At 40.7% G+C, this 72,089-nt stretch overlaps 2 protein-coding genes and 1 long non-coding RNA gene across 14 annotated transcripts in view; 1 reads left to right on the top strand and 2 right to left on the bottom strand.

Annotated features, from left to right (window-relative positions):
• Positions 1-10,661, top strand: part of LOC128844150 (uncharacterized) — a 25,198-nt gene extending 14,537 nt beyond the window's left edge. The window contains exons 1-3 of one of the 2 annotated variants that reach the window (XR_008446442.1): positions 4,906-4,919; positions 7,992-8,094; positions 8,545-10,661. This is a non-coding gene — a long non-coding RNA (uncharacterized LOC128844150). Of the gene's footprint in view, positions 1-4,905; positions 4,920-7,991; positions 8,095-8,544 lie in introns of those variants that run through there. The other variant, XR_008446441.1, reaches the window with a different exon arrangement.
• Positions 1-32,576, bottom strand: part of VPS35L (VPS35 endosomal protein sorting factor like) — a 116,325-nt gene extending 83,749 nt beyond the window's left edge. The window contains exons 1-9 of the mRNA XM_054041591.1: positions 32,510-32,576; positions 25,276-25,375; positions 24,178-24,345; positions 23,760-23,882; positions 23,102-23,126; positions 22,010-22,086; positions 14,286-14,414; positions 7,420-7,504; positions 2,774-2,833 (exon numbers count right to left, since the gene is read on the bottom strand). Of these exons, the coding sequence (XP_053897566.1) occupies positions 2,774-2,833; positions 7,420-7,504; positions 14,286-14,414; positions 22,010-22,086; positions 23,102-23,126; positions 23,760-23,882; positions 24,178-24,345; positions 25,276-25,375; positions 32,510-32,526 (784 nt within the window). The 5' untranslated portion in view covers positions 32,527-32,576. The remainder of the gene's footprint in view (positions 1-2,773; positions 2,834-7,419; positions 7,505-14,285; positions 14,415-22,009; positions 22,087-23,101; positions 23,127-23,759; positions 23,883-24,177; positions 24,346-25,275; positions 25,376-32,509) is intronic.
• Positions 32,577-43,799: 11,223 nt separating this feature from the next.
• Positions 43,800-70,438, bottom strand: CCP110 (centriolar coiled-coil protein 110). 11 transcript variants are annotated; one of them, XM_054042343.1, is made up of 15 exons: positions 70,424-70,438; positions 68,251-68,400; positions 66,488-66,616; positions 62,966-64,589; positions 61,449-61,576; positions 59,563-59,767; positions 58,724-58,860; positions 58,142-58,258; positions 56,631-56,732; positions 56,308-56,424; positions 55,652-55,731; positions 54,525-54,587; positions 52,882-52,941; positions 52,203-52,285; positions 43,800-46,376 (listed from the first exon to the last, which is right to left on the bottom strand). In XM_054042343.1, the coding sequence occupies exons 2-15, from the start codon at positions 68,386-68,388 to the stop codon at positions 46,324-46,326; spliced, it is 3,036 nt and encodes a 1,011-aa protein (XP_053898318.1). In that variant the 5' UTR covers positions 68,389-68,400; positions 70,424-70,438; the 3' UTR covers positions 43,800-46,323. The 11 variants fall into 11 exon arrangements, 10 of the variants coding, with proteins under 10 accessions (XP_053898318.1, XP_053898317.1, XP_053898316.1 ...); XM_054042342.1 differs by lacking the exon at positions 70,424-70,438 and adding an exon at positions 70,173-70,353; XM_054042341.1 differs by lacking the exon at positions 70,424-70,438 and adding an exon at positions 70,229-70,353.
• Positions 70,439-72,089: the final 1,651 nt, after the last annotated feature.

Genomic DNA, 72,089 nt, shown 5'->3' with positions numbered 1-72,089 from the left:
ACAGTGATCAATTGTTTTCTGTATGCACTAAGGGGAGGACAAGAAGTAATCTGCTTAATTTGCAGCAAAGGATATTTAGGTTAGATATTAAGAAAAATCTTTCTAACTTTAAGGATAGTTAAGCACTGGAACAGGTTAAGTGTGGAGGTTGTGGAATCTCTGTCACTGGAGATTATTAAGAAAAAGTTAGACAAACTTCTGTCAGGAATGGGATAGGCATACTTAATCCTGCCTCAACATGTGGGGGGGGGGGGGGAGATGGACTAGACATCTCTTGTGGTCCCTTCCAGCCCTACATCTCTATAATTTCTATGTTGCAGTATTATCCAGCCTCTCTCTCTGGCCTTCCTATCTCCTCCTAGAATCATCCTGCTTAAAAAGTGGGGCAAGGAGGAGCAAGGAGAATCTTTGGCACTGAGCTGGGACTTTACCAGGTAAAGGGCCACAAACCCAGAAGTCCTCAGGGCAGATCTTCTACTGGGTCCCAAGATATTTGCAAGATTGTGACCACCCTTGAAGACTATGACTCTGTCCCTGCTACCATTAGTTCAAAGCAATCTTAACAGTAATTTGCAGTAAGACTGGAACCTTTATTTGCACAACCACCCTATTTGGAGTTTGCTGTCTGTTTAATTTGCACCCTGATGTTTCACAGTAAACCATTAAAAAAGTGGCATCTTCACCAACCTAGTAATCTTAAAAAGCACAGGCACTGTCCTCTCAGGGGAGAAGACTTCATTTCTCTGTTCTGTGTCTGTTTATATTTCAATCTTTGTAACTTACACCTTTTGATGAATCAGCTTTTTGCAGTATATGCAAAGTATTTCAAAGAGCTCTTCTCTATCTACACAGCTTTAGACAGATATTTCTCACTCCAAGGTATGTATTAATTAATATTAAGCAAGCAGTGGTTGACCTTTGCTTTTTCTTCCCCCAATTTTGTCCACTGGACTTACAATTTTAGAAACAACGGTGAAGGAACAAAGTTCTATCCATAATCTGCATGCCTTTCTGTCAGGAACCAGGAAATATACGTACAAGCAAAAGCATTTTAATGAAATTGACTGGAAGCAGAATTTTCTTTTCCATTTCTACTTATTATTCTGCTGCTGTGCTTGTTGTTGTTCCTCAGAACACTAAGCCTGTGTCGAAATTTTAGAGAAACAGTGCAATTCCCCACCCCCCACAGCTAGAGGCCTTTTACATAACACAGCACTATGGGAATATGACGTCTTTATTTCAAGTGTGCTGTAACTGCCAAGTCAGTTAAGAACAGTGCTAACCCGAACATAGTTGATATTAACACAACCCTCAAAATGCTAATCCCTCGAACTATAGCAAAAAGTCATCACAGAATTAGTGATCCTGAACATACTGGAAATACACTTTGATCATCTGCTTAAAGTAAAGGTAATGATTACCATTTAAAGGAAAATCAGCTTTGTTGAAAGGTTCTTTTCTATAATATATTGGTTTCATTAGCAAATGCTGAACAAATTAAATTCATTGCACAAATGCATTGCAATTGTGCCCTCACAGATAAACATAACTCAGGTATCCTTCAATGAGCAAGAGCTACACTGTAGTTTGGTTTCCTGGAGGCAGAGAACTCTGGTGCTAAATCAGAAGTTCTAACCTTATTGGAACAGAAAGAATGAGTACAAATACCAATGACTTTGTTCTCATTTCATACAGCTGCTCAAGGCAGGGTTCTGCATAAGAAATTGTGAGTGTGTGTGTATGTTACCGGAAAATTTCATTCCTGATATCATTGCTGGTAGAGATTTCTTTCCAAGATATTTTGACTCTTGCTTCACCCAGAGAGAGCTGTCCTTAGGGGGTGGAGTGTTAAATAGCAATGACAAAAAAGAAAGCTCACCAAAGAAAATATTATTACTGACTTGTTTCTCACGATGCTACTGGTTTAGTATTGAAAACTGTTTGTGATGAAATCAAAAGGTAAATACTTTTATTTTATACCGAAACTTGCGGGGGGCGGGGGAGGCTCATCTACAACATGAAAATAACCATATTTAAACATGGTTGTGGCCAAACAGTGTGGTAATATGGTTTATTTTGTAGCTGTGCAGACAGATAAAACCATGTTATAAGCATGGTGAAAAACTGTAGGAAGCAGCTCAGCATACGAGAGTATGAGGAGGGAAGAGGACACAGGTTTTTTTCCTTGTTTTAGAATTGGAGTGAGTGGGAATAGTAGTCCCACCCTAGCTGTCTCCCAACTGTTGTCTTCCACTTCCTCCTGCCCTAGAAGTTACGCACCCTCCCCTACCCCACAAACAGACCCTGCTAATATTCAGAACCATTAAAACTGGAAACGTCACAGTAAAATGTACTCAAGTTTTATGTTGGGTTATCTATAGTTAGTAAGTAAACTTATGTAAAGTTATGGGAGTGATTAAAGTAACCTGTTATGGACATTTTCTCTTGTTTAAAAACTAGGAACAGCAACTAAATCCAAACTCAGCAAACACAAGCAGACTAATTTCTTTTCAGAGGACATTAACCAGGTCATATTTTTCTACTCTACCATTGGCTTGGCCCCATTTAAAAACTCTAGTTTTCCCCCATAGGAATCGAGGTATGCACTAAAGTCTTCCCATGTGTTTTTCTTTTATAAAGCTTGGAAGCAAAACTGAATTTGTTTCAGGATACGTATTGTTGAAATTCCTCACAATCCCAAACCTAGCTTGGTAAACATGGTAAATTTACACATTTCTACAAGAATAGCAGCACAAGGCAGGCACAAAGTTACCTGGTAAAGAGCCACGATTATCCAGACACATGGATAAAATTCTTTCATATACTAGTTTTCCTGCCAAGAAAATAAGAAGTTAATCTTTAGCAAATTGCAAAATGCAAATTGTGAAATAATGATGGTTTTCTACAGGGCCCAGGAATCTCATCTGCAAAGACTTCCTTGAACTCCATTATATTATGCTGCCATCTAGTGAATCTAAGAGATTTGAAGGTCTGCACTGAGGATTTTGCATGCTGTAATTTTTCTGGCTTAGTTCCACTAAGAGCAGAGGCAGTGGATAGGTCAGATTACTCCAACCATCTCCTGTTGACCAGGAAATAACTTTTGGCGACCCCCTCTTCACTGAGCAGGGATCCTGTATTATTGTTAGCAACTGTCAATAAGTAGAAAAGGACACAAAGGGGAAATAAAACCTGGAAAAACAACTGCATCTGTGTCACAGCACATCCTGTTAAACACCAACAATACGTTTCAAGTTTAAAGGCTGAAATAAATCAGTTCCACACTATTAAAGAAATCCAAGATTATTTTTATTAATAATTTTTAATCAATTAGATTAAATAATTCAGCAAAAACATTTTGATCATTTCATAATCTATATCCAATTAAAGAAAGCTTTTATAGTTCAACTCTTCCACATACAGGAAGAGATGGAATGAAATACTGTTAAGGTTTAGGAAGCCGTTAGGTGATGGAGTGATAATTTCCTGAAACATTATGTAACACTATTTTAACCTAAGATATAGTTTTAGATTTCAAAGTTTAGAGATCCTGACCTTTCCCATACTTTTGTTTTAGCCTCTCATTGTTAAACACACAAAGAAAGAAAGTGCACCTTTTTCCTTTTGGAGATTTAAAGAAATGTGTTTAGATTTTTTTTTTAAATAAAACACTTCCATTGCAGCATTGTTTGAAGAATGATGTACCTAATCTAATCTGTCTGTATTATTGTTTGCCTAAATGTTTTAACTTGCCTACTTTTGGAGTCCTACATACTAATTATGGAGTGGATAAACAGAGCACCTAATTTAATTAATGAGAATCTCCTTCTTGACCTCAGGAGTCAGGTTTCTTCGTGAATTAAAAAAATATGAAAATATAGTACAGGAAAATTAAGAGCTTCCCATCTGTCCTGTGTCAAAGGCGGCTCCCCCATCTACAATGGAGCTATGAACTGTGTTTGAACTTTGTCCCAGCTAAGCCAGTTTCACATAGTTTAGCCAGTCAGTGAGCTGATGGAGTCAAATCATGTTCAAACTTAGAAATGCCCATCCATACCGCATTAGAAGCTGGCTTAACTGGAACTGTGTTTAAATACTGAGCCCTAATTCGGTTTCCTGCCAACTAAGAACAGGGTCAAATGAGATGGCTCCAGAAGGGAGACGGGCATAAGCCACTGACAAGAGCAATATGCTGCTATTATCTGCAAATCCAAGCACTGGATCTGACTGGGAATATAACAATTTAAAGTTAGTGAAATTACAACTTTACATTTTCCAACTCATCCTAAATTTGCTTACTGTTATGGTCATTAAGCAAACCACCTCCACCTCCCTCCAAGAGCTTTAAGTGAGGGTTATTATTTATACCTCAATAGAGAATAAGGAAGTTTTAAGCATAAAACATTTATATTATCAAATAAGGATTTAAAAAGCAACTGTGTCCAGACAACAATATTTTCCAGTTCTTTTCCTGCTTGCTTAGACTTACATGTCGAGACCAGACTAGTGGCAATCTGTAAGGCATTTCCACAGACTTTAGTGTGGCTGATGAATGTTTCATCATGTTGATAATTCACAAAAACCAAATCTAATATAGCTGCCATATCAATAGATTTACTTGATTTAAAATGCTTTACTGATGGCAAGAGACTACCTAGAGATCTGACCCAGAGAGATGCATCATCTCCAGTTATCCTTGAAATTATATTTCTTTCTTTTGCATTTGTGTGAGCATCTACCTATAAGGCAAAATGAGTATTGAAACTCCACAGAATTAATCTTGTATTTGTTGTGAATGTACTCTCCCTAGGAGAAAAGACAGCCAACTGAGACAATTGTTTATGTAATAATAAAACATAGCCAACTATTTAATCATCTCAATTATTTTCCTCCCTAGAGTCCTTAGTTTTCTACAACTGGTAAGTTATACAGCCATAACAAATGACGTTTATCTCATGACTTTACTTTAGTGGTACTCATTGTATTATGGCATATTGTATGTATTTATGATTATTCATCTTTCAAGGTTATTCTGTGAAACAATATATTATCCTGCAACAGAACTGATTGTTGGCTTTCAGAAGTTACTTTGATTACTAATGACAGGTTTCAGAGTAGAAGCCGTGTTAGTCTGTATCCGCAAAAAGAACAGGAGTACTTGTCTCTAAAGTGCCACAAGTACTCCTGTTCTTTTTGATTACTAATACATTTCTAAAACAAGCCGCAAAGTAATGTACTTACTTATTTTTGTAAGGAATCTAAATTAAACATGTTTATTAGTAATATAGAAACACAAAACAGAAAAATATTCTGAGCCCAAACACAGCATTAAAGGGACAGTCAACTATTTTAGGTTAAATATTTGATATTACTCAAAATTGTTATAAATAAGAGAACCACATGAAAATCTGAAGAATCAGTTAATGAAAATATAAACATCATCAATCAAACGTAGCATATAGTGTTTTGCATACCCTGGCAAAGAGACTTAAGGTACTGCATCAAGCAAACAGTGACACACATAATATGGACAATACAAAGCCAAATACAATAAAAAACAACATGCTATCATTTTGGTTTCAGAACACATTTCAACTTTTTGCATAGGCCTTCCTTCACTAAACAAGGACTAAAGTACAGCACTCTCATGGACAGATGATAAAAATAGATCTAGTAATTTGAATGTTAGCAGATAAATAAAGGGAAGGTGGAGAGTAGAGTATTTTATGGATAGATTTAGTGCGTCCCAATTTTGAGCCAGACACTTAGATGCCATGGTAATGGGCACATTAGGGATGCCTCAAGGGAGTCTTATACAGAGGCACAATGGAATTGAAACAAGACTGTATGGTTATTAGATAACCCAAATTAAGTTTTGAGGCAATTTTCAAAATTAGGTAGGTAGGATAAAAAAAAATAACACTGCCCAGAGAGGAAAGAGATCCACTGGGGATGCTACCATTAAGGTTCAATCACCCACTGACCTAACGATGTCGCCAATCCTAAAGGAGTGGACAGTGTCAGAAAGCAGAAACCCACCAGGACAAGACTAAGGGAGAATCTCTAAAATACTGCCAGTCTCCTCCTCATTAGAAGTTTTAAAACCCAAGAGGACCAGCTTAAAAATGATATCACCAGTTCACCATGCACAGCTGCTCAATCCAGTGACCAGACATGCTGGTACATTCTGTACTATCTGTAAGTGAGGGAGAAGAACTCCTGGAAGCAATTCTAAGAAATTACTTTAGTTGACACAGCCTATGATTACAAAGGCTTATGTTGCTGCTGCAAGATAAAAACAAAAATAAAACTAGAGCTCTTCACCTGGTTCACTACTTTAAAACATGTTCAGTCAGTAAGTAAAGGTATCAAGGAAGGGAACATAACAATTCTTAATACCTAGCAACACTTCTGCCTACCATGAGTTAAGGATGAGAAAGATCTGACATGTCCAGCCAGCAATGTCATCTAAGCATCTCTCCAGACCAGAAGTCAGTAAGGCCCCTGGACAAGATGTGCAGAATATCATTATACTTATGATACTTTGACTTTGCTAAGAAGCTTTGGACATAAGCTAAGGAACTTGCAGATAAGACAAATCCTGCAAGAACTCTGCATTATCCATCACCAGCAATTGACTCCCATAGCTAAGGAACTAATGGAGAGCAATTCCTGACACAAAAGCTATATCCTTCAATTGCCAAAGCAACCATCCACAGTCAATCATATTAAAGGCTGCTGAGAAGACCAGCATCACCAAGATAGCCAACTGATCCCAACAATATCTAGCATGAGTTTATTTGTGCCCCTAATCAATAGGTTTCAAGCCTAGAAGCAGCTGGAATCCAACCTGAAACATATTTAGGAACTCACTAGAGCGGAGGTGCACCTGGAGCTGAAAAAAATGAAAGTCTGAGATGGTCTGAGAGTGAGGGCAATTAGTAAGTGCTCCAGCATCAAAGGATGACTGAGGAGACAGGTAGCCAGCCATCTTCAAAATACGCAAAAATCTAACAGATGATCTGCAAATCCCTCTGAATAGTATCACAACTGCACCGCTATCTTTAAATAGCCAAAATGGACACAGCTAGAGAGAGTGGATCTCAAGGAACCAAAGATACAATAACCTGACCAGAAATCACTTAAAGCCTAGCGAAGGGAGAGAGGACAGTCCAAAGAAACATGTCTATCCATGTCTCTCTCTCTCTCCAGGATGTGTTGGTTTGTACTTAATATCTTTGACTGAGCAGAGAGGGAACACTGTGTAAAACTATCTACATTTTTTGTAAAAGTTAAATCCTTAAAGCAGTTGATGTTAACTCCTTAAAATTCTTTACAGGTTCTATTTCTAGAATATTTTGTAATATTACCAAAAATTAATAAAAATGGATCCATCATAGGTCCATTGTAAGTACTTACCAAATGTATCAAGTATATCTGTAATTAGAACAAATTTACTTGGATAAAACTGGATCACTGTTGTGTCCGAAAGAAGTTTAGAACACTAGAAAAGAAAGAAAAAGGAATAAAAGCTTTACCAGGAGGATACAAAATTGTGTTTACTCAATTTAAAGGTAGTCAGTGATGGAATCAGCAAAGGGAAGTGCCATACAGAAAGCCCTAGAGACTTTGGAATCATTTGACAGAACACTGCATGATGCCTGCTGTGACAGATATTGCAATCACATGCAGCATCTTTGAGGACCACACTGTATTAAGTTTTTGAATGGTTTATGTATCATTGTGGGTCAGTGATTGCATGCAACTCAGCAGGGGTGGGTTACCACAGCTCCTCCGGGAACTAAAAACAGTGGGGCAGAAGGGGTGATTAAGGTGAATCATTCAGGCACACCTGCAGCGGGTACCATCCCCTCGAAAGGTTTGCATATACTGGTTCAGACTGGGTTTTCCAAAGACCAGCTGGTAATGAAAGGGCTTTGGTATAAAAGGAGATGAGTTTGAACTGACACAGGGCCTTCTTTCTGATTCAGCAAATGGACAGGACCTTCCCTCCCAGGGAGACCCCAACCATTGCAGAAGGGTTGGAAAGACTTTGGCCTACTATGACCCTATAAGACTGCTGGGTGACTGCTGGTATGTTTAGTGTGCATTTCAATCTGTTCTGGGGCTTGCTTTTTTAAAAACTGCTTTCTTTATAATGCTTGTACCTTAAGAATAAGTGTGGTTGCTTAAAAAGAGTTGTGTGGTAACTTGTAACTGCTGGCACTACACTGGCCATAGCCCTCAGAGAGAAAGCAAAGCACAACTCTGGCCATTAGGCAGACTGGCCTGCTGGGGATATCATAGTGTCAGACAGTGGCTGTGCAGCCTTTAGCCCCCCATTCAGAAGGGAGAGGGACATTTCAAAAGAAATCTCTCTATTCTCCATGTCACCAAGAGGAGCAGTAGAAAACCCTCCCAGGTCTCTGCAGGATGGCCCTTCCCCTGCAATCAGGAGACAGTCTTCAACTGAATGGAATGAATACAGTTTAAGGGGGGGGTACTGTCTAAAAATACAATTTCTACTCTATTCCCAACATTCAGGAAGTGACCTGCTGAAGCATCACCATACTGGAACAATACACAGAACAAGCGTAAGTGGGATAGTGCTTTCAGCCTCACTGCTTTATTCACCAAGAGAGGATCTAGAGAGTTCACAAGAAAGAAAAGCCAGACCCTTCACTCCTGTGACCCAAGAGAACTATCTCCACTGTTGCCTGTTAAGTATGTACATTGTTCTCCCCTCAGGTAACAGATACATCCAAGCACATTATGGGCATCCAAGCGCATTGTGGGCAGCCACCACACAACACACCTTTGTTCACTTAATCTAAGGATGACAATGTTAAAGCGCTATTCAAATATTTGTGCGTTCTCTCTTCAATTTGTATATTTTAATATATTCATTGTGAGATGGGTTCACCTAATTGATAATGAGAGTACGTCTACATTGCAATAAAAACCTGTGGCACCAAGTCTCAGAGCCCGAGTCAGTTGTCTTGGGTTTGCAGGGCTAAAAATTGCAGCATAGATTTTTGGGCTTGGAATGGAGCTGGGGCTCTGAGAACCCATGAGAGGGGAAGATTTCAGAGCTCAGGCGCCAGCCTGAGCCCAAACATCTACACTGCAATTTTTAGCCCTCCAGCCTGAGCCAGCTTATGCTGGGCCAGCCCCAGCCATGCCACAGGTCTTCTATTGCAGTGTAGACGTACCCAAAGAGAACATTAGTTTCCATATGTTCTGACTTTACACTATCATACCAAGAAAACAAGGTACTAAATATGTTGACACTTCTAGTGGAGAACAGAAAGCTTTAAAGACAGACACACAACTGCCCCCAAGATTTCTAATTCTCACTCAGACCAGCAGAGCAGCATTTGCTCTGAATCTAAAATTATTAGTAGGATGGGGCTGGAATTTTCCACAATAATCATGTGTCTCTAAGCTCTGTCAAGGTCAAACCTGAACGTTTCCTGCAGTCTTTTAAATTTATCATATAGCTCATTTGCCTTATATTCCCAAGAGAGTTTTGTGAACAGTACACAGTTGCTTTCCCAATAATGCTTTGTTATCCCTTCTATATGTACTGAAACAAAAACTATCACACCACACACTCACATGCCCGGCAATGAACCCATGAGCACAGACCTTCTTCCCTTTACTCCTTTTGGGGCACTGTGCACCCCCCAGGGGCACACAGGATAGTCCCTCGAAGCAAGTACACCACCACCCGATATAACGTGACCCAATATAACACAAATTCGGATATAACGCGGTAAAGCAGTGCTCCGGGGTGGGGGGGTGGGGGGAAGGCTGCGCACTCCAGCGATCAAAGCAAGTTCGATATAACACGGTTTCACCTATAACGCGGTAAGATTTTTTGGCTCCCGAGGACAGCGTTATATCGAGGTAGAGGTGTACTGCTACTGTAAAAGCTGTTGCATGGAGGTGTGGAAGGCAAAGTTCTGTCTGTACTTTTCCATTCCCCTAACAAGGTTCTCTCACAATCTGGCCCTAAACCAAGCTATTTCTAGTGTTGTGGTGCAGCTGGGTTTTTGCCCCCTATTGACAAATGTTTAATTCTGGGAATAAAGTATGCTCCCACTCTTTAGTATGCTCAAAATGTTGTACTCTTGTTAGGAAACTGTTTGGGAATAGTAATATGTTTAATAGTATCTCAAATTCAGAGTAATCCAGCAATAGTGAAGCTCCAGTAAAGGTATTCCCTCATTCACACTCTTTTCTAAACACCAATGTATTGCCATTCTGTTTCCTCCATCCCTTACCCCAGGAATTGGTATAATATTTCAGTAACTGAAATACAGATGTAATTAATGCCCAGGCCCAGAATCAGGCAGGGATTTGTCTGCAACAAAATTTTCATGTAGAAGGAGGGTTCCTATGGGTGAGAAGTAGTTATGCTTTTCCTATGACACTACTCAGGGACCACTGAGAGTGTTGTTTTTTGGGGGTAGGAGGGTTAAGTAAATCACAAGATAGAATGATGTTTCCAAGAAACATGGTCTGACAGAACCATGTCTTAGGATCTTCCTTTGACTCAGCAATCCCATAGGTACTACATTTATATTCTGTGTTTTCCTCTCAACAAAGGCATTGTAATATGGTATTGTATTTTCTTGTGATAAAATACTATTAAGTCACCAGGCTTTTCATGGCAATTTGTTTTTTTAATAATATTGCTAATTCCCTGGTGCTACAAAAAGACAATAATCCAAACTCAAAGCTCATTTTCTGAACTCTATTCATTCCTGATTTATGGTTCATTTCCTTTGTAACCTTTACTAGCATTTCCAACTTAAACAGCTTTCCAAAGGGGATCCACTGCTGGAAAAACAATCCTGACTTTATGTAACCTTTCCTGACAACTATTAACATTACATCAGTCTCTCAGTTTCTAAGGTTGCTGCAGCTTCACCGCACTCTGCCTCTGGCCTCATCTAAAGGCCAATTCATACAAGTTTTAACATTCAGTTGTCCTATTGCTTAACACCCATGCCATCTCCCCTCTCCCCTCCCCCCCCCAAAAAAGAGTAATTTACAAATTAATACAGTTGAACACTGTGCATCATCAGTAGAGAACCTCTGAACTGTTTCTGTGGCTAAATCAGATTATTCAATTACTTTACTAAACCAGGATAGGCAGAAAACAGCAGCTTATGCTAGCCATCCTTCCATTATTTTGTTGGGGGGAAAAATCACTGGTCAATAAAAATTTAAAGAAATTGGTTTTACTGACTCTATTGTGCAGTTTAACAGCCTTTATCAGTCTTTCATCTACTTCTCCCACAAGCACCTTTACTTTCTCCCATGTTACCCCTTATACCTAGGAACCCCCTTTTCCTCCCCAATCAAAATCCCTAAAAACACCACCTTATCGTGTGTAAGACTCACTTCCAAGCTGTGATTACTACTACTGATTGTCTTATTGCACATACGAATTGTGCACTCAGCCAGCCTAATCTAAACATGATTGTATTAAGGGCTTCCCTGTCCTCTCTCCATATCCTATTTGTCACATCAGCCTGTTGCATCTTGTCTGCAAGACTGTAAGCTGGGTGAGGCTTAGCCTGTCTCTTGCTACATGTCGGTATCAGGGCCGGCTCCAAGCACCAGCTTCTCAAGCAGGTGCTTGGGGCAGCCGCTCCGGAGAGGGGCAGCAGGTCCAGGTATTCGGCAGCAATTCGGCGGACGGTCCCTCACTCCGCCGGGGAGTGAAGGACCTCCTGCCGAATTGCCGCCACAGATCGCGATCGCGGCTTTTTTTAGATCGCAATCGCAGCTTTTTTTTTTTTTTTTTTTGGCTGCTTGGGGTGGCCCAAACCCTGGGGGCGGCCCAAACCCTGGGGGCGGCCCTGGTCGGTATAGAGCCTAGCACAATGGCAACCAGACCTGGCTAGGGCCTCTAAGTGCTACCCTAGTACAAATAATATTTTAAAACAAAACAATGAAAAAATAAGTCTAGGAGAAGCAATACTATTAATTTATTACATTTTCAGTCCAGGCAAGCAGACGGCAAAATTTAACTGTGACTTGATCCAGTGAAACCTGCTGAAACAAGTTTTCCATCTAAATGTTCATTCATTTTTCCTGACTGTACGGAAGATTTGCAAAGTAAAGGTATTTTTCACTCCTTTGTTGCCTCTGAATTATTAGGTATCCAAACCGAATGGATATCAACTTTAAAGAAAAAAAAAATCTACCTAGAAACTGATGACATGGCCAACAGCAGGCTGTGATTGCCAGAGGTGGACAGTAGTCTACATTTGGCATCATTGAGCACTCAGCATGGCAACTTTCTACTCCACTTCACTCCAAGAGGCCCATCTCCTGCGAAAAGACCACCTTTGGGAAGATGAGCAGTTATGCAGCACTACCCACTGTGACTTCATTAAAGAGCAACATAAACTGCAGAGATTCTCCCATTCACTCTTGCAAGGTCCTTGCAGTGAAACAATACTTATGGTCAGTGGTGACAAGAAATGCTGAAGGATCTAATGTAATCAGCATGGGCACCATACATTATAAGGAGATCAGCTACTAACAATATTAGTAGTCTCAGGTCCGTACCCAGAAATGAATCAAGATGGGCAAGGATAAAAGAAACCTGGTAATCAATAGTCCCTTCAGTTGTGATGTTAGCTTCAGGCAATATGCACAATCTCAGGAACTATTTTTATTCTAGGGTAAAGTTTCCTAGCTACTGCCCTCCAAGCCATTTATTATTTGTAGATGATAGTACATAATGTGTGTAGAATATATCCAATACGATACTACAATGATGAGGCCCTAGATAGAGGTTTTACTTCAACTGTTTTTTGACTAATAGGAGGTCCTACAGGCTTTATTTTATTTGAAGATAGATGAATCAAAAACAAAACAAAACAAAAAAAGTTAAAACTTTCATTGCATCAGAACAGTGTTAATAAATTAATCTAAGTAGAATTACTGCCAAGACAAATATTTAGATGAAAACACTTGCTGTTCCAAATATTTTCCACATATGATCTACACTGCAAGCAGCTCACAACACATGTTTTTGGAATATGATATCAACTTCTTTGAACAATGTTTACATTGTAAGCCAATAAACAGTCCTCGAAAGGAAGCTAGCAGCAGTTTGCCATCTCATATGAAAAAAAAAATTTACACTGGGACTCTACTTGATGCATCTCCAAATATCTGGTGCAATGAATTGCAGGCTCCCTTTGCAGCTACTTTCGGATGAACAGAGTGGGAAATAAGCATGTTCACTTCCACTAAATGAGCTTACAGCTTGTACTTTTTTGCCAGAGCAGTGAAACAATCATAAATGTGTATTTTTTGTAAATATTTAACGTGATAAGCATCTTAAAGATACCGAGCTATTGTTTCTAAATTATTAACACCAAGCATGTGTATCAAAGAGAATATCTTAAGCATTCTTAGATCATCTAAGTATTTTGATTTCCTCAAGGAGCCTCATTTTATTATCCAGTATTTCAAACCAACTGGACAATTTTTCATCTCTTTAATACTTGAACAACTTCAAAGAGATTATCAGTTCATAGTAAAACAAAACAAAAACAATAATGGTGAGAAACTAAACTCTTAGTAATATCTTAGTCACAAAACATCAGCTTTTACAAAAGAGCTAAGTGAGTTTCAGTGGAGACCAGTGAACTATGTATTTCCTTTACAAAAACTAATTAAAAAAACAAAACAAAACGATAGAATGTCTAGAAATAAACAGTTAAGAGATCCAGCCTATTCTGCATATATTTCTTCATCACTCCCTCTCACCCCTCCCCCACTTATCTTTGCACCTTAGCATTTAGAAAAAAATATAGTTACAAAGGTAAAAATGTCAAATTACCAATGGCACTAAAATGTACAACATAAAAGCATTTTCAAAGTCCCGATTTTTTGTATCAATTACGTTTTTTCCCATATCATCATATAAGCACAGTATTAGGAAAAATAAAAATAAAAAGACCAGATATAAGAGGAAGATGCATGTGATCACCAATAACTTGACAGCAATTTAAATGTTTATAGCTTATAAATATGAGATCTAAAAGACCTATCATATAATCCATCCCCCTTTCTAATTAAGATTATTCCATACAGCATATTTTCTTGTGTTTTGTCCAGTCTAACTTTAAGTGTTCTCAGTTATGGGGTTTTCACTTCTGCTTTCGGAGACTTAAACCCTGATCCACCAAAGTATTTGAGTCTATGCTTAACTTTAAGTACAATTTGAGAGGCACTATTCACGATAAACTGACCTGGATAACTATTTTTAGAGCTTTTACTTTCTGATCAGAGGCCCAGGCATCCTTCAGTGACTGATTGAGGTCTTCAATCCGATTCATGTAATCCTGCTGAGTCAAATTCAACAGCTCTTTTTGTGAACCCTGACAAGAAAAAACAGCAGCATTTAATAAAGAGACAACCAACAAAAAGAAGATACCTATTAGTTAGCCCATCTATTAAAAATTAGGAAACGTTAGGTTTAAGGTTGAGTACTTAAGGCTCATCAGCAAGGCTGGAACCTTAAGATCCACTGCACATGCTCTGCCACTTGAGCTAACATGCCGTCTACGCTACAAGCTTTTGACCACACAAGTTACATCGGCATGAAGCTGCCGCAGTTGGCATATCACTTGTGCACTTGCCTACTTGGTTCCTTGCATCAGTTCTGCATATATGCACCTGGAGTGCTTGTGTCAAAGCACAGTGCGGTGAATCAGGAGTAGGTATGCCAGTGTGCAACTCACCACCGTCCAGTGCACTGTCTCTTAAGAAGTTTTGGCAATGCATAATGGAGCAGAAACAAGTCACACAAAGGTGACTTGGAACAAGGGGTCAACTTCCCAGGATGCAACTTTCCCCATCTCATAACATCATGTATATCCCAATATTTTCATGCCTTTTTAAAAAAAATCCCACAAACCCACACAGCCCTCCTCTCTGTACGCCATCTCTGACAGAAGCATGGAGCCTGCATAGCTATGACCTATTGTCATAAGAGTTGCAAGCATAGGATGCGCTATTCTCAGGTATCTGCAGAGCTGGAAAAAGAACCGAATCAGCAAGGAGCATGACAATTTCTTGGAGTGTAGATTGCTGTGGAACAAAACAAGGACCAATTCAAGGTTGCTGGTGGCATTCACGGAGCAGCTGCAGGTAGCAGAGTGCTGAATCTGGGCCCAAGAAACGAGCACCGATTGATGGGATTGCACTGTAATGCAGGCTTGGGATGATGAGTAGTGGCTGCAATACTTTCAGAGGAGAAGGAGAGCATTCCCGGATCTGTGTGCTGAGCTCACCCCAGTCCTCCAGGGCAGGGTCACCAAAATGAGAGCTGCACTGACACTGGAGAAGTGATGGGTGATAGTGCTCTGGCAACTTGCAATGCCAGATTGCTACCAGTCAGTGGGAAATCATTTTGGAGTTGGAAAATTAACCCTGGGGCCACTGTCATACAAGTGTGCAGGGCCATTAATTGTCTCGTGCTATGCAGGACTGTGACTCTTGGCAAGGTGCAGGACATAATGGATAGATCTGCAGCAATGGGCTTCCCCAACTGAAGTGGGGCAATAGACAGCACTCATATATGTATTTCTGGCACCAGACCATCTTGCCACAGAATATATCAACAGAAATGGCTAATATTCTGTGGTTATGCAAGCGTTGGTGGATCATGGGGATGCTTCACTAACATCAGTGTTGGCTGGTTAGAGAAGGTGCATGATGCTCACCTCTTTAAGAACATAGGACTATTCAGAAAGTTACCAGCAGGGGCTCTCTTTCCAGACTGGCAGATTACCACTGGCAATGTTGAAATGCCAATAGTGATCCTGGGGGACCGGGTCTACCCTCTGCTCCCCAGCTCATGAAGCCGTACACTGGCCACCTCAACAGCGACAAGGAAAGATTCAACTATCAGCTCAGCAGGTGCAGAATGACAGGTGAATGTGCTTTTGGTAGATTGAAGGGATACTGGCGTTGTTTACTCAAAGAATGGTCTCAGTGACAAAAACTCCCAGTGGTTATAGCTGCCTGCTGTGTCCTGCATAACATCTGTGAAGCAAGGGAGAAAACTTGCCAGTGGAATGAAGAACAGAGATGCATCAGCTGTCTGCTGAGTTTGGACAGACAGACACAAGGACTATTAGAAGAGGTCAACACGAAACTATACAGCTAAGGGAGGCTTTGAAAGAGCACTTTAACAATGAGCCACAGTAACGTGTTGTGGTGTATTGTATTCTCCCTGATCCTGCTGTTTTGGGGCCTGTTAGGAATTATGTGGTACCTGGTATACATCTATTAATATAATCATGTCAATGCACCTATTAATTTTGTGATGTTTGTTGTACATTTATGATTATTACACTGGTGTTTTTTTTTAACTGATCCAGTGAGTTGTGTCACATTGTACAACAAGTGGGTGCTTTCAGTACCACTAGACATTCTGCAGCATATGTTGAGAACTAATAAAGATAAATTATTTTCCAAACAACAGAATTTTATTGTGTAACAAAACACACTGCAAAAATAATTCTGTGCAAATTAAATGCAAATACATTAAAACCTTAATACATGTATGGAACAGTGCTTAAAGAAGGGGAAAGTACATTCATGTCCATTTTACCTACACATACATCAACCCTGGCTCCCAGGTCACTGCATGTGAAGTTGTGGCTGTCTAATCTTCCCCAGGGTGGAGTGGCAATGGTAGGGATGCAGCCCCGATGCTACATGGAATGTTGGGGCAGGAGGTGTAGGGAGATGAAGGGCTGGCTCTAGGGTTTTTGCCGCCCCAAGCAAAAAACTTTTTTGCCGCCCCTCACCCCACCCCTGGGTTCTCCCCCCCCACCCCACCCGCACCCCCTGTCGCCCCAGCGCTGGGCTCTCTTCCTCACCCCAACCACACCCCCTGCTGCCCCAGCTCTGGGCTCCCCCTCACCTCAACCGCACCGCCCTGCCTCCCCAGCCCTGGGCTCCCCCCCACCCCAACTGCACCCCCCTGCCACCCCAGCCTTGGGCTCCCCCACCCCACCCCAACTGCACCCCCCTGCCACCCCAGCCTTGGGCTCCCCCACCCCACCCCAACTGCACCCCCTGCCGCCCCAGACCTCGGCTCCCCCCCACCAGTGCTGACACCGCCCACTCCCCCCTCGCCTCCAGCTGGTCCAGCGCTGGCAGGGTCGGGGTAAGCAGCGGGGCTCCCGGGCCGTGCCTCAGCCCAGGATCCCTCCAGCCAGGGCTCCCGCCTCCAGGAACGGCCAAGATCCAGGAGGGCAGAGCCGGGGGACCGCCCCGGCAGGGGGCTGAGGAGCCAGGGCAGGGTAGCCCCAGAGAGAGTGGAGCCCCGGAGAACGGGACGCGGGCCCCGCACGGCAGCGCCCCGCCCTCTATGGCCCTGCTGCTGCTTCTTGCCACCCTGCCGCCGTCCCTGGGCGGCTCGGGCCGCTTCGCCCAGCCCCGGCTGCGGCGCTGGGGGGGGCAGCTGCCCTGCGGCATCTGCAGGCGGCTCTGTGTGCCCCGAGAGGTGACCCCCAGCCCGAGCGTCCCCCGCTAGGAGCCTGCCCGGCCCAGCCATAAGGTGCGGGCGCTGCTCCCCCGTGGCGCAAACCGCAGCGGCCCCAGGGCGATGCGTTGCTGCTGCCAGGGCCGGATCTAGGCTTTGCTGCCCGAAGCAAAAAAAGAGACGGCCAGAATCCCACCCTTGAAAATGTGCTGCCCCAAGCACGTGCTTGGTTTGCTGGTGCCTAGAGCCGGCCCTGGGGAGATGCTGTAATGGAGTTATCTGTGGACTGCAAAGGAAGGCAAGCCCATGACTGTTGAATCTATAGTTCCACAAGAGTCTGCAGAACCTGTGTTTGCTGCCGGAGAAGCCCCATTATGTCCTGATGCATCTCCCTCTCCTTCTCCTGTCCGCTCTTTCCTTCTCCATACAGTCTGTAATATTCAGCACTGGATCTCACTGAACATGTCACCCTGAGTTCTCTTCTTTTTCCTCCTTGCCTCGTGCAGGCGTTCCATGGGTGTGGAGGGGGAACCCCTCAAGGTTGCAACTGCTGCAGCGACAGGTAAAACACACAGAGGTACCATTGTTGGTACAGTCACAATGGAAAGTGAAAGTTAAGATTCAGAACGCCCTTCCCTTGCTCCCCTAAAGTTTTAAACAAGACATGCTTATTGTCACTTCTGCTTCGGAGCGCTTGTGTATGGGCCGACTCACAGCAGCAGTCATGATGAGTTTGTCCCTGGCAGGGACAAGGGAAACGAGGAGAGAATTGCTCAGGTGTGTGAAACTATGAGAACCAGGCAATGGCACTAAATATTGGCACCGTTTTCCACAGGCAGTGGTGATTTTAGCTGATCTCTCACTCGTGAGCGTGACAAAGGCACAGAGAATACAGCTGCTGCTGGAGTCCTGAAGCCACACAGGCCCATATGCTGCTAGCCTGTTTATTGCAATGGTGCCTGCCAAAGTTATCGCTGACTGGCATGGGAAAGGGTCCTACTGCAGAGGAAGAAATAAGGCTGCCATCCTTAGAAACCTTCTGGAGAGGATTGCACAGTGCCTCCAGATCTCTCAGGAGGATTTGAGGGACATCCCTGTGTACATACACAAACTGCTCCACATGCCACCATCCCCGCACCTAACTCTACAGGGGAATGAAAAGTAGATAACTTTACCTCTCCTTGTTGTACCACTACCTCTACTGGTATAAGTAAATTAACGAAAAGTCAATAGCAGTGTCCTGTTAAGCTGGGGGCATCATCAGTATATCATAGTAATGAGAAATACAATTACATGCTTACCCTGAGGTTCTTTCCCCTCCTTCAGACTTGCCCATATTCAACTGTCGGAACTCACTGGAGTGCGGCAGAGTATCAAACAGGTCCTGGCTTGTGGCATAGCTGGACCCCCTGATAGCATGTCCCTCCTCCTCACTGTTCTCGCCCGGGGCCTATGACTCAGGTGCTTCAGAAGTATTCATGGTTGCATACAAGGTGCTGGTGGGGTCTCCACCACATATGACATACAACACTTTGAAAAATCAGCAGGTCTGTGACTTGGCACTAGATGGACTGTTGGCCTTCCTGGCCTTCTGGTATGCTCGCTGCAATTCTGTCACTTTCACGCGGCTCTGCTTCAGATCCCTGTCATACCCCTTCTGCATTCCTCACACAACCTGCTCATAGATGTCCACATTTCTACAGCTGGTTTGTAGCTGTGCCTGCACAGCCTCTTCTTCCCACAGGCTCAGGAGATCCAACATCGCCGATCTACTCCAGGCCAGAGCGTGTCTTGAGCACGTAGCTGGCATGTTCATCTGGGCAGTAGTACACAACAGTGGAGAGTGCTAAGTGTGCTCGCCAAGCTGGGCAGTCAGGAAAAGGCACTTAAAACCCTGTGAATTTTTGAAAGTTTGTGGGGGGGAGGGAAGAGAGCTTCTGGTCTCCATGACCCCTGGACAGCACAGTTCGTAATTGTGACCAGAGCACTCAGTGTTGGGCACTGGGGGACAGCTGCTGGAGGGTTTCACAGAGATTTGCTGACAAGAGAGGAAGGGTGAGACTTAGGAATCGTGGGTTCCATTCTAGGTTCTGGAGGGCTCTCTAGTGGGCACAGAACTTCATGCTAAATAGTTTTGGCTGACATTTAAAAAAAAATTCAGCATGAGGCAGAAAACCAGCATAGGAAATACTACCCCTAATTAATGCCTAAAGTTTGGCAGTTACAAGCAACTGCAAACTGGATGTTATAATGGGAAATGTCAGGGAACCTTAACAACAGACTGAGCTACCAGCCCCTCTCCTATAATAACTGTGTTTTTCTCCCACCATTTTAGTATGATACAACAAAACAACACATTCAAGGTGCTTGCTTTGTTGCAGCAACTCACTAACCAATATAGCCCCAAGCTGCAGAGATCAGAGCCAGATATGAACTTCCCCAAAATCCAGGGAGGGGAAATAGTGAGTCTTGGGTTTTGGTTTAGGCCCCCATAGAACATGTCTTCCTATAAATATTCCCAGCACTTATGGGAATATTCCTGGTGACATCAGCAATGCTGGTGTAGAAACAAAGGTAAATAAAACAGTTGTGCTGGCTCCGACACTAGAAACATTACTATACCATATTTGCCAAAAGGACAAGGAGAAAAATCAGGAGGAGAGAATTCTGCTTCTACTGAAAAGGGCAAACACAATGAAAGTTTAAATAAATACATGAAGTACTTGACAGTGCCCTTTTAAAGCTTATATTCTTTATATTAACCAAATACCTTTAAAATATAAAGCAGAGTTCAAAGAACACAAGCATCAGACTGACCCTCATGCTGCTAAGCCATTTTCTCTAATGCAGTGGTTCTCAAACTTATTTTTTCACAGACCACTTGAAAATTGCTGAGGGTAGCGGTGAACCACTTAATGATCTTGCCAAATGTTGTTTGTACCGTTAGCTAACTACTGTAAAGCGCTATATATAGAAAAAACAAAAACTTTTTTTGTTCTACAAATAAAAGCACACAACTCATATTTTAATATCAGTAGTCTTACCTTTCTAATGTGATGGATATGCCCTCTCTCCCCCACCGCGGCAGCCCCCAAGCTGGGGCTGGGCAGGAGGTGGGATATCTCCCACACCACAGCAGCCACAGCCCTGGAGCTGGGGAAAGTCGCCTCTTTCTCTGAACGTTGCAGCCCTGCACATCCCAAATCCCCCCCAAGGGCACCACCTCACCTTACACGTGCATCTTCACAAGGGTCCATGCACCTAATTAGTGAAGCCACGCCTGCGCGGCTCCTCTAATTAAGTGGGTAGTCCCTCATTCTCTTGCATGCGGCCGCCCAGTGTGCACCTTAGAGGAAACTTCCGTGGACCACCTAAATGGAGCTCCCACGGACCACAGTTTGAGAACCTCTGCTCTAATGAAATTCTTTATTCCTTTAAATTTTTATGAGGTTTTGTCTTTGACTGCTATTAAGTTGTAGCAGCAGCAGAAATAAAGTGTCCTTTGGTTACTTTCAGTCAAGTACAAAAACGGGTCTGAGTTCCTCTAACCCTCCAATTCCTTTTCATATGAACACCATCGTACGGCTATTTATGAACAACCAAAGTGTGTTGCAGAACAGTGTGCAGACCTAGGCCAAAAAGTTATTGTAAAGCTCCCAGCTACTCATTTGTGAAAAATAAAGAGCAAAACTCAAGTACTGTCATGTCAGAACTACAGCAGGTCCCTGTAAAGGATTATGTATCAGGAATGACTACCAGGAAAATAAATCGACAAATGGAGGGATGAAGTGCAGAAGCAACTGCTATCTTGTGAGTGAGGCTAGGCAATTCAGTCTCAGTAGTGAATACATCATATATTATTGAGATACACTTATCCTTCCACTAATAGAATCTAATCTGCAGATATTTAAGTAGATGTTACTTTTGACACACGCTCACATCATGCTGAATTTATAAAATGAATACTGTGTTAATCATGAGATCCACGTTGAAGTTAGCCATAAGACATGGAGGCCCTGAAGCAGAATTGGCACCAATTCAGTAAGGTACTCGAGCATGTCAATGGCATTACTGATTTCAATGGGACTAAAGTATGTAAACATATGCATATTAAGTGCCTGACTGAATCAGTGCCTTACTTAGGAGAGATGTCAGTCTCTGCAACAAGAGACAGAGCCTACCAGACACCAGGAAGCTTAAATACAGCAACTATAGGAGATAAATGATACGATGTCAGCCCAGTGACTCTCCTTTTGGAGTACTGTTTGTCAATGAGGTAAAAATTTAGGCCCCAATTCTACACAGACACACACACTTTCAATGGGACTATTCAAGTACATGAAGTTAATCAACTGTATAAGTGTTTGCAGAATCAGGGCTTTAGGGATAAGTCAGAAAGTTTCTTAAATAGTTTTATCTCACACAACTAGTCTTTTTTCTCTTAAAATGGAAATGTTTCCTGGACAGTTTGCTCACCTCTTCAAGGTCATCCAGCTCCTCTAGCCTTGTTCGCACCTTCTCAGAAACTGCTGAGCCGGGCGTTGTAGCTTTTCCTGTAGGTAATTATATCTTTGAGTTCTTTAAAATTTTCAAATTCTTAAACTATATTAAAAAAAAAGACTTGAGGGGAAGAGACAGATTTAAACAAGCTAATGGTATCCAAGATCAAAATGGTGGTTCAACAACCTAAGGCAGCTATTCAGCTGCTAGCATGAGAGACTGCGGGCCTGATTTTCAAACAAGACCTCCATTCCTGCAGGCACACAATGAATGTTGCCAACGATTCATTCACCTTTTTCTCCCAACAATTCGTAGTGGGTACAGAATAGCAACTGCAAAAAGTGAAGCCTGATTTGAAAAAATAAATACATAAAGATTTAAAAAAAAAAAAAAAAAAAACAACAGGCTCTAGATTTTTTATTCAGGTTCTTCTGCCAAGAAGCTGGAACCCTGTATATTTACTCATTCCAGGATTCTACTTGCGATGGAAGGTTCTTTACTACTTAGCCTCCCATTCTTAACAGCTTTTCCCATTAACAATACAATTAAAACATTGCATTAAAAATTAAGATTTTGGTGTCATACTAAACAGCCAGTATAATACTGGAATTGGCTCCTTCAATGCTTGTCTCTCAGCCAGGCAGAGAATTGTTGAACAGCTATGCAAAGCACTTCCTTCTATTTCCCCTCCTGTTCCCTTCAAGCAAGCAAGTGGGAAAATTAATAAAGACAAGCCAAATACCAAAATAACCTTGCAATTTTGGGAGATCTGGAGGGACAGTAACAGCCCAGATGTTTTTTAAAGCCACAATGTAAATTACAGGAGTTCTAGTTTCTTTCAATTACACATAATAATGCGCTCAGCAGCCACTAGATGGAGCAAGATAAATTTTATTTTTCTCGCATTTGCAAAAATCCAGTGGGACTCTCATGAACAATAGCAGTGAATCAGCTCACAGTTGGAGAAAGAAAGCTTCAATTTGAATGCATGTTTGCACCAAAGGTCTGTCATTTGTTCTCTCTTTAAAATAATAGTCCCATGCCATTTGATATAGAGAAACTACTCACCTTTTTCAGAACTCATATACAGATTCTGCAGAGAAACAACAGCATTTTAGAACCCATGTATTTACAAACTATTAACTTATTTACAAATGATTTAAGAAAGTGAACTGATTATTTTCAGTGCTGATATTTATTCTATAAATTAATGGAGATATAAAGTGTGATTGTAAGGTTTTCGTGGCATGGACCATGTCTCTATTTGTGTTCTGGGAAGTGACTAGCACTCTTTTGGACTCTCTCTAAAAATAATCAAGTACAATAGGCCAAAGATCAGCCAGTCTTCTTTATGAATATTTAAAAGCTAGAGCTGCTGGGATGGTTTTCCACTTCATTGCAAATTAAATTTACTTAATTTGTTTACATAGAAAAGGAACAGGAGTACTTGTGGCACCTTAGAGACTAACAAATTTATTAGAGCATAAGCTTTCGTGGACTACAGCACACTTCTTCGGATGCATCCGAAGCTTATGCTCTAATAAATTTGTTAGTCTCTAAGGTGCCACAAGTACTCCTGTTCTTTTTGCAGATACAGACTAACACGGCTGCCACTCTGAAACCTGTCATAGAACAGGAATAGTCACAAGGTATTCAATTACTATAGTCTTTCAGTACCCATAGTCTATTAAGGTTCTTGCACAAAATCATTAAGAAGCGCACTTACAATGGAAAGTTTTTCAGTCGTCGTGTATCTAGCAAGGATTTCACCACGTTTGCTTGACCATGGTTCAAAGTCACTTCCTACAACCAAGCTGTCGTCTTTATCACGTTTCTTTCTTGTAGTATCCTAGGAGGAACACAAACAAGGTGTTCATGTATACCAGGCAGACTAAGAAAGGTGACCAGACACTTTAAGACCTACGATGTTTCATGTGTTACTGACTCTTCCACAGATGTACAACATTAAAAAACGTAAACATTACCAAAACTGCTAAAGCAAAAGAAAACCAGTAAATGAAATTCTCTGATTAGTTAATATGGTACTTTCTGTATTGAAACAGCTCTTGCAAGAGCACAAAGAATCAGTTTTATGCAGGTCTATTTTGTTCAATCTACTCGAGATAATTAACCTTGAGCTTTACCGTGTTAGCTGCAGTAGTCACTGGATCTGCTGTTGCTGCGAACAATGACAAGGGATCAGTGCCATCCAATACACTGCTTAGTGGGTCTATCATTGAACTGGAAGAAGAGGAGGAGGTAGAGGAAGTACTTCCTTTCCGACCCATTTTCTTGGTCTTGGATTCAGTAACCTGAAGGAGAAGTTCAACAGTAAAATGAAAAGATCTACTTCCACTTTAATAACTTACTAGAGCACAGATTCTCCAAATAGCACAATTTTTCTCTCCGCTAGGAGTGCCTCAGCTGTAGTACTGGTACTTACAGGTTCTTTTACCATTTTTGTTTCTATTCTCTGCAGCAAAAGGCACTCTTTCTCCCACCCCCCACCCCACTCCCAGTTGCTTCCTCCTCCCACTCTTGTTTTTATCCCTTCTTTCATGATGCTCCTTTAGCTTCAAACAGCCTACCACTTCCTGTGTACCAACTACCCTTCCTTTTGTCTTTCAAATCCACCCTTAAAGACTGCTCCTTTCTCTACAGATCTCCCTACTGACCTTCCAGAGTCTGAACTGCTGCCCATGTATCAGTCACCAGAGTTAAACTAACTTATTTGAAGCAGAGACCTTGCCTCTTATGTGTTTTGTAGAGCCCCATGCACGCTTGCAATATTTCATAGAGTGTTTTTTAAAACCACTGCTGGTTTAGAGGTAACCCAAAACCAACAAGTTTTACATCAAGCAGTTAGGCAGGTTACTGGTAATGTGATGAATTGGTCCTAATCTGGTCTTTTTATATATGATGAAACATTTCATAAGGAACCAAGAAGCTGCGCAGGATTTGAGCTGTTCTGAATAGTAAGAAACGTTTTCTGGCACATAACATCAAGGCATTCAGTACTGTGTAAATAGCAGCATAAACCCCTAGTACTATAGAAATGGTGGGAGCTACAAGCTTCTGGAGCATCCCAAATGTACTTCACTGGTATTGCCAGTGACTTTAAAATCAAAACTTTTCTTCTAATAAATTCAACAGGAAATCAGAACTGCCTCTAGTTGCCAGCATGAAACAGTAGTTTTCACTTTACAGTTATGTTATTTGCAAAGGCACAAAAAGAAACTTACTGTAATGGGTTTCAGTGGATGGTAGTCCCCAAATTCCACAGGTACAGCCTCCAGTCTGCATGAGTCAAACTCTGATGTGTAATTTCTAGACCTTGGATGCCTTAAAAAGCAAGAATAAAGAAAAAGTTTTATAGGTGCATCTGTCACACTTGTATAGGTGCAGACATGTTTATACGCCAGGCAGTATTTTGGAAAGGTTTCCCTTTGCATGGGTAGCTAATATGTAAACTGACTTGACTACTTTGCTCTCTTATACTCTAAATACAAACTGAGCAGTGCGCTTGTGAAGGGAGGTAGCTGCCACTTACTGTTCTGTATTTAAAGTACACCAGTTGGATTTGCCTCCATACCATTGAATTTAATCATCAAAAGGACCAGAATCAGCAAATAATTTACCCATTAGGTAATTTACTAAGGGAATCAATATCCATCTGTTCTGCAGTATTCACAATTAAAAGTTGCAGTGGCCAGCTGACAAGAGGAAGAAAGAACATAACCAGCAATGCAAGAACGAGAAACAAGACATGGTATTAAAGGCTTCCATTCTTACTGAAAATATTTTATTAAGAGAAATAACTTACAGCAAACTCATATTTTACAGTTTTTCTTCTTAGCCTGTTGACAAAACCAGGCTTTCTTCCCTAACAGAAAAAGATTTGCACTTGAAGAACAACATAGATAATGCACTCCAAGGCAGAGCAGCAGACATTTACTCCAGTCACAGCTTTATAGTTTTTCCTCCATTCTATTTTACTATTAATCCCAGTTTCTATTAATCGTTCACTACAATTAGAAATGCAATTCATCTTTGTGGTGTGCCATTAAAATGAGGGAGAGGAATAAAACTGGAGTTTCCATACCCAGGACTGGACAGATCTATGAAGGAGAGCTGAGAGTTATATTTAAAAATACTCAAAAATATATCCTTAAATTCAGTAATACATCAAATGAAAACCCTTTAACTAGCACAATCTAGTGGTCATGCATGGAACTGGGAGTAAAGATTCTTGGTTTAAGTTCCCAGCTCTGTTACTGTTTCTTTGGGGACAAGACAGTTTCCATACATGCAAAGTGAGTATAGTTCTACTCAGCTCATGGAAGTGTCAGGAGACTTAGAAGCATCTATACTCCGCATTTCAGCAAACATTTTCCACCACTGGTACCACACATTCGGCTCCAACAGTAGGGCAACTGCAATAGAGCTAGTGTAGTTTTAGGGATCACGGCAACAATCAGCAAGACCTGGTTTGAAAAGGTTTTCTTTCCCTCTGCCCACTCCACCTGGAACATTTTCCTGACTGTTTTTTAATTTTAGAAGTATTAGGAATGCCCAATTTGCCTTCCCTGTTTTATTACTGAAGGACTTTTGGGAGAGTGCAAGGATGTTTACTGGAGCTCTGGTGCCTTAATTGAACAAGCAAGGGTACTGAATGAACAAAGGCTTACTTTATCAAAAACGCTAGTCCTTGAACCTAAAAACAACAAAAACAAAATAAACACAAAGGCCAGATTTTCAAAAGAGCTAAGCTTCCATTCAGGCACCAAGTACTCAGTGTCATCAGCTTCCATTGGGGACAATGTGCCTAAACAGGAACTGAGCTCATTTGAAAATCCTGCCAGTGTCTAAAAATTCACTTCCCCCCCCTCAACTTTCACTTTCTGGGATCTTGCAATATCACCATTTCACTAGTTTTCCAGTCATTATTGTGTGTTCTAGCCTAAAAGGGACCTGAATTTCTTAGTGTAAAAAAGTAGCTGAAAGAAACAAAATATTTAGAAAGGGCAAAAACCCCAATTTGTCCTTGCCTCTTCCCTTCTTCCCCCCAACTTTGCTGGTAATCTTTTCAAAGTGAAAAAGGAAACAGACTACGTAATTATTATTTAACTGGTAGACCTTTGTGGCGCTCTTGCTATTGCAATTCTGTAACAAGAAATCAGAACAAAGTCATAGCTGTGCTGATCAATGGGGAAGCTTTGAAGCCTAATTAGATACAAACAGAGCAAGAACAAGAGTCCAGTGAAACCCACATGCCTGTTCCTTTTGTTTTCTTTATCTCCAATTTCCTGCTTTCACGATACATGAGCATTTTCTTGAATTTACTATTGTTCCATGCTTCAGTGACTCTCCTTGTTCATTTGCTTCATGGGTTTATTAGAATTTGTATGAAAATATGTACCCCACTCTCTTTACTGGCTCCTAATTATAACATTTCTATTACCCTGTTATACTTACAGTTTTGTCAGCATTTCCATTACACCTCATTTATAGGGGTTTCTAAATCAGTAGTAAAAAAAAAAAAAAAAAAAAAGGCCTTGACAGCTGAAGCTTGGCATGACAGCCTCAGCCAAAAGGCAACTGTATTATAACTAAATTTTAAGACATCATTTGCTCTGTGTATGCATGTACATGGAGTGAGCTGTTCGTAAATGTAAATTTTAAAAAATGCTTACAGAATCAATGTGTTTAAGTGATCAAGACCGCTTGTAAGGTAATTAATATGCGGGGGAGTGCACGATTGGTTTGATATTATCTTCTATTTATTCACTGAAGAAGGGGAGAGAGAAGGGTAAACCTTTCATTCTTGGTGAAACCTCATGGCTATGGAGCCAGCTTCCATCAGAAATCAGACTGACTGATCCAGTCTTCTGGGCAACGGTAAGGTGCATGTCCACATGCAGGCTTTACCCTATAACTAGCAGGTTGCCTTGCTCTACCTGAGTCTGGCACTTAGAAGGGCAATGAGGGAAGAAAAGCAGCGGCCACGTCCATTGGGAAGGTATCCCTTTTATTGGAATGGATTTATATATGTATTGCGGCAAGGCACCTCCTCCATCTCAGCAGGTACAGCGTTTCCCCCTCTGGTGGTGGGGGCATGGAATAAGTCAGCCCCACTCTGGACAGTGTTTATTCTCCCACTTGGGGAGTTATTTCCCAATACTTTTCTGGCAGGCCTCAGGGCCAGCCCAAGGAGCGCCCCTCCACCCAACAAAAAACACAGTTCCAACCCAAAACAAATGGGAATATCTTTTCCTACACACACACACACACACAAGCTGAAGGTGTGAGGCCTTGTTATTGGCCCTGGGGTGCCAGTCCTTTCCCTAAATAGACAGTCTGTTATACAGCCCTCCACCCTGGAGCAGACTTTCTCCCTGATACCACTAGCCCTGCACCTCCTTGTCTCCCCTTTCCCTCCTTTCACCAGAGAAGGGGTTTATAAAGATCTCAGGCAGCCCTTAATTGGACTTGGGTGTCTCTACTTGACCTGAGGTAACCCCTTCTCAGCTTATGGAGAAAAGGGCCTTTATCATTCTATGGCTCATATACCTGCCCTTGTTTTCTTTTTAGTTGTTCCCAGTAATCAGTTGAGTTCTCAGTGGATACTCCCCAAAGGCTGGGGGAGGGTCCTTTAGCCACTGGCAGGATTATGCCCGCCCACTTCCCCTGGAATTTTCAATAGGACCACTCCCTTACAGCTGTCCAGTGTGACTTTGTCACAGTATTCATAATATATACGAGTATAATGAAGATCGTTTTTATGTTAAAATGACAAATATGAAATATTATAACTATTTACTGAACATGTAACACAGTAAAACCAAAACTAAAAAGCAGAGAAAAGCCACATGGAGGTGAGTTAAGGAATGACAGCCTTAACTTTCAATTCCCTTGGTTTCTGCAGTTTTATTCAAACATAATGGTTTTTTATTTATATCAACCACATTTAGAACCTAAATGTTTCATTTTAATGCAAGCTCCTTTTCTTCCCATGAAGATAGGCTACATTTAATTTTCTGTATAGACTGAAATTTGTTAAGTGTATAGCTGGTTTCAACTTCATCCCCAACTTATCATTTTAACATTAACTAAGTACAGTAACAATGCTTAAAGAAATACAGCCAGTACCTACACACCAACTACAGTATACTACCTCTTTTATATTCTATTTTTTTCTCTTGTAATACAATAGCTTTCTTGGTTATTTGCATAGCAAGCTGTGATGTTCACAGATTTTTCTTCTCTAGATCTCCCAGTCTCTCTCTGTGTCATCTTATCATTCCATGTTACACACTGATTCCTTTCACCAGGAGAAACTACATTTATCCACAACTATCTAAGTTCTACAATTTCCAAATTACCTACTGAGCTTTTCATTTTCAAGGACCAGTTTTGTATCTTGATATTAAATTCCATTATTTGGACTTTAATCTAAATTTCAAAAAACTATGTAGGTTCACAACATCTTATTGCCAGATTAGGTGTGGGGGGGAGGAGGAGTGTGTATTTGTGGCTACCACTATATTATGTTCAGTGTGTCTGTCTTAACCATTATTGCAGTAAGAACTTCTAAGACTGCCAACAAATACATTTGACACCATTTATCTTCATAACTGCATTGAATACCCCCAATCCTTCTGTGCATTCGAGGTTTTGTTAGAAGTCCTAAGGTAGTACTAATAGTGGCCCTTTTAGTCTCAACAGTGTCACTAATCAGATATTGAGAGTCCATATAAGAGTAATATAACAAGACTGAATTGGCAACGTTTAGATCTCCATGTATTTGCAAACAAAAAACAGTATAACCACAGACATATCTATTATAGCTTTCCTTCACTCCCAAAACTTGTAGTATTTATGTATTTCTGGGAAATATTTATTTATAAATATAAAAAGTTTTAAAACACTGAGTACTCTTATTATGAAATTATCTAAAAAACTGTGGTAATGTGGGTTTACATGATAATTAACACTGACCTTTTAAAATTCCTAAACAAATTTGTACTATGATAAAAATTCAGGTTTGCTCATGAATTAGCACTATGTGGGGTAAATTTTGCAGTTAGATAGATTTGATAGATATGAACGGCACTTTTTAGCAGCCCACCTGTATAAGCTGGTGAGCCACATAATTCACTTTTGTAACTTTCTGTATGGATTCTGAGGTTGGGAAAAGAAGGTTTTCCATCACCTCCAGTAGGTTTATTATTTAAAGGAACAAAAGCTTCAGGAAAGCAAATCTTTCAAAAACAGGAATTAGTTTATTTACAAGCAGCCATGAACTTTATGAAGCAGGGAAACAATTATTGCATATTTTTCTTTATCTTGTCAAAAGAAAAAATATTTCATCATTTCCTTGTCTTGCTTGCTCTAACAGAAATTGTACTATGTAGCTTATTTCCTAAGTATTTTCTTCAGTTCTGCATTCAGTTTTCCAGAAGCAAAGAAACATTTCATATTACAGGCAAGTCTCATCTAACGCAGGGTTCCATTCCGCGATTAGCATGTAAAGTGAAAACTGCGTATAGTCAAAATTACATTGAGTTCAATGGCGGGCAGAATCGCCCGCACTACAGGTACAGTATTAAAATTGTTATTTTTCTCTCTTTTTTTATTTTTTTGTTTATTTTTCCAACCGAGTAAACCTGACATCGCACATGTTAAATGCGCGTAAGATGTGACAGACCTTTACTACAGAAGCAGAATTTGTATCCTAACATGAACCAACAGGGACATCCACTGGACTATAAGAGGAACAGAATTTTAATCTGGCTTCTTTCTTCTCCTCTCATCCCTCTCTTTCCAAAAAAAGATATCATAAAATCCAACACAATCAAATTAGATCCAAATTCAGACTGCTCTAGATTGTTCTGAAGTACAGTTCTTACTTATTTTTAAAGACAAAGTACATAAGAAAGTCTGTTCACAGGACATCTCTATCACGCTCCTGTAAAGACTTGTACACCCACAAAGCTACCTATTATCCATCTTCAAATCCCTCCTCAAAACTCTATTTTGCCCTGATGCCTACCAAAAAAATAATAAATTGATAATGGTTAGGCTGCCAACGTACTGATACCACTGCCTATCATGCTGACCAACACGGGCTCAGTTTCCTAGTACTCCCGTCTGTCTGCATCCATCTGTTGTCTCTTATTTAGTTAGGGTATGGCCAGACTGTTGGGGTTATATGCTGGCCGGATAGCCTCATCGTACAGATGCCGCCTACACTGAGAGAAGGGGTTTTCTGTCAGTGTAGAAACACCAACTGATAGTAGCTACATCAACAGATGCATTCTTCCATTGACATGCCTGCATCTACACTGGTGCAAAGCTACACACATGGATGTGTTTTTTTCAGTAATTTTTAAAAAATGTTTCAATGCAGTGCCTTCCAGGCACCTCCATGCTACTGCTGTGATTTGGTACTTTGTAAGACATCAAAGAAAAAACAAATACAGGGTTACATGGCGGGGGGAGGGGGGGAAGAGGGGAGGAGGAAGCATATATGAATCAGAGTCAACTACAGCAACTCCTTTGGGGTTATCCCACCTTGTCACAAAAATGCAAATAAGTAACACCAGTCCCACATTATTAAAACAGATCTGAATGTATCTCCCCTTCTTCAGAGGAAAGACTTTACTGTGATATTCAAGTATGTTTTTTTAACTTCTTTCAGACAGTCTCAGCTGCAGGCTTGTGATAACATAATTTCAAGGGTCTTTTCATAGGGGCATTTGAAAGAAGCACTGTCTCTGAAGGAACATGTATGTATGTATGTATGTATCCAAATTAGAAATGAACTTTCTAACATATTGTCACAATTGAATAGCTTACTGCTATTTCATTTAGGCTTCCTTTTAGACCCATTCCAAAGCAGCAGTCCTGAAGCAAGAAGGAAGTTATTGGTGGTGTTCTTGAGATGTGTGTTACTGTGGAAGTCCCATACAGCACAGAAAGCTTTGGTCAGGGCTACGGGTACAGACTGTAGGAAAGGAGGGAATTAAACTTCACAACAGCTCCACAGCATGCACCTCCGAAACAGGTGAGCTTCGCACCCTGGGCGGGGGGAAGAAGGGACACTGCAGTTTTGCCCCGGGCTTTCGGACTGAGGTAACGGGGAAACAGGGAACAGACTAGACAGGCTGACAGAGCGGAGGCGCCTTTCACCCTCTTTTCTTTAAGCTGGGGGACAGGGAAGTCCTCAGCCCACCCTGCTCGGGAGTCTGTAGCCGGGCTCTGCTTTGGCCCCGCTGGCTCCAGATAGGGGAATATCAGGGACCCTTCCCCAGGAACCAACTCCCGCCCAGCCCAGCCGGAACTGCTCCACCTCAGACTACGCGAGTCCAGACCCGCCGCCGCCGCCTTCCTCCGACCACCCAGCGCGGTTCCTTCCCCACTCAGCCCAGCCCAGCCCTTCCCCGGCACCTCTACCCGTACTTCTCCCGGCCTTACCACGGGAAGGCAGCCATCTTGCCTCCTTGTCACATGACCCCCATCCCCCCAGGGCCGGGTCTTTCACCGCCCTCTCCCCGCTCGCTACGCCCCGCCCCGCCCCCAAGATTGTGCGGGGCAACCGGAAAGGGTAGGCGCAGGCCCCACGCGACGGCGGCGGATGGCTCTTGCTGTGCCTTGGGGGAGCCTGGTAACCCCTTGGGAAAGGCTCCTCCCCTCGACCCCACACACGGGGGGGTTAACCCCTTGGGAAAGGCTCCTCCCCCTGCCCCCCACACACGGGGGGGTTAACCCCTTGGGAAAGGCTCCTCCCCCTGCCCCCCACACACGGGGGGGTTAACCCCTTGGGAAAGGCTCCTCCCCCTGCCCCCCACACACGGGGGGGTTAACCCCTTGGGAAAGGCTCCTCCCCCTGCCCCACACACACGGGGGGGTTAACCCCATGGGAAAGGCTCCTCCCCCTGCCCCACACACACACGGGGGGGGTTAACCCCATGGGAAAGGCTCCTCCCCTCGACCCCACACACGGGGGGGCCTAACCCCTTGGGAAAGGCTCCTCCCCCTGCCCCACACACGGGGGGGTTAACCCCATGGGAAAGGCTCCTCCCTCTGCCCCACACACACGGGGGTTAACCCCATGGGAAAGGCTCTTCCCCCCAACCCCACACACGGGGGGGGGTTAACCCCATGGGAAAGGCTCCTCCCCCCAACCCCACACACACACGGGGGGGGTTAACCCCATGGGAAAGGCTCCTCCCCTCGACCCCACACATGGGGGGGCCTAACCCCTTGGGAAAGGCTCCTCCCCCTGCCCCACACCCGGGGGTTTAACCCCATGGGAAAGGCTCCTCCCCCTGCCCCACACACACGGGGGGGTTAACCCCATGGGAAAGGCTCCTCCCCCTGCCCCACACACACGGGGGGGGTTAACCCATGGGAAAGGCTCCTCCCCCTGCCCCACACACAGGGGGGGGCTAACCCACTGTTTGATTTGTAACGAAAGAGGTGACAGGGGCTCAAGCAATTTTTTTACTTTCGTAACTGACATTGCAAGCAGAGGTGCCAGGGCTATGAACTGCCAAGCCTAGAGGTGCCAAGACTCAGCCCTGCACAAAGTAAGCACTGGCCTCACCTCAGGGAGGAAGATGTCTCCCAGGCACACTGCGGGCATCCCTTCCTAGACACCCTGAAGGGGTCTTTTTGGAGCCCACACATGCACATTGAGGCAGCTTTCCATGCAACTAGGGGTCAATACAGAGTGAGCCTCCTCCAGCCTCTCCACAATGAAGTGGCCTCATACATCCCCTATGCACTGCAGGGATCTCACACTCCCCATCCTGAAGAAATGGCACCTTGCCCTACTAGGCATAAATACACACAAAGGGTCTCATTCTCATACAGGCAGTGATGGGGTCTCCCCTCCACACCCATATTGAGGTGTGGGGAGGCTCTAGATAGGTGAGATCTCTCACAAGAAGGGAGAATGTGAATGAAGTTGTTCCCCTCCCCAGTGATGGGGAAACCTTGACCTGGCAAGTAGTGTCTCTCACAGACAGTCAGTGAAACCTAGTGCAACAGGTCAGCTCACTGCTTTGGTCAGGTCAAATAGCTCTCATGACAGTGAATATGGACCATTTAGTTAGCAATGGATTAATCCTATACAGTACTACTGGTCTGTGCATATATACTGATAGCCCCAGGCTCCCAAATCCTGAAGACTCACTGACGCCCATTTATTCAGCTAATTGCAATCATTTCCCTTGGGGCTTATTAGATTACATGCCACCCCACATTGCTATCCTTTGCTGTTAGGATAAAACTTTTATTTCTCCACATCAAAGCAAGATCCCAACTCTGATATTCAGATGTCAGGAGTTACATACATATAGAAAGATCAGAATATTAGTCAAGATCCACCATGCAGAACTGAAAGCAGAATTTTGTTCTCACTGTGTAACACTGCTCTACAGCCAAAATGCTTCTGAAATAAATGTAGTCAAACTTTACTAATTCTGGGTCACTGAGAATGAAAAATGATGCTTAAAATTGTTGATGGGCTCTAGTTTTCAAGATATGCTATTAGGTCAGTATATATGACCCTTAACTTGACAATGGCGGAAGGTAAGTGAGTTATAAAGGGAAGGGATCTCAATTTAAACCAGAAATGACTAAAATACATCTTTGACTGGATCGATGAATAAATCTATGACCGGGTTTGGACAGTACATGCTTTTTAGGCAAAACAATGAATGATGCAATCTGAAGTTGGTATTGCGTCATACATGATATGAATTGCATCATGTTATTCCTAGAAGTCATGGCTGATGCAATCATAACGAAGCTTGCATCACTCTGCTGAACAAATTGCCCTATATCAGCTCTAGAAATCATATAGTGTCGTGCTCTCTTATTTGTCAGTGTTTGATTTTGCAAAGGGACACATTTCTGTTTAGCCAAAGTGAGCAGAGATGCCTCGTACTTGTGTGAACAGTGCAGATAACTTCTGCTATGTTTGTGGTGAAGTGACTTTTGCATCACAAAAGCGCAGTATAACCACTATGGTTAAGAAAGCCTATCACCTTTATTTTGGCTGCAAAATTGGAGATTAGGACAAGAGGTGGGCCCAACACATATGCTGCAACACTTGTGCAACAAATCTTCAGCAGTGGTTGAATAGCAAAAGGAAATCTATGCCTTTTGCAGTGCCAGTGATTATAGAGAGAGCCAACAGATCATACCAGCAATTGTTACTTCTGCATGGTGCCTCCAGTTGGGAAAGGTGTGTCAAAGAAGAAAAAGTGGACTGTGCATTATCCAAACATTCCATCAGCTATACGCCCAGTACCCCACGGAGAAGGACTGCCGGTTCCTGATGCACCAGAATCACTCTCACTTGAGTCAGATGAGGAAGAGGAAGAGGATGAAACTTCTGGTCCTGAACCATCAATGTCACAGGACCCACATTTTCTCCCATCCTCCTCCTCTGAACCACACCTCATAACACAAGGTGAACTGAATGACCTTGTCAGGGATTTGGAACTACCCAAGAGTAAGGCAGAGCTGTTGGGCTCCAGACTACAGCAGTGGAATCTCCCGGCAGGTGATGTTAGGGTTTCCATGTTCCGTGACCGTCAAAAGGATCTTGTCCCATTCTTCTTCATGGAAGGTGATGGTGTAGCCTGCAACAACATCGATGGTGTGATGGCAGCCCTCAACATCGTTCACGATCCAGATGAGTGGAGACACTTCATTGATTCATCGAATACGAGTCTTAAAGCTGTTTTACTGCATAATGGCAATGTTTTGCCATCAATTCCAGTTGGTCATGCAGTCCATATGAAGGAAACCTATGACAACATGAAACAACTTTTGAGGTGCATAAACTATGACCAACATCAGTGGCAGCTTTGTGGCGATTTGTAGGTTGTTGCTCTCTTGCTTGGTTTGCAGACTGGATACACAAAGTACTGCTGTTTTCTCTGCGAATGGGATAGTCGTGCAAGAGATTCCCACTACATCAAGAAAGATTGGCCACTCCGACAGTCATTGGAGCCTGGGAGGAAAAGCGTTCAGCATCCACCACTTGTTGAATCAAGGAAGATTTTGTTACCACCCTTACACATCAAGCTGGGTCTGATGAAGAACTTTGTCAAGGCTATTGACAAAACACAAGCAGCTTTCAAGTACCTCCGTGGAAAATTTCCAAGGTTAAGTGAAGCTAAGATAAAGGAAGGTGTCTTTGTTGGTCCTCAGATTCGTGAACTTCTTTGAGATGATGCATTTGACCGTGCACTGTGTGGCAAGGAAATGACGGCATGGAAAGCCTTCCAGTTAGTGGCAATACATTTTCTCGGAAACAACAAGGCAGACAACTACAGGTTGTTGGTGGAAAACCTCCTCAAGGCATACAAAAGCCTTGGTTGCAGCATGTCACTAAAGAGACATTTTTTGCACTCTCATCTAGATTTTTTTCCACCGAACTGCGGAGCAGTGAGCGACGAGCACGGCGAGCGATTTCACCAGGACATTGCAACAATGGAGAAACGCTATCAGGGCAAATGGAGCCCATCAATGCTTCCAGACTATTGCTGGACAGTGACAAGAGATGCTCCATTTAATGAATACAAGAGACAAGCCAAGAAGTGCCGAGTAGACACTGAATAGGACTAAACTATGTACATAATAGTTTTTTGCCTTTTGTTTCATAATAAATTTTATTTATATAACCCTTTTGCTGATTTTTAAAGTGTTACATGAACAGGACAGGTGAAATATCATGTAAAGCAACCATAAACGCATGAAAAGACCTAGGTTTACAATTTATGATTAAAACTCTACTATCTACACAATATACATAGACATAAAATATAAAAACTTAAATTTTATCTTAGAAACAGTAGCCAGTTGTTTTAATTGTAATATTTGAATTTAGCACATCAAAGTAGATAATAAATAGTACATTTTATCTCTGAAGTAGATGACTTCTCAAAAATTGTAGACCAGTGTAATTCCTCAGTGTATGCTCAGTGTTTCCAGCCATTTGATAGCATTGTCATCATCCAGGTGAAGAGCTGGTAGCCCACTGTCAAAGTAAGTCAGCGGGCACTCATAAAGGATATGTGACAGTCTGAAATTGACCTCATCTACATTGCAGGTTGTTAAAGAAACCCCATTTGAATAGATTGGACACACAATTGCTCTGTCCTGTTTGAAACCGATTCAGGGATGACCACAGGTGCCCTGGCTGGTCAAAACCTGGTGGACAGATGGTTGGATCGGTGACAAGAGAGTGATTAAAAACTGTCGTAGCTGTTGTCATTACACCAAGCAAATTCCACTGTCATGTCCTGTGGTGGCATAAGTGACCATAAAGGACATCTAGAAGACACACAAACTGGCAGGTGGTTGAAGAGGTCTGAGTACAGAGGCACATCTCATTTCTCACGGCTCTTGACCAGGAGCATGATGGAAGACCCCTCGTGGCAAATATAGGGCAGTAATCAGATGTCACTGTGTAATTTGGATAATTTCGATCTGCCTTCTTAAAATTAACCCTGTACTGTAGTTTTAATTAGGCTCAGTCTATTTCACCTATCCAAAACTATTGTGTAGTTAGTGTGTGTTCTTCGACAGCTGCAGCACCCAGCCACAGAAGTGGTTGTATTTCTGTGGAGAGTGAAATAAGATTTGAGAAAGTACTGCTTTTGATCCACAGATGCAGCTCTCACTGACACCAATTGTAATGGTGAATGCAGCTCAATACACTATTTGCAATGCTTTAAAAAAAGGTATTCTCAGGCCTCAGTTGTTATAGTTACTGCTTAAAATATTTTTTTTAAATGACATCAAAAACAAAAAGGTTTAAAACTGTCATCATCGAAGATGAACCAGACAAATTCAGGTATCACTGACTCTGTCTCTTAAGTGTTTCTAACTTAGTAATAGGGAATGGTAAGATTTTTTTTTATTTATATTTTCTGATGTGCAAAAATACATCTTAGGCTGGGTCTACACTACCCGCCTGAATCGGCGGGTAGAAATCGACCTCTCGGGGATCGATTTATCGCGTCCCGTTGGGATGCGACAATCGATCCCCGAATCGACGCTCTTACTCCACCAGCAGAGGTGGGAGTAAGTGCCGTTGACAGGAAGCCGCAGAGGTCGATTTTGCCGCTGTCTCTACAGCAGGGTAAGTCGGCTGCAATACGTCAAATTCAGCTACACTATTCGCGTAGCTGAATTTGCGTATCTTAAATCGACCCCCCCTGTAGTGTAGATGTAGCCTAATACTACTTTACACTTGTATAGCACCTCTCAATGATTATTATAAAATGCTTCATTTTTTACTATTAGGATACATAAACTAAGCCAGGATAGGGTGGTTAAGCGACTTGCCCAACATGACAGAGCAAACCAGTCATAGAAGCTGGAAAGGAACCCTAGCATCCTATTATATCTATTCCCAAACAAAAAACATTGTTTAATGTTAATTAAGGTTGTCTTCACCAATAAACTAAACCATAAAAAAAGTTAAGAAATACAAAGGTAAGGATTAGAAGGTTGCTAAGTCAAACACTAAAAAATGCCAGAAAGAATGGTACCTGTGCAACTTTATTTCAACCCCCTTGTGTATATGCAGAATACTCTAACCTTGACTTTTCTGCTACAGTTTGACTACAGCCTGACTTGGCAATTTTTTAATCCTTTTTCCATTCTTAATTTTGTATTTTCTAATTTTTTTATGGTTTAGTTTATTGAGGAGAGCAAACTTAACAAACATTAAACAAAGATTGTGCTGTAAGTTTCTTTATTTTTTTCATAGAAAGAAAATTTTTAAAATGTGCTATTTAAATCAAACATTTGTTTAAGGTGTTACGGTTTCACTGCAGTTGAAAAATAAGATTTACTGCAGCTTCTAGCTAGGGACTCAACTCTAATCTCTCTCTTTTTTAAAAAAGATAAATATTCAGAAAGTGATAGCCTCCAGTTTGTGAAAAAATATAAACCATGAAATGGAGATGGAATTTTATATCTTATTTTCATGTAACTTTCTTTTTTCTTAAGGAAAGTAACAGTTACCCTTTGAAAAGAAACAGTGCGACTTACCTCTATACAAACCCAAAGAAGCTCATGCAAACAGTTTGCTTTCCTTCCAACTCCTCCTGGGAATCTTTTTGTATTAATGTTATGGGAGTCTGAGGTAAATCAGTTATCCAAGGCAGCCATTGCCATGACAACCAAGGCAACAGTGATTCTCATCAAGTATATGAATAAAGTAGAGGGAGGAATAATGAGTGGCTCATTGTCTCTGAAGTCACTGCTAGGGCTCAGAAAGCAGCAAATGTGCAGTGTGGGGGGAAAAAAAAAATCAGGCTTTTCTGGTGTTCTAGTTTCCTCAAACTCCAACAACACATTGGAGATCATTCCACACGTTACTTAGTGGCTGAAATTTGGTTCAAATTCCCCATGGCATGTTTCCAAAAAAGAGTTCAGAAAAAAAGATGAGACACTGAGATGTGATGTAAAACAGAAAATTCTGATGCAACCTAACTATGGTCTCACTACTGCAAGACCGTAATACACCTCTTCTAACTATTAAAAATTCTCCCTACTTAGAACAGAAATTCCACTAACATGCGCCAGCACAATCTTCTGTTCCTTCAATATTGTTTTCTTTACTGGACTTCAAGGTTCAGTTCTTGACTTTTTCATCAAGCCTTTTAAAGACTCATACAATTAAAGCCATTTTCATTTAAACTTCATGAACACCAATAATTTAAAGAAAGAACTGGTTATTTGCTTTGATGTTTAAATCATTGAGTAATATCCATCCCAGTTGATCAGAAGTCCTTATTTAGCATGTTTTATTGGGTTCATGGATGACAAATGTCCTGGGGCTTTTTGTAATTTGTGTATTTATAGTGGGGGGGACATACACCTCTACTTCGGTATAACGCGACCTGATAGAACACGAATTCTGATATAATGTGGTAAAGCAGTGTTCCGGGGGGGTGGGGAGGGGAAGCTGCGCACTCCGGCGGATCAAAGCAAGTTCGATATAACGCGGTAAGATTTTTTGGCTCCCAAGGACAGCATTATATCGAGGTAGAGGTGTACTTTAATATATTTTCTGATGATGAAATGGTGGACTTTTTTCCCCCCTCAGATTTGTCTGGAACAACTGCTTATCCTCCTCTAAACCTGACTAATCATAGATTCAGAGATAAAGGTATTTTTAGATCCCTACCTCCCTTTTACATCGGAGCTATAGGACACTCCATTCTATAGGAATAAAGAGTTTGCAATATTAGATTAGTATTTTGGTCCATCAAAAACAACATTCTACAAGCAAAACTATTTAATCCCTAATGTTTCAGAGCAATACACACACAGCTAAACACTTACACACAAGTAACTTTATTCACATGCATAAAGGTTTGCAGGATCCCACATATTACACTTAAACAATACTGTAAAAAGCAGGAGAGGGTCCTGTGGCACCTTTAAGACTAACAGAAGTATTGGGTGAATGCCCACTTCATCAGACAGACGAAAGCTTATGCTCCAATACTTCTGTTAGTCTTAAAGGTGCCACAGGACCCTCTGTTGCTTTTTACAGATTCAGACTAACACGGCTACCCCTCTGTTACTTAAACAATACTGTATATTTAGGACAGCAGGAGAAGAGAAAAAAAATCCTTCATGCTAAATTGTTTTAATCTAGGTTTCAAATCTGATTTTTCCTCAATGATCTAATAACTCCCAATAGAACAAAGATATTGATCAATTACTCTTTTGTAATTCTGTGATTTACTCTTTGCTCTTACATTTGTTTAAGCTTCAGAATGATAGTTTTTTTCCCATGGCACATTAAGTAAAAACCTACATGAAAGATTTCTAATTAATAGAATAAAGATTGCTTGCAACCCAACACAATTATTTTATTAAAAACAACAACTGGAGGAGAGAGACCAAAAAAAACAACAACCCATCAGCACTGAGGGGGATGGGGAAAGGGAAGGTAACAGGAGGAGGTGGTGTCCCAGGATGAGTAACGATTTGGGTATGTCCAGGGATCATATCCAACCTTCTCCTTTGGAGTACAGTGCAGCAGGTACTCTACTTCAGCAGGGCAAAACTGCAGAGGGACGGGTGTTGTGTGCAGTGGGTAGTGGAGTCCGCAGTGCTGGACTGTGACAGGTGAGGAATGGAATGCCCCGGGTACAGACTGGAGCCAGGAGGTTGATAAGAGTGTGTTGGCGGTGTCTGGGGGGTGAATGGGAAAGAGTTTTGCAACAGTGGCTGTAGGGGAGGGCGCGCGCAGAGCTGCTCGGTTTGAAGAGCTAGTATCGCCTGGAATGGTTCTGCTTGGTGCTCCATAACGTTTAAGAGCTGCTCCGTGGCTTTATTCTGGCACACCGCATTCTCCTTTAGGTCCCTCTTCTCGCTGCCCTGCCACGCCTTCAATTCCTGTTTTTCAGCCACAGAGTGCATCATAACCTCACACAGAAAGTCCTCCTCAGTTCTTCGTGGCCACTTTCTAATTCTGCACAGCCATTCAGCCAGCGATAGAGAGGGAGGCTGGGCTCTCAAGGTCATATCTGAAGCCAAAACACATTTTACAGAATGTGTGTTTGCAGCACACAGATCCACAGCCAGTATTCACATACTGGTCACTAACTGGCTGTCCCCAGGCAAGCACACATGAGCCACAATACCCCCAAAATGGTGAGTAGCCACAGGGGCAGGGTAAATCAGTGTTCCTAGACCCTATTGTCCACTGGGCACGTGGCTCTTGGGGAGAGCCAATACTGTAGTGTGGCCTGATAATTATTCCTGTCCCCACATTTTCCACAGGCTGTGTTACTATGGAAGATCTCACACTGCTGAGGGTGAGCAGGGAATCAAGAGAGGGTCTTCTCCAAGACTGTGGCTTCTGCCCTGGCCCTTATGTGGCTCGCCTGTGTGCAGCAAGGGTCCCCCCGCTCTCCGATAATGGCAGAGTGGCATGGGAAAGTTACCGTTAATGGGGCAAGAAATAAAGCAGCTCTGCCAAAGGACCTGCAGCAATGGATTGCCCAGCATCTCCATTAGAGTTTCCTGGAGAATTTCTGAGGCAGATTCCTGTGAAGTGAGGGAGTCAGTCAATCAGCCTGTTCCGCTGCTCAGACTAAGCATGTGGTGGTTCGCACATCATACAGACACAAGCCTGCTTTATGCAACCCTCCTGCCCCCAACAACTAACTTCAGCCATTCCCAAAATCAAATCCACTTACCAGGGGCCTCCTCTCCTGTTTATGCTTCGCCAAGATCCGACAGCTGTGACTGGCTACCCTCCTCCAGGGTAGAAAAGAGCTCCTGGCTGCATGCATCTCTGACCTCCGAGTCGTACTCTGCCTCTGGGTCCCCCTCCACATCCAAGATTTCCTCCTCCTGGCTTGGTCCACTCTTGACTGGCACACGAGCCATCGAAGTATCCACAGTCGCCTTTGCAGTGGAGGTGGGGTCACCACTGAGTATTGCGTCCAGCTCTTTGTAGAGCCGGCAGCTCGTGGGCACAGCACCGGAGCAGCAGTTTGACTCCCGCACCTTGTGGTAGGAGTTCAGTAGCTCCTTCACTTTGACCCTGCACTGCAGTGTTCTCATCATGGCCCCTTTCTGTCATGCATCGTGAAATCTGTCCGTAGGTATCATAGTTCCTATGGCTGGAGCACAGCTGGGACTGGACAGCCTCCTCTCCCCAAATGCTGATGAGGTCCAGCAGCTCAGCATTGCTCCAAGCTAGGGATCGCTTGGTGCGTGGAACAGGCATGGCTACCTGGAAAGATGTGCTGAGACCACTGTACGCATCACTGAGCAAACAGGCAGGGGACTTTCAAAATTCCAAAGGAATTTACGGAGTGGGGATGACGGTTGGTCACCTGAGGGCCAGGCAGTAGAGTTCAAACCAATGACCAGAGGCGCAAGAACAGGCATTGTGGGACACCTCCCAGAGGCCAAATACAGCGCTGTAATTGACCATGGTGTCTACACTGGCACCGCAGTGCTGTACCTCCGGCGCAGAAAGCTGTACACCTCTCGTCAGAGTGGGTTTTTTACAGCACTGCAACTGCACAGTTTTTGCACACTAAGTGGCTTGACAGTGTGTACACCTCAGGAGTTACAACGCAGAAAACTGCTTTACTGCGAAGAAACTTGCCAGTGTAGACAATGCCATATATGGAACTGTCATTTGTATTCAATAAACACAGTAATTGCCCAGCAATTCCCATTTTAATTGTAAAGGAGTATTTTTGCAATCATCTTCTGCAATTGAATTTACACAGACTAATTCTCAGCTGGTATAAATCAACACAGCTTCACTTGCATAAGTGGAACTACACCAATTTACATTAGATGAGGCTCTGACCCATAAGCTCACCGTGAATACCACACAGCTAGGCAAGTTTTGTCTCTGGCTTTAAGTATAAAATATATATTGTTCATATTGCATCATTCTCCCACATTTTGTAATTAATCATTCAGAACAAGCAGCAATTGAAGGGTCCAATCCTGCTTTCTTTAAACAACCAGAATCCTCTCTGAAGTCACAGGAGTTAAGTGCAAAAGGAATGCAGGACTGGGTGGAAGCAGTGTCATATCAAATTGGTGAAGCTATAATGTTGCTGCTTCTTAAATTTCAACTCTTTGATTTAAAAATAATTTGGATGCCCTTGGCCCTGTATTATTTCAAGTCCACTTTCTCCTGAATTTATCTCACGCATTTATTTAATCCAGAAAAATGCAAATATTGAAAGATTAAAAAAAGTTTATTTTGCAGTATATTTAACGAAAGGGGCATGACTGGTGAAAATGAATAAAGTACAAAAAATAAATACACTTCATAATAATGACATTACATTCCACAAAAATAAAGTGAATTGAAAATTAAATATGTATAAATAAATACAAAATATATCAAATTACAAAAAAATTCTGGCACTTGTCAAGAAGGCCTTATGAAAGTTAAAAAAATTTTGCGATGATATTTTAGTACACAAACTTTGAAACATTCTTAAAGTAAAAAAGGTTTAGTTAAGAAACCTGAACAAAAGTTGAACATTCATTTTTTAAATATTTAGACTAAGCCTACTTTTTACGTATTGCCTCAAATGCCAATTAACAGTACAGAAAACATCTACAATCAATTTTAGCTAACATACAACAGGAAGTAAGCCAGTCTAACGTTGCCACCTGCAAGATACTCTAGAATTCTTAATAAAATATGATGCATTTCACTTGTCATTCTAACTTTGTTATTCCTGAAATGTTTTCCTCTAAAAGACTAACAGTAGAGTAATGCAAAATTTAAGAACAAAAATAAAGTTTTGAAAATGACTAGGAATCCAAGAAGTTCAGATTATCATAATAAATCTTTGTATTATGGTGGGAAACTAAAGGATAATAGTGTTTAAACAGAGAGGTGCAGGTCTTCAGCTGGTGTAAATTAACACCAGCTGAGGATCTGCCTCAGAGCCTCAAATAAGACCACAGTACACAACCACCGAGTACTCTGTTACTCCTCTAAATATTTCTTCATATTAGTATTGCCAATTTTTCAAGTACATGTCTGGCTCAGTTTAAAATACTGCATGATAAGTAACATTTGCTTATAATAATGCAACAAAAGGTACAGGATAAGGTACTGATTTGTAGATGCAAACCATAACTTGTGGGTTTAAGGCCATCCCCAAGCAAGTTCTGTTCATTCATACATGCATTTTTGTATTAAGGCATTTTTCCTTCCACCTATTTAATTTTTATATTGAGATATTTAATGAATATTGATAATATTTTGGGTCAAGTCTGCTGTTATACCAATGTCCACCTGGATTAACTCCACCAAAGTTAAGAGTTATAGCAAATTTATACTAGTGAAACAGTAAAATTTGACATTTTCATTAAATACGTACCCTTTATTTTGTTTAAACAGTCCTCCTCTCTACCACCCTTAAAGCTGTGGGGATACACAAGTATGCTATTGACTGAATAATACCTGCCTTTAAGGATGGATATACACAGGGGCAAGATTTTCTCTATTTTATTTGAAAACCAAGGAAAGATTCAAAGAAACTCATTATCAAGATTAAAATTACTAAGCAGCCTCTTTTTAAAGAAGCATATTCATAATGGCTGAAATAGCCAAAAAGACAGGGGCAAACAGGAGCATGTGTTTTGGAGGTTAAGTCTTGCAAAGTTTTAGGGACTCAGAACATGGAAGCATGGCTTCAGTGCTTGGATCTGTTACTGATGACAGTACTATTTTTTTTATAAAAAACTGTTCCAAGTTACTTGTTTAGACAGTAAAGTAGTTCTAGGAATGTCAAAAATAAAACCTTAAGACACATAATGGTGTGAAACAGTCATCTGTTTGATTGCTGAGGACAATTAAAGTCTTTCCTTCTGGAACTCTTGTACAGTGTCATAGAATTGCTACATCTTAATTATACTTCATCTTGATCAAAATGTAGTTTGGAATTAGAAAATGCAGTGAACAGTATGGAGGAAAAATTGCCTGGAATGTTTCATCATAGTGGCCTAAATTCACCACCCGTGAGAACAGGTGCGACTTCATTCATGTAAATAGAATTGCACATTTATGCCAGCAATTAACTCAGATCCATGTCTGCAAACAGTCAATAGAAATGAGTGTAACAATATCAGTCATTAGTATTTAAATTGAGAGGTTAGCACACTCATATGTAATGATACACTCAGCGATGCTGTTCTCAAACAAATACACAGAGGAAAAACGCACTGTATTGTTACAGTTGAATAAATTATCTTTTCTACTTCTCTAATTTTAGGGTAAAAGGCTAAAATATGTACACATATAGGAAATCAGTTATACAGACTAATGTGTATGAACTGCAATTGTAAATATATTTCCAATAGTACAAAAAAGTGCATGACATATACAAGAATAAGTCAGAGATGGCAAAAAGATACAAATAAACAATGTTGCACTATATTCTTCTCTACAGCAGAGCATTTTGAATGTGGACATATGTATGCAGTAATCTGAATACCTAACAGGTTTGTAACATGCAATTTGTTTTCATGAGTATAAGAACTGAACTTATTTGTAGTCCTCTCCATTACTTTAACATCATTCCATAAAAACCTATTGTATGTCTTTAAAATATGCAAAATATGTTAAATGTGTACGTTTGTCAATTCACAGCATACATATAGGAGATGCAAGATCTGAACCGATGCTGAAGAGACTATTGCATTAAAATAGCCTTTTCTTTATCCGAGCGAGTGCTGTCGTCTTAAATTGTCACAACATTTGGCTTCTTTCTTTGGATTCTTCCTGCATATACTCCTAAAAATAAAGCAGAAACAAAAAGTTAACATTCTGTGATTGTGACTGTTCTTTTTATAAAAGAATTGTCCAATAAAAACCAAAAATTTTAAGGACGGGAATACACAAACTTGTTCAAATATGCTTTTAAATAGATGTATTTAAAAATTAATATTTTCATAATTTATTCTATATCTCAAATACCTTAAAATGTATGAATAAAACAGGTTATTCGAGTTGTAAAAAGGCTTGTAAATAACTATACATTATAGCATTTTCTTCCTCAGTAAGTGTTCCCCTTGCTTTCCTGCTACTCCAAAACACCTATAACTGCAATATATAAATTTTAAAAAGATTAGAAAACTTGAAATGATGATGGTTTCTATATTGTACTATAACACTTGATTAAATAAAATTAGCTAAGCATCTTAAGCTACTATGGATCATTTAACTATTCTAAACTGCCTAACTCTTCACTATTATACAATGAATAGCTACCATCATTTTAATACATTACATTCCTATAAGGTAAATATAAAAAACTCATTCCTCCTCACCACCCCAACTCCCACCCTCAAAGACAGAAGAATCTTAAGAACCACCCAAGAAAGACAGACTGAGCAAGAACAATGCAAAGCATAAATACACAACCTAAATACATTAGCGTTTTAAATTTTAATTGTAGTATTTCAGTAAGTTATTTATGGGCCTGATCTCCCCCATCCCCAAATATCCATGTACAGAGGAAACCCTCTGCATGTAAAAGGGAACAGGGGTTCAGCCCCTCTACAGCATCCCTTTCACCCCACCCCATGGAGTCCACACAGGGTGAGGAGTGAAGCCTGAGCAGGTCAGAGGGAAGCAGTTGGTAGACCAGGAGCAAGGTGCACACTCTTCTCCCAATGGCTCTATTTTAGTTTCCACAAATCAACTCTCCCTTCAACCCCACTTTCACTAAGACAGCTGCGGATGAGTTGTCATCCTGGTAGCACAGCTCCAATGGAGATGAGGGAGGGGATGGAAAAATAGAGCACCTTCATGAAGATGGCCCTGGCTTCCTGCAACATCATCCAGTTTATTTCAAGGGGGTGAGGACGCAAACCCTCCTCTCGCCACCACCAAACAAACAAGAGAAGGAACTCTGAGGAGATCCTCTTGGAGATTTCCTCCCCAAAACTCCTCTAACAGGTTTTACTATAGGAAAAGGTGAGGTGGAAATACACTAAGAGGGTATGTTTTCCCTTTAGCTCTAGTGTATCTAGCAAAACTACCTGAGGTGGTACATCCATGTCAAGGAGGAGGCTATAGACCTAAACAGACTAGAACAAAGATAGGGAAAATATACAAGTCAGAGAATACTCAAATCCTAATAAAATTGAACTGTCTTTTCAGGAGATAATTTATTACAGGTCTCTGAGTTGAAATTCACAACCAGAATTTTAAGTTCTCATGTTATTGTTTTTTTCTCTCTCTCTCTCTCTCTCTATATCTATGTATATCTAAAGATACAGCTAAGGGTAACATAAAATCCCTCCTTTACCTGTAAAGGGTTAAGAAGCTCATATAACCTAGTTGGCACCTGACCAGAAGGATCAATGGGGAAAGAAGATACTTTCAAACCATATGCTAAGAGGGAGGTTTATTCTTGTTTTGTAACTTTAAAGTTAAAACACAGAGGATTCCCCTCTAGACTTAAGTCTTTTTATTACCGTGTAAAATTACCTTCCATCCTGATTTTACAGAGGTGCTTCTTTTTTTTTTTATAAAAAAGTAAAGTTCTTCTTTTAAGAACCTAATTGGTTTTTAGTGTCCTAAAAACCCAAAGGTCTTGTCTGTGCTCACCTTGTTAACCTATCTGGTTGGTATATTATTCTCAAGCCTCCCCAGGAAAGGGGGTGAAGGGGTTTGGGGGGATAGGGCTCCAAGTGGCCCCTCCCTGAATGTTAGTTTAAATCACTTGGTGGTGGCAGCAATACCATCCAAGGACAAGGAAAGGAATTTGTGCCTTGGGGAAGTTTTTAACCTAAGATGGTAGAATATAAGCTTATGGGGTCTTTCATGCGGGTCTCCATATCTGTACCCTAGAGTTCAGAGTGGGGCAGGAACCCTGACAAAAAGCCATCAAACAGAGTCCTTCTTACAACTAAGGATCTGAGTCACATTTTGGCTTATGCCTCTGCAAAGGGAGATATCTCAATTCCGTGAATCTGGAAGAATTCCATCATGCTGGGAACCAGCATGTTTCAAGATTAACGGCTCAGTTGTTGCAAGCTGCTGGGCAAAGGGCTAGACCTCAACATTTTCCAGACATCTGTGTAGCAAAATATGCACAGTGCTCAGCAATGAGCTGAAAGGGTGGGAAGGGGAGTGGAGAAAGGCCAGGAGAAAGTGCATGCAATCCACTGTATAGGATGATGTGAGTAGATGCCATTTTTAGTATGTTCTGTTACTCCGACTGGCAGCCAGGAGAAGTGGGTACTTATAGGTGCTTAAGAGCTGCACTTAGAAGAAACAGAGCAAGGCAGCTTCGGAAATTCTAAAGGTCTTACCACATCAGTACCTCATCACAAAAATGTTCTTGCCGATCCAGCAACATGCAATACCTGCATCCCTCAGCTTACCCATGGTCCAATAAGATGAAGTAACAGGGCTGATGAGCATGGTGCCTTATCAGTGCCTCAGCACTACCCTCTCAACCCTCATATGCACATTACATGGATCAAAGCCTACATTCAGGAAATAAACTGACATTTTTGACTATATTCACCAATGATCTGGATTTTACCTTTAAAAAACAAAAAGCAGTCTTATTTCCCATTAAAATTAATTTACACAACAATTAATAGCTATGAGTGTATGTGAGAGAGCAACAGAGTATATAGAAAGATTTTATTTATCCTTATGGAAAAGGATTACAGAATTCAGTAAGAATGAAACCAATAGGGCTATATAGAAATTTAGTACGAGTCCACAGAAATTTATTACAAATTCATCTTTTTATAGTTTAACCCTGTATAGAATTCAAGGGATATATATAAGAGATACACAGACGTTAATATAGAATTGTATGTGATAGATCGAGAACTGCAAAAACAAAACTATAAAAAGTTTCTCATTTTCTAGTAATTTCTCTAGGACATTTCCTTAAGGTTTTGGCTTTTAGTCTATACTCCCAACCTACATACTTGATGAAAAAAGTAAAAAGCTATTTATTGTTTCTCTGCTGTCAAGCGTACCAGCCACGTTCAGCAGAAGTGCAACTCTAGATTTCAAAACATGCCCCGTATGTTTAGATGTTCCAATTTAAAAAACAAAACAAAAAAAACCCAACCCTTTCTCTTAACCAAGATAGAAGCGGGCACGTAGATCCAGAATTAGAGGAGTTAAACTCACTAGCAAAAGGCATAGGCACTTAATTTGAAATTGAGTTTTGTTCCAAAGCTCAATATTAAAGGCAAAAGAAGGACACAACAAAAACAGAAGTGTTCAATCAGTGGTCCTAAATGAAAAATTATTGTGTGTACTAGAGGGGAGAAGATATTCAATCAATGGTTGTAATTAAGAGAGGAAGACCAAGCTTTGGAGATGGAATTTCAAATGACAAAGTCACACACACACACAAAGAGGAGGAAAGAGTAGATGGGCTGGTACATGAGCATTGCATTTCTAGTGATATGCATTCAAGTTCCGATTGGGTCAGAAGTAAAATTAAGTCTGATTGCCACATCCTAGCCCCAACAAAGCCACCACCCCATTTTCAGTCTGTGCTTAAGGAATGTCAAAAACTAAAACAGCAGGGATGTTGTAGGTCAGTATTGACATGCACTAGCAGAGTTACAGGAAGAAATATGCCTATCCTCTGCCTAGAGCAAGCGAGTGCTGAGTCTTCATTTTCAGGAGCACACTCACAAATGTAAGATAAAATACAAGAACGTACATGAATTTGTTTAGCTTTCAGTATAATTAAATTTTTTTTTTATAAAGATTTTAGTTTATTTGGGCATGACCACTCCCTGGAAACAATTTGTTGCTCACCCACATTAAACAGTTTACAGTGCATCTTTTGAAAATAGTCTTATATTCCAAACTCAGGGTGGGTTTTTTTTTATAACTGAATAATTAATTATTCTGGTAATAATTTGATAAACTATTCAATTTAGTTCAAATATGTACATAATTCAAGTTTTATTTACATGTATTAATTCAAGTTTAAGCTTTTTTAATACTGCATAAATATTCATATTATTTCTTTTACACTTGTTAGGGCTTCTTCCAGATAACGATCTCACAATGCACTGCTGTTAATTTAGTACAGATGGATATTGCCTGATTTATTATTTGTATTTGGAAGAACATGGAAGTGCTGATACTACAAATGTCATGGAAACATTGATGCTCAAACACTCTAGATGAAATAAGGAGATAGTTATACTACATAACTAAAACCGCACCTCCATATAGCCAGTTAGAAACAACTGTCAGATGGCTATTATGAGACATTCAGAAATTTTACAGCAATTCATCAAAGGGCCATGAAGGCAGGCCAGATAAAATTTGGAGCCATTGTCATAAATGGGATTATTTACACTGCTGAGTATCAAAATGTCATGATATCAAGTCATGAGAAAGTTACGACTAGCTAAAGCAAGCAGGCCAGAATATTGACTCCTCAGAGCATGGTTTCTGTAATTTTAATTGAGTGACCTTACAAGTCTGAACAATTCCTGACTACCTTGACCTGTGTTTTTGTCAGCTCTCGTTAGCTAAATAGTTAGTATCCGAGCAGTGGGTGGGGAGTTTGAATTTGAATTTTCCCTCTATATGCAACAAGATTGGATAGAAAAATCATACTGAGTTCTATGGGTCACTTGTTGCATCCCAAAGAATTACGGTTTTCCGTCCTGAATAGGATCCCAGATGTTCCTAATTTTTAATAGGTACCCAACCATATAAATGCATTAATTTTAGAAGTGAGTTATATGAATTAAGTTCCTAAATCATATTTCTGTAGTAGATGACAAAGACCAATTGAGTAAAAAGCTTTTACTTCATTTTAATCAATCACAACTGTTTACATTCAAGTTTTAAAGTGGAAAAGTATCAGAAAACATTTGCTTCAACTAACGTTTTGTTAAGGCGTGGAATGGACAAAACCACATCTATGAATAGCTAGGCATTCTGTCCAAACCCCTTTTTATTAAAAATCAACCAACCAACTTCTAAACTCCATATCTGGAACTTGGACTACCCCTCATCTAAAACTGACATGCACAGCATTGGGTATATCAGAGGAAAAAGGATCATAAATCTTCTTTGTTAATATCTAATATGCAGAATAGCATTCTACAAGATGTTTTAAAGTGAGGAATTCATATAATATTCCTGCTGGTAAATTTTCTGAAAATTCATGTCATGTCCTCTGAGGACAAGTCTTACATAGATTAAGAAATAGGAATAAATGCCATAAAAATATAAATATCTGAGTCAGAGTCTAGATCTATCTACTCTAGTTCTGCAGGTCTCTAATGATTAGTGTGTTTTTACATATACTACTAAAAATTGCGTATTTTTGGCGATCAGGCATTTGGTGAGAGAAGGAATTTAAGCAGTTATCTTAAAAAACTGTATATGTCTTTTATAGAATTTGAAAATGTACTATTAAGTTACCCACATTTTTTGTTTTTATAAACATATATAGAAAGATGGTTGATTTAGTCAAAGTGTATTATAGCAAAGCTACTGCAGCAAGAAAAGGAAAACAAGATATCCCATTTAAATTTTCTTGATACTAGTAACTCACTCATATCTTCATTTTAAAAGAGATCCAAGAACCCATTTTCTACACACCTGAAGTTGCCTTGTTAGGCACTCTGCTTTCTGAGGACTTCTTTCTATTTTGCTCAACCCCCTTCATTGAGGTCTTAGGGGTTCTAATTAAATATAAAAGAGTTAATAAGTCACTTGCATTAAAATCCAAAGATTGTATCCAATAAAGAAAAACACTATCAAACTGTTCTTGGTATGAAAATGTCTGTAAGTGATACAGTAGCGTCTCTTCCAGAATGTGCACATGTGAAACTCCTATTAACATTACTAGGAATTATGCATATACCTTAACAGGAGAAACTTTCCATGCACACTTTTTTTCTTACTACTCTATTCAAGAAACCGATCTAATGAGTACATGTTGCATTATTTAGGAGGTATGTGTTTCTTATAAAATCATATTTCATTTTTAGGAAGTGGAAGCAAAACTTAATGGAATGAATGTTACAAATACAGATGTCAGAACACAGTGTAAATGAAAAACAGAATGAGACCACTGCATTTTTTCCCTTACAGTATAAGAAAAATAAAAGCTAGGAACTTTAAGAACTGTCTCACCATGAATTGTTAGTTAGCCATTTTGCATTTGAACAATATTTGCATTGATGCATGTAGATCTTACTTGGAAATTATTTGACTCAGATATTGCATTTGCTTTCAACCTTTAAGTTGTGCATTAAAACACATACAGTACTCTTACCCTTGCCTGCAAAGAAGCCTATGAATTGGAGTATTTTGTCCTTGATTTGGCTGAAGTACTCTGTTAAAAACAAAATCTGGATTAGTTTTGTTTATTTTGTTTCTAAATAAGTTTGATATTTATATATTGCTTTCCATATTCCAAGTATCTCAAAGAAGCCAGCACAGTGTTTGGTTACATGTTGCTAATGCAGAGAGCATCCAGTTTTGCGTGGCAACCATTAAAACTCGAGAAAAGCACTGAAATAGCCTTCAGAGACAGAAAGAAGTAATCTATTTTACAAGTGTCTATACTAAAGGACTGAACTGTTTCAATTTAGAAACATAGCAGCTACGCATTTCTAGCACCAATTGTTATTGCAACAGTTCTGTGTGCATACACTTATTACCCTGGTATAGCAGACCCACACACAGCACCTCCTCCAACATTTGCTGTGGCTCTGAGTTGTGGTACTTATCACAAGGCTTCCGATAAGAAACCCGGAGCAGGTTCATACGAGTAATAAATATTTTCACCGATTACTATGATGCTGCCCTCCTGCCCCGCCTTTCCCCGCCCAGTGATTTATTTGAATTATTTGGTTCTGCTTGTAGATCAACACTCACACATTGTGGGGGCAGAACTACACATGTGCCATGGCAGAGGCCATAACGTGCCCCTGCTGCTCGACAGACTGGCCTGCGGTTCACAATAAATAGCATCAACAACTTCATACGTTGGTTCTTGGGAAGACAGATCTTGCTTTTATTATTTTTGTAATTTTTTAAATTAAATTTTTTGTATAAGTATGTTTGGGAATGACATGGCCAGTGGCTCTCAGCTGTTGTCATGGGATTGTCCTGGCAGGCCCCACTGAAACGGTACAGCTGCAGTGCTTCAGGTTTCTTATTAAACTAGCACTGACACAATTTGAAATTAAGTGGGCAAAGCTATTTTTAAGATTTGCTCAGAGATGATGCAATCATACCAGTAGAGGGCACACCTATGAAATGTTTTGTGCATGGATGTATGCATGCTATTTTATAAGCATTCTAAGCATCTGAACTGATATTAGCCAATATTCTCTAGTGTAGACAGACCTCATCTGGAAGGCAGCACCTCTAACAGTTCAGTACTAGTTTATTAACACAGAGTATAAGATAGTGGCCAGATGCGAGACATGAATCTCTCTCTCTTTACGATCTAGAGGCAAGAATGCTACTGAAGCTTGAGGATCTCTTTAAATAACACCCATTTTAAAAAGCTTCTACAGCTCGCTACATGAAAGTTCATGTCTGGGGAAGTGGAGAGAACAACAATACTGTTTTAAAAATAGCATCAAGCATTTGCTTAAAGATGCTACCACTGCATCTAACACTTGAGAAACTTGGGAACTGGACGGAGTGAGTGAAATAAACACAGACAAGAAAGGTCATGTTTGAGGATATTAATTTTGAGAAACTGAAGCTGGAAAAGTACTATTTATTAACTGTAGGCAAGTTAATAACTTTTCATAATAGTTTAGCCCTGTGCATTCTTCATTACCCAGGGGCAATGACGACAGGGGACTAGCTGATGGCAAGCAAGCAGTCAACAGACCTAGCATTATCAAAAACAGTTAAGAACATTTTAGTGTAAATTACAAAAAAGTAATTTTCACTGACCTTGCTTCAGGAGTATTTTGTTTTATGATTAATTTTTTATTTGGCATTCCCATTTCTGCAGCCCTAACAAAACAAAAAAAGTGTAAGTATCCAAATACTTTTAAAACATTTCTTAAGAAAAAATTATAAAAATTGTCAGACAAAAAGCTATAAAAATAAAAGGAAGCCACCTAAACAGTATTATTGCCACTCTTTTGGCAAAATTATGTACAGTACAGACTACACTTTCCAACTGCAACACAAACAGAAGCAATTGTCTCCATTATGCCATAAGGCACTCCAACCAACATGCAATGCATCTCTTATCATACACAGCTAATGGCTTTCTCCAAAATAAAAACAACATAAAAATACAGCACTCACGCTTTGCAAACCAACTACAGACTAGTCACACAGGAGTCACTTCACTCATCACTGAAACAGCATCTTAACAGCACACAGCGACATTACACACAGCTCAGGACAGAGTGAAGAATACTATATCAATTGAGAACTAGAGGAAGTTTTGTAGGCAGGATGCAGCTACCTAAATTCAATATAGTCATGGTAGTGGGGCAACCACTAATCTTTCCAAAAGCGGTTATAGATTTTATTGGTTACAAGCAAGCAAATTTTATCTTATCCAAAGAATGGTATCTCAGATGGGAGAGAGTCCCCTATAGCCATGCTGTGGCATTGGGTCATTACTGCTGACTCAGCAGGAATGTCACCTGATAACGTCACCAACACCATTAACTGCAGTAATGTGATTCACTTGAGTTGTTACAGCAAATACAGAGGGTACTTGGACAATGATAAATGTAAACCATGATTCTGGTGATCAGACTTCAGAGAAAATTAGATAACAGCCAGTAGGTACAGAGAACAAGATGAGGAGTGTTTATCTTGTTTTCAGCATGGGAACAAATATATATTGAATGTCTATATAAAAAATGCCATTGTAAAGAAATAGAATTCAATACACTTATGTAAAAAGGAATCTTACATATAAAGACTTTCTAGCAAATGAGAGAGTCTTCCAAAATCTGTACAAAACTATTTTGCTAAAAGATTCAGCTGTGTTCAAATAACAACAACTCCCTTCCTTCCAATTCTCTCTACCAAAAAAATATTAAATACATACATACTTCATGTACTTCTTCCTATCCAGAGACTTCTGTGTAGCTGTTGAAAGTGTCACCCTCTCTCGTGGAGTCTTTATTTTAGCCTACAAAAACACAGAAGTGGATACTAATATTTGTTACTACTTTTATTACAGTTGCCACATCTGATCCACCTTAATTAAAAGATTGGCACTTTTCATTATAAAATCTGCTTTAAAAGATTTAATGCAACTCTTTAGTTTACATGGTGATGTAGCGCCTTTTTTTTTTTTTTTTTTTTTTTAACATTCCAAACTTTAATTTAAAATAACAAAACCAACAACAACAAAGTTATGTGCACCTTTTCTCTTGCTATCAAAATAATTCCATCATTTCTTTCCTCTCTCTCCAAGACAGACAGACAGACACACACACACTTTGGAAGCATCCAGGCCCCAAGTCCCTATTGTAGACTGGAGTCTTTCTGAACAAGTTTAACTACTGGAGCACCACAGCTAAAGCCACACAATTATCAGGAAGATTGTTTTCAAAAGCTAAGGTTTTATATTTCTTACTAGGCCAGGAAAAAAAAAAATCTGTATCTTACTCCAATCACTAACAACGGATACTTAACTAGGGACAATAATATACATTTTCCTAGTTTTAAAGTGTTTCTTACTGGATACAAACTTGGAACATACCATTTGCCTCAGCATTTTCTCTTTGCGAACTTCACGATCATGACGCAGAATATTCATTCTTTCAGATACTTCCATTATAAAGAATATATCATGGATGTCATACAGCGCAGCTCGCAGCTGAAATAAATCAAAGCTTTCATGAAGCTTTCTTGGTGAAACTACATTTTAAAAACCCCTGTGTCAGCACAAAATGCCCATAGTTAAAATTTCATTTCAAATATTGACCCTCTGAAATCTTCAGATATCTCTGTCAAAGATAAAATAATTTCTCTCTTTTACAACAATGAAGTAATTATAAAAGAAAAGCTTTGAATATACATTACTTGAGCCATCACTCTTTCTTGTAGGGATGCATCTTGCGCCGAAACAGTTCCTCTCTTTAAGGGAGCTTCAGACTGAAAATTTTTTATGAACTCCATAGTATCCTAAAAAAATAAAAAGATGATGTACTACGCTTAATCTTTCACACTGAGTGAAAGTAAATCTCAAGCCATTTATACATCTGCTCCCTTACTCTCAAAAGTTCAGAGGAAAAGGATAGTGTGGGCCAGGGATCGGCAACGTTTGTCACACAGTCCACCACGGTAAGCCCCTGGTGGACCGGGCCAGTTTGTTTACTTGCCGGGTCCGCAGGTTCAGCAGATCGCAGCTCCCAGTGGCTGCGGTTTGCCACTCCAGGCCAATGGGGACTGCGGGCAGCAGCGGCCAGCACATCCCTTGGGGGCTCACCCTGGCGGGCTGCGTGCCAAAGGTTGCCGATCCCTAGTGTAGGCAGAGACTGGGGGTAGCTAAACAGACATGGATTTAACTGTGATTCTCTAAAAAAAAAAAAAAAAAATGGGGCACTTAGACAATCTCCTCTTTGGCCTTACTCCTGTAACCAAGCAGAAGTAACTTAGCATTCTCACTATTGCAAGATTGGGTTCCCCTATATGCCGTATCCTGTCTAAGATCTTTTACTTTGTACACACACACACACACACACACACACACACACACACACCATTCTCCACACTTGTGCTGTACAGGAGCAACTAATACTAAATATACCACCTTAGATCCAAGAAATATTCAGATTAATGGAGATGATGTTCCACTTCACCATCTTTCCCTACTGCTGCCTTGCCGAGCAACAGGAGCGATGGGGTAAATCACTCATCTCTCTTTTCCCTTCTCCACTCCCTTGTCCTTAGCTTCCTCTCCACATATGAAATCAATCAGGGACAGAGGGGCAGATTGAAGACGTTAATAGAATACCTTAGATGATGCCTCTAATTTTAGCAGCTAACTATTTGACTATTTAGAAAGCTGGAAAATCACAGCATAAGTTTGACACAGGAAACCTCCATACTAACTCAGGATCCAGGAAAAATACAGTTCAATTAAAAAAAGTTTTAAGACAGCAGATATGAAAGTTGGATTAAGGAATATTCTGCTATGCAAGGTTCATTTCAACTGAAAGTTTGCATGCTAGATAATTAAGAATATATCTAAGAAACAATTATTCAACTTCAGTCTGTATTAGAATGGTTTTACAGGTCACTTCAAAAAGGCACAGGAAAAGGTACTGTTGGGACACTATCAAAAGTGGTATGCATACAGCATACAATAATTAACACAACTATGTTTTGGGTAGTTAATTCATTCTCTAAAAAGGATAGAGCTATATTACTTATGTAGTAAACTTCATTAGTTAATTCTCAAAGTAAAATGAATTTTGTGCTCTGGTGACAAGTCTAGATCCTATTTGTCAGCTGAAAGGGAGTGGCAGAAACCAACAGGAGGAAGGTGGAAAAAATGCATAAAGCAAGCATCTTTACAGTTATCGCCTTACTTTTACAGTTTGCCTAAGATATTTCAATTTTTCTGTTTGCATGAGCCTACGAGTCAGAAATCCCTTTGCCAAGGCAGTGATCTTACTGAACTTCACTTGCATCTCTGGATTGGAGGCCTTTTAAGAGAAGAGAAAAAAAAAAAAAGATTAAAATTAAGAGATTTTCTATGCTTTAATATCAAATCCAACTAAAGTTCTGAATTTTAATTTCTCAAAATAAATTAAGTTAAATTGATTGCTACTTGTTTAACAAAAATGTCTGTACAGCTATCTTGTATTAACAGCCAGGTATTAAATTTTGCCAAATACACTTTGGCTAGCCAGAACTCCCCAGTATTAATTTGGTTAACAGAATAAAGATGTGGTTACACGATTAGTTTGTCTGTACTGTAATGAGAAAAATATTGTTCTGCTCTCTTCTTGTGTCTGCTAGTACAAATCCATCTAAGAACTGTGGATCAATTAGTAGTTTTGGATTGGAAGTTCTTAAATGTGTACCTGCAGTAGCAGTTGTCCTGAAAGAATTAGATGGTTAAGCAAAAAAAAAAGAAAAGAAAAGCTTAAGTCAATTTATTTTCATACCTGAGACCACCTGGTTTTGGCCCTAATAAGCCTGGATGCTGATATTTTTGACATTCCACTACCAGATGGTCCCCAGAGGTAGAATGGAGCTTCATTTGTTGAACCAAAACTACTGGGCATGGTAGTGTTGGCAAAACCTATATGAAAGCAGAATGTATGATTAAACAAATGAGTACTAAACAGGAAGCCTGTGCACACAAACTACTATTCAAATACTTAACACGTCATGCACCTGTTACACACACACACACAAATCTAGTTTTATGACATCTGCAATGTTGTTTTTTTTTAAATGTACAGAGATAACAGCTAACATTCTATATTAAAACCAAATCTTTCTTGAATTTACTTTACATCGGGATATATATTGGACTAAAATTGCTGCCAGCATTTTCCCTTGTGTTGTATGCACTATATTCTTATGTCACCTATGCTTGTTCAAAATGTAGAAATATCATAATCAAAGTGGGAAAAGATCCACCACTATGCTAGTGTGTGAAAAAGTCCCCAGTAGATGGCGTGTCAGATAATAAAATGATACAAGATCTTATCCAAAAAAGGCATATGACCAAGGAAGGTACTTTCAGAATTTTATTATAGTAGTAGTTTCTGATCCTGCAAAGTGGACATAAGCTTGCTAAGACCACTAATAAATTTTACATAGACTGCTAAACAGCAGCTGTAAGGTGCTAACTTTCAGTACTTCCTGCCTAGACTGGATTCCAACCACAGAAGAAGCAGAGATGCTACCATCACCAATACCATGAACCAGCCAGTACATTTGGTATATTCTGCTTTAAAGTGCCCAGTAAAACTTTTAATAATTATTTGCCCCCTACTTTTACCAGTGCTGTTCGAGTTTGTGTTATTGATTGTCTCCACTTGAGTCAGCATTGTTTCTAACAAGCCACTTTCGCTTATTTTTCTCCACTGCAGTTCCATCCCACTGTTAATTGTCATTTTGGGTATTTCTAGGTCTGGTACAGCACTCTTCTTTTCTTTTAGCCTTCTCTCCTGCTCTTCTATCTCCTGCAGATTAAAAGTCTGAAATAAAACCAGATCTTTGATTCTACATAATGGAATTTAAATACATTTTGAGCAAGCAATTGTATCCTGGCATAAGCTTCAATACAACATAGGCAGTTTTAACTAATACTTTTTTCCCATTTGCGGACCCCTAAGGATTTTCGAATGGAGGTGCAGACCCTTTTGGAAATCTTAGATATAGTCTGTGGACCCCCAGGGGTCCGCAGACCACAGGTTGAAAATCACGGATATAAAGGCATCTTAATTTCCACTAACCTCTATGTAACAAATGATATAATTGCACTTAAAACAGTGTGCTGAATAAATATACTGCAAGAAATCCGGCAGCTCAGCCTTTCCCAAATATAAACACCTGGCTTCCTATCCCTTTTGGCTATTTTAATGGATCATGAAGATGTTATGCAAGCCAATACCTGACTGTGCAGTAATTGTCTAGCTTTTCCAAGATATCCAAGTCCCCATTGCATCTCTTGCCTTTTGCAGTTTGATACAAAAGCATTCATCAATTATACATCTTGTCAAGGTTCCTTCCCCACTCTGAACTCTAGGGTACAGATGTGGGGACCCGCATGAAAGCCCCCTAAGCTTATTTACCAGCTTAGGTTACCAGTAAGCTGCCACCACCAAGTGTGTTCCAAATCTTAGGGAAGAACCACTTGGAACTCTGCCTTTCCCCAAATATTTCCCAAGTCTCTAAACCCCCTTTCCTGGGCAGATTTGAGACTAATTCTCCCCCCCCCGCCCAAGTCCTTACACCCCTTTTCCCTCACCAATTAGTCCTGGTGAACACAGATTCAAAACCCTTCAATCTCAAAACAATGAAAAAAATCAATCAGGTTCTTAAAAGAAGAATTTTAATTAAAGAAAAGGTAAAAATCATCTCTGTAAAATCAGGATGGAAAATAACTTTACAGGGTAATCAGATTCAAAGAGCCCAGAGGAACCCCTTCTAGCCTTAGGTTCAAAGTTACAGCAAACAGAGGTAAACCCTCTAACAAAAGGAACATTTACAAGTTGAGAAAACAAAGATAAAACTAACATGCCTTGCCTGGCTGTTACCTATAAGTTTGAAATACGAGAGACTTGTTCAGAAAGATTTGGAGAGCATGGATTGATGTCCGGTCCCTCTTAGTCCCAAGAGCGAACAACCCCCAAAACAAAGAGCACACAAACAAAAGCCTTCTCCCTCCCCAAGATTTCAAGGTATCTTGTTCCCTTATTGGTCCTTTGGGTCAGGTGTCAGCCAGGTTATCTGAGCTTCTTAACCCTTTACAGGTAAAAGGATTTTGGTGTCTCTGGGCAGGAGGGGTTTTATAGTATTGTCTACAGGAGGATTGTTACCCTTCCCTGTATAGTTATGACACATCTCTCTCCTGGGAATACCCTTTCATCTCTATACTAAAACAGAGAATAATCCTAAACCTCCTGTTTTTGCCGCATGAGTTTTCTCAATGCTCTAAATGCTGCTAGCCAGACCAAAATGGAAGCTCAGCGAAGGTTTCACACAATCATATTCTTCAAAGAGCTCCCACAAATTCAGACAGATTTATTAAATATCCATCTTGAGTATGATATGCAGAGAAATAATATATTGTTTCAGCCCCTTATACTAAAATAGCAAGTTGAGCAATTAACCCTAAACACCTCATTTTAGCATTTTCTTATCTTGTTCCCTCACCTTCTGCAATCTCTCCTGTTCTCTCTCTTGTTCAGCTATCAGTACTGATAGTTGTTGTGCATGCTGCTCTTCAAGTCTCTTTTTCATTTCTTCAAAAGCCAAGAGTTTATTTTTCAAAATCTCTTCTTCTGAAAAGAAAAAAAATACATGCATCATAAAGCATTAATCATATAGTCTTACATTTTCTAAGTGTTCTGCAAGCTAGATAAACAGATCTTTACATTTTCAATACATTTTTCCATTGGGTGTTATACAGCACCGTTGGTATATCCACAAAAACATGAAGTAGAATATTTTTCTTTTATTTCATATTCATGTTTCTGAGATCAGCATATCCATGGATGGGACAGTATAAATGGCACTGACCAATCCCAGATTCAAGAGGTCATATGCAGAGACTAGCTCTGAAAAGAATATGACTACTTGCTTGAGTGAACAAAACATTTATTCCACTCAGTTTTGATAGTTTCCTTTACAGACATACACATGACATTTTTATTCTTGAATTGGAAGAACGCCAATCCTGGTAATATTGAAGTTACTTGCAGCTGATATTTTAATGCAAGTATGTTTTTATTTGCAGTATGCATCTGTTTTCTTATATTTTAAGAACTCAAAAAACTGCTCTACCATAGTCCTGCTCTCCATACTCATGCTAGTTGCCCTATTGACCTTTCCCTGGCACACAAGAATTCACTTACATTTTCTTTCTGTTATTAAACATTTCACAAGTGTCCCCATACATGCACAATGAGTCTGTGCTGCTAGAATCTCTCCAGTCTCTTTGGAGGTTTCAGATTAAAACTGGGTGAATATTTAAAACACATCCCACAAACCCATGCATGCTCTTGTGAAATTTTCTTTAGATTATTTTTCAGTTGAGTTTTCCTCCTTTCATTTTTATGTTCCACCAGGATATAGCAAGCGCCTTTATTGGCATGATTGTTTAATTTCTGTTCAGTGGCCTTTCGTTTTTCTTTTTTTAAATCTCTCTAATCTAATTATATACAACAATTTTCAATAGAACAATATCAAAAAACTTTACAATACAAAGAGGAAAGACTCCAGTTAAGGCAGCAAATGGTGATTTTAAGCAAGCAGATCAGATAAAAATATGTTTTATATAACAAGAAAACGAATACCTTTTCTGGTATATGCTATATGAAAATGTCTAAGCACATACTCCTGTATCATTCGTTATCAAGTAGGAGGTACAAGGCTTTGCCTCTAACGAGGCAACTTTCATATACAGAAGATCATTTTGGTCATTCAATAGCAGCTTTCAGAAGACTTTCAGAAAAACTTGGTTTACTACAGGGCCTTACTTAATGTTTAGTGAATTAAAAATACAGAAATGTATCCTGTCATTTTATCATAAATTATGCACAAGCTAGGGGAATACTCAAAAAATTAAGGTGCAGATGAAAGACAGTGGCCTATTTTCTAAAAATGACATTTCTAACTAAAGATAACTTTCCAACTTGGAAAAAGCCTGACTACAGAAAACGTTATCTCACCGTTGGTACTACTGCCTGAGGTTTCATTCTTGTTACCATAAACAGATCCTATGGGGCATCTTCGCTCTTGCAATCTCCACTTCCCTTGTTCTTCTGTTCCATCTGTTAAAACATATGGGTTGTTCTCTTTCTGTGAGCTATCAATATCCAAATCAAGCCTACGTTTCACTTTTTCGAAACCATTTTCTACAAAATGTTCATTTCCAGAAGAAACATTTGGAGTATCCATTTGCTGATGCTTATTCTGGCTTTGCATCAGTAATGGAGATGGATTTTCTACATCATAAGATTTATTGAGTTCCACGGGTGAATTACTTTTGGTCTTTTCTAATAAACTATCTGGCTTGATTCCATTCATAGTTACGAGCTTTTGAGTCACCATCGACTGACTGACTGCAAACGACTCATGCAATTTTGGAGTTGCAGTACAAGTAGTACTGTCCATTTTGTATGGCCTTCTACTATCCAGTTTTCCCTCCATTATGGAAGACACCATCATTCCTTTGCTCTCTAGTTGACTAATGGAATGCTGACACATGTGATTTGACGTCTCTGAAGAATTCTTGTTGACATGAGCTTTGCTAGAACAAACTGCAGTGATGTCAGCAGTGAATTTTGGCACAGGTTCAGATGCATTCGTTTGGTCAGTGACATCTTGTATGATCAAGTCAATTGCTCTTCCCTTGTTTATAGGGCTTAATTCATAGGCATTCACAGGGTTATTGATAACTATGTGTCCCATTGATGAAGGTCTTGGGCGTCTTCGGTGCATTTTAGGGCTCATACTTGGCTCTGGGCTGGGCAATTTGGCATAAGAACCTGTAAGGCTTCTGACAATACTACTATCGTGATCAAAGGTAGAGATATTTTTAAATTCTTCATCTGAATCCGAATCCAAAACTGGGGGTGTTCCAGCTCTGGTAGGTATATCCACTTTAGAAAAACTGGGTGAAGCTGATGTACTCACGCTATTTATTTGGGCAGAGGCACCTTGGAGAAGAATATTTGATTTATTAAGACTTGGTTTATCAAGTGTCAGAGGAGTACAACTTCTGCCTGTAAACCTCGCTCTCTCTTTCCCAGACACATTTGTTTTAACTGCATCATTTTCTTTATCTGAATGACTTTCATTAACACTTCTTTTTGAATTACTTCTTATGCTACGTCTGGTTTGCTCTCTCTCTATGTACTCCCTAGACTTTTTCAGAAGGTTTTGAAGACTCATTACATACGGATCAGGTACTTCCTCACCAGCTGTTGGCACCTCCGTATGCTCTTGGTTTACATGTGCATTTGAAGTAGTTGTATTTTGTGTTTTATCAGGGGATGTAACCTTTGGGCAAGCAATGTTTTCTGAGAGGTTGCTCTCACTTTGTTCAGGAGGAATATGTTCTTCTGTGCCTCTAACTGAGTCTATTCCACTTGATGTAACCTGGATAGCAGTATCTGCTGGCATAATTTCCAATGTTTTTTCAAGGTCTGTAGTACCACAGCATTCAATAGAACTTGGCAAATTGATGTTTGAGAGCATTGTGAAGCCATTTGAGGCTTTTGATTCTGAATTAGAGTCACCACTCTCAGGCTCCCACTGATCCAAATCGCTCATACTAGACACCTTTCTGACCTGCAAAAAAAAAAAACCCTGAAAATTATTATGTCAATTCAGTGTAATAAAGCCCTACTGTTTTCAAATTAAGATTAAGTACATATGCCTTCTGATCTATAAAGTTAGATTGCTGTCACTTTAATGCAACATGAATTTTCCAACTTGAATGGAACTATGGCAACCACACTAGTCTACGATACAGAAGATGACCTTTCCAACTGGCAAAAGTAATTTGAGGAGAACGCAACAAATATATTTTAATATTTGGTTTAGTCAGAAGTTTTTATCATCAGACCAACCACCTACGATAAAGTTATATTAAAAGAAAAACAGATATTTGAACATATATTCTTTAAGTAATATTATGGCTGCCAATTAAAGAACAATGTTCAGGACAATAGGATGTTACATAAATGTATCATTGGCGTTTATTCTGACATGTAATTCAAATAACTTCAGCAATAACATTCAATATACTTCAACTCAGATTAACCCATTGCCAATTAAGAGAAGCATTATGCAAAAGAGTACATACATAATTCTCAATGAAATTTATGGACATACAAGAAAACCTTTTTGGTTTTCATTATTATGTAACCAGAGCTTGCTTCTGTGGAAAGCAACTGACAATAAATAAATAAAAAGAGCACAGACCATTCAGTATTATCTGCCCCTTTGTATAAATTCATAGTCCTCTTTAGGTATAGGTAACAGTGCAGCTATTGACAATAGGGGCATTTAAACTGAAGGATAAAAGGTTGTCAGAGTTATATCAACCTAAGTGCCCATTAACCACAGGAGGTCTAGAAGAAAGCAAACCATTATTTTGTATTCTCAACATATGCTCCTGGTCTGCCTTTCAAATCCCAAGTCAGGTGATGGTTTCCATGCACACACTAGTAAACAAAACAAGAAGCTCAATAGATTACATTTGCCACCTCAGTAATAAAACTTAAGCCCAATGCAAACTGTGTTCAGTTAGCTGGTGGGTTAGTTCAAGGGCTTTATTACATCCTACTAAAAAACCCAAACTACACTGGTTTTAAGAAGCCTATTTAGAAAAAAAATAATAATTTAAAGCAGGGGTTCTCAACCTTTTTCTTTCTAAGCTTCCCCCCCCCCCCCCCACGTTATAAAAACTCCACGGCCCACAACTACTGGGTTTTGGGCCAGCATTATGGGATAGCAAGCAGGGCAGTTGCCAAGGGCTCCATGCCACAGGGAACCCTACGAAGCTAAGTTGCTCAGGCTTCGGCTTCAGCCCTGGGTGGTGGGGCTTGGGTCACCAGGCTTCAGCCCCATGCAGTGGGGCTTTGGCTTTCTGCCTTTGGCCCCAACAAGTCTCATGCCAGCCCTTCTTGGTGGCCCCCCGAAACCTGCTCATGATCCCCCAGGGGGCCCCAGACCCCTCGTTGAGAACTACTAATTTAAAGTATCTGCCTGTCTAACCCCTAAGAACAGTCCCATCATTGAACAAGAAAAGATAATTACAATATAAATTTCAAAGCATACACCAGCACTGTTCTTTATTTTGCAAAGTTTAGTTTCAGGGGGGAAAAGCGGTAATGTCACTAGTTAACAGTTTTTATAGTAGTGACCAGTCTGAAGGAAATCTATCTAGCTATTTTAAATGTTTTTTTGAAAACAATAGCCGTACCACCAAAACTAGCTGATTTCTACAAATACCAAATTGAGCACGGACCACACTTAACTTAACAACATTATTTAAAACTATTACATGTATTCACTGTAACTGTTCACCAGGTCATACAATATAAATTACTAGCAAATGTTGGTCTAAAGAGAGTAAACTGCTAGTAACTGCTAGTTTATATTAGGGATCTTACTAGCCTTCAGTGACCCTTGGAATGTGCAGAGAAGACATTTTCATACAACAGCTAATTAAAAAAACTTGCCTGCACATTTTCCAGGATCTCCTGAACACGATTTAGTAAAGCTCTTTTCCTGGAATTCTGTTTCCAGATCTCTACATCAAGTGCTTTTTGTTTATCCTGCTGCATTTCCTTTTTTCTCTCAAGACTCATCTGCAAAACAAAGTATCAGTGACTTCTTTTCTTTATCAAAAAGCAAAATTAAATATATCAATTTTTAAAAAAATATTTCTTATGAAATGGGAGAGCACATGTTTGTTGAGATTGTATGCAGTTTGAAGATTAGCCTCTTTTTAACCATAAACATTTTTTGGTAAGACAGGGAAAATTTACTCAGCCCACATAAAGCCCAAGAATTGGAGCATATGCGTATGAAGTGCAGAGAGATTTAGCTTTACAGGATCTACTCAACAGTTGATCATGTGGACCCTCTCACTGGATGGCCTTCCACACCAGACTATGCAGAGCTGGTAAAGAGATCTTTTGAATGGTGTATACAGACTGCACAAGCACCCAAATGACCGCTCTCACCCCAGTTTCCTATCCATAAGCCTTGTCTAACTGCTGGGATGTGGGATCTTCACACTGACCCTTCATACCATAGGTGAATTTCAGACCCAAATATAGAAGTCCCTTCCAAGGCCTTATAAATCACTCTTCCTGCTCTAGTTTACTTTCTTCTAGCTCCCGTCTTTGTCCTAGAAACAGCATTTGCTGAAATAAAAGAAGTTACAAAGCTAAATTCTCTTTAATCACCCCATGTGTTTTCCCGGTGTTATTTCTTGTTATCCAGTACTATTTTAAACAAGCCCAAATAATGTTAAATAACTGGTAAATCAGCATTTTTTTCAACTGAAAAGAAAGTGTTCAGTAGTAATATTTATCTGGTTTTCCACATGATAAATATACACAAACATACATACATAATCTAAAAAAAGAGTAAGGAAATGTAGTTAGTAGGAACAAAAGGCTTGAAAGTCAAAGTTACCCTGTTTATTTTGTGAAATCAGAACCTGGAGTACTCAGAGTCCTACAACAGAGTAGGAAACAGTTTAAAGGGAGCTGTATCTCCTCTGACACTTTTCTCAGATCCTCACATCATTGAACTAGTGTAGCTTTGTTGATACTAGAAACATCAATGAGAAGATTTCAGAAAACCTTCTGTATGGAAAAAGCCTTGGAGGCGCCCTGCTAGAGAACATATATAGCTGTGTCGCAAGTTTGGCTTTGTTTATGTTAGTCAGTTTTATAGCTGTAATTTCCTACTGGTCCAGCTCCACCAGTAATAGCTGTAGTGTCAAGGATCAGTTAAATGATAGCGGTAAAGAATACCTATGCCCTTTTTACACTCTAACTTACACCACTGCTACCCATTAGAATTCAGTCTATGAAATACACTAGGGTAGATGTGGTGCAAGATAAGTATAGTGGGAGTGGAATAGTGTAGAAAAGAGGGTATTATTGAGTGGGGAAGGGCAGCCTTTAGAGAAGAAAGACCACTGGGTATAGCAGGAAGGGAAGAAAGAGTCCACCCAGCAGGCATTGCCCAAGTCAAAGGCACCACAATCTAATTTGTTCAAATGACAAAATCTTCTTGTACTACATTGCATGACAATCCCCCTATCCCACCACACTCATTTTGGTTTTGAACCTCAACATTACATACAAGTACTTGTCTCCTGTACTACTCAAGGTTGGTCATATGTTATCTAGATAGAAATAACTAAACAAAAATGGTTGTCCTCTTCTTTTTTAATACAAATGCCTAATTGGCAAGGGAATCTTACCAGAGGTGAAAGCACAGGAATGCCATGGAATTTAATAAGTGAGATATTCTTCTGAACAGATGAAGACGTTTCCCTTTGAATCGACTCTCCTTGGATCCTTGCAAGATGCTTTTCACAGAACTTCTCATAGTCCTCCATCTTAATATTGTGCTGCACATAGAGGAAATATTACGGCCAAGAATACGAAATACAGCAATATACATGACAATCTTGGCTTACAAAATTAGAAAATAAATTCTCTAAAACGTGTTATGTTTCTGTCTCTCCCACCAGAAACAAAAAAGAACCAATACTTATTCTTCTTTAATCTGTGCTATTGTCAACCCCAAATTAAATTGTCCCTAAGAGACTGCTGTCTCATAAAGGGCTTGATTCTCCTTGAAATCAATGGCAAAACTCCTAATGATTTCAGAGGGAGCAGGACTGGAACCTTAGGTTGCTAGAGAAAAAGGCTTTGAGGTACCAAGTCACTTGTAACCCTTGTTACTCTATACAGTTCTTCCTCGACAGAGCCATTCTTTACAACCTTAGCAGTGAAACATCAGAAAAAACAGTACTAAAAATAGGATGGTGGCAATGCTGTTATTGTTACTTGTGAAGAAAAAAAAGCATGCATTTGATTGAGAGTAAGCAGGGAAAACAAATTAACACTGTAAGCATGTTTAGACTCAAACTTTGCTATAGGAAGGTAAGTTTTTTTAAAACTAATAGTTTAGAAAATAAACAAAACTATAGTGTTTGTGCCCTCAATGCGTCTAAGATTAATGCAGTTGTATTGTTTTACAAAAAGTTCATCCTCCCTTGAATGCTTTTTTGGGTGAGGAAAAAAATAGGCAGCTCAATATAAATGTTCATGATGTAATCACAAGAATAGATGGTTCCCTTCGATTATGATGTACCATAATAGAGATTTGCAATACGGAACGCACTGTTATAAATAAACCACTTAAGTTAACAATAGAAGGCAAACACATATGTTTGCAAGTGCTGTAAATAATCAACACCTGAAACAACCATTTCCAGTACAAGTGATTGAGAAGCATTAGTGAGAACCGAAAGGAAAATAATTAATTACGGTACGTGCCCTGACATGTACATACTGAACCGGTACAGTTATTCCATTGGTGAACCCTGAGGACATCATAAAACCATGAAAATTAGAGCCTGAAGGATTTGTACATCACCTGAATCCCATGACAGGTTTTTGCAAGTTTTAAATCTATGTACCTTATTTAACAAAGCACATGGTTAAACAAATAAATCAAAGACATATTGCCCCCATTTTTATCTCTTTACCCCATCTCTCCACCAACGCACAAAATCCTCCTTAGAATCCCCTCCCACTTCATGATTACATTTGTATGATTTATGTTCTCACAAATATAAAATATGGTTATTACAAAATCCCCCCAGATTACTAGAATCCTAAAATGGAATTATAACCAACATGTACACGTTACTTCTGTTTCCTAATGGTAATGCTATTAGAATCACTGCTGGGATTACAGCTTTACTACAGAGGGCAGGGTACAAATCATAAAGTGTTTTGTTAGATCTTCTATACAACAATTTGTGCAATTCTGAGACTGCAAGGAGGGAAGTCTGGAAGCTGTGGGCAGAAGTAGTATGTCATATTACTGTGAGTTACTTATGATGCAAACCACCTACAACTACATATATAAGGGGAAAATACAAGCGGAGCTGTCAGGCCATGACCCCTGGGGGCAGAGCCCCCGCCCCCACCCCATAACGCTACAGCATTTTAAACCAGGGGTGACGATCCCCCGCGCAACCCACTCCCCCACTCGGGCTGCCCCTCCCCCATTCTGGCAGGTCCCCCTTACGGAGGTGGCGGCCCCTCAGGTTCAGGTTGGGGGAGGACCGAGGAGGCCCGGAATCAGCCGCAGGGCCCCGGCACACACCTCGGAAAGGTGTCCCCGACCCCCCGTCAGAACAGGCTCTGCCCACAGCCTGGTACCTGCTACGAGGCCCCCAAGGAGCGTGGATACGTGGCTGGCGGGCCCAGCTCACCCAGATTCCCTGCACAGAGCGCGCCGCGGCGCTCCCCGCCAGAGAGCAGCGGGCTCCTGGCAACCGCAAACCTCGCCGCACTCCGCCCCTCTCCCCAGCCTTCCCACCACCCTGCCAGAGCTTCCGGGTGGAGGTGACTAACCGAGCTGTTCAGCTGAGTGACCCGAGACGGATACTACAAATCCCAGCATGCAATGCTTCCCCGCGCCCACTTCCTCACGCAATTTGACACAGAGGGTTGCATGCTGGGAATGGTAGTTCTGTTGGGCCCTAGGCTGCTTGCCTCAATATGGAATATTGCCCGCAAGGATCTGTAATTTGGGGTGGGGTGGAGGCTGTACTGCGCTTCCCACTTAAATTTGAAGGTGACTTATATTTTATGTCAGGTGTATGGAGTGAGGTTTTTACCCACGAAAGCTTATGCCCAAATAAATCTGTTAGTCTTTAAGGTGCCACCAGACTCCTTGTTGTTTTTGCTTCCCTTGCTGTTATTCCCAGAATCACCCTGATTCATTGTTGCTGGAACTAGGGGTGTGGGGCATGCCACCGCATCACCTGGCTTGAAGTTCCATCATATATAGGGTTTGCAGTTTGGGTCAATTTTTCTCAGCACCCCCATTATACTAGGGTTACCATACATCCGGTTTTTCCCGGACATGTCCAGCTTTTCGGCAATCAAACCCCCATCCGGGGGGAATTGCCAAAAAGCCGAACATGTCTGGGAAAAATACCATTCGGGCACTTCCTCTCCCGCGGCTGATCTGCTCCTCCCCGGACTCAGACTTTGGCTCTGTTTAAGAGCCAAGCTGCCCGAGCCAGCGCTACCGGCTTCGGGCAGCCCCCTTGCCTCCAGACCCTGCGCCGCCGGAGCAGAGCAGCTGGAGCCGGGGAGGAGAAGTGCCCAGCCGGCGGCTGGGGTCCGGAGACACGGGGGCTGCCCGAAGCCGGTAGCGCTGGCTCGGGCAGCTTGGCTCTTAAACAGAGCCGAAGTCTGAGTCCGGGGAGGAGCAGAGCAGCTGGAGCCGGGGAGGAGAAGTGCCCGGCCGGGGGCGCAGGGTCCGGAGGCATAGGGGCTGCCCGAAGCCCGAGTGCTACCGGCTTCATGGTTTGCCAGGCAGCCTCCAGACCCTGCGCCCCCAGCTGGGCACTTCCCCTCTCGGGCTCCAGCTGCGCTGGGGAAGCCCCGGCCGGGGGCGCATGGTCTGGAGGCTGCCCGGCAAACCGTAACGCTGGTAGCGCTCAGGCAGCCCTTTTCGCGTGGCTGGGAGGGAGGAGAGGGAGTAAGGGGGGGACTTTGGGGAAGGGGCGGGGAAAGGGTGGAGTTGGGGTGGGGTCGGGGGTGGGGAAGGGGCGGGGCTAGGGCCCGTGGAGTGTCCTCTTTTTTTATTTTTTAAATATGGTAACCTTACGCTATACAAATTGTTCCAGCACCCCTGGGCTGATTTTCAGTGGAATCTGTGCACAGGTCCTACTAACACTTCAAGGGCCCTGAAATCATCACCATCTTTCACAGCATCACAGTAATGTTCTAGTGGGGTGTCACCACACTGCATTTGAGAGGTGATGATATTTTGATAGTCAGGGTGATAACATATCAATGAAGCCTTCAGACAGAGGTATCACTCACACTCCAGCTTTATGCTTTCACACAAGTCATCAAGCCCTCAGACTTTCTCTAAAATGGCATCACTTCTGTCTGTTCTGCAGCCCTAGGTACAACCAGCTGCTAAAGTGTTTAGCAAGCCAGCATGAGGCAGGGCAGGTGGGTTTGAAAAAGACACCGCTGCTGCTCTAGCTCAGGCTGTTTA

The sequence above is a fragment of the Malaclemys terrapin genome, chromosome 10 (genome assembly GCF_027887155.1).
Source record: "Malaclemys terrapin pileata isolate rMalTer1 chromosome 10, rMalTer1.hap1, whole genome shotgun sequence".
In the NCBI taxonomy this organism is placed as follows: domain Eukaryota; kingdom Metazoa; phylum Chordata; order Testudines; family Emydidae; genus Malaclemys; species Malaclemys terrapin.
The sequence above is the reverse complement of the archived record's forward strand: the minus strand, read 5'-3'. Positions and strand labels throughout refer to the sequence as shown.

Coding starts and splice junctions, on each gene's coding strand:
- CCP110 (XM_054042343.1), bottom strand. CDS start 68,388: ATGGAGGACTATGAGAAGTTCTGTGAAAAGCATCTTGCAAGGATCCAA. Junction 59,768..61,448: donor AACAGGAGAGATTGCAGAAG/GTGAGGGAACAA, acceptor GTTTTATTTCAG/ACTTTTAATCTGCAGGAGAT. Junction 54,588..55,651: donor GATAGGAAGAAGTACATGAA/GTATGTATGTAT, acceptor TTGTTTTGTTAG/GGCTGCAGAAATGGGAATGC.